Source organism: Primulina eburnea, chromosome 4 (genome assembly GCF_022965805.1).
Source record: "Primulina eburnea isolate SZY01 chromosome 4, ASM2296580v1, whole genome shotgun sequence".
Taxonomy (NCBI): domain Eukaryota; kingdom Viridiplantae; phylum Streptophyta; class Magnoliopsida; order Lamiales; family Gesneriaceae; genus Primulina; species Primulina eburnea.
In genome coordinates, this window is record NC_133104.1 from 35993257 (window position 1) to 36047211 (window position 53955).

The 53955-nt window shown below is 36.3% G+C and overlaps 3 protein-coding genes and 1 long non-coding RNA gene across 10 annotated transcripts; 1 reads left to right on the forward strand and 3 right to left on the reverse strand.

Annotated features, from left to right (window-relative positions):
- The first annotated feature begins 685 nt into the window (after positions 1–685).
- On the forward strand, positions 686–997 carry LOC140830248 (uncharacterized). Its single transcript, XM_073193529.1, has one exon. The coding sequence runs from the start codon at positions 686–688 to the stop codon at positions 995–997; it is 312 nt and encodes a 103-aa protein (XP_073049630.1).
- A 10091-nt stretch (positions 998–11088) lies between these two features.
- LOC140831027 (scarecrow-like protein 3) lies at positions 11089–13175 on the reverse strand. 2 transcript variants are annotated; one of them, XM_073194711.1, is made up of 2 exons: positions 12817–13175; positions 11089–12677 (listed from the first exon to the last, which is right to left on the reverse strand). In XM_073194711.1, the coding sequence occupies exon 2, from the start codon at positions 12606–12608 to the stop codon at positions 11199–11201; it is 1410 nt and encodes a 469-aa protein (XP_073050812.1). In that variant the 5' UTR covers positions 12609–12677; positions 12817–13175; the 3' UTR covers positions 11089–11198. The 2 variants fall into 2 exon arrangements, with proteins under 2 accessions (XP_073050812.1, XP_073050811.1); XM_073194710.1 differs by having other exon boundaries at positions 11089–12659; positions 12817–13174.
- Positions 13176–17838: 4663 nt separating this feature from the next.
- On the reverse strand, positions 17839–22995 carry LOC140831028 (uncharacterized). Of its 6 annotated transcripts, XR_012117769.1 has the most exons (4): positions 21487–21619; positions 19256–20736; positions 19071–19156; positions 17839–18276 (listed from the first exon to the last, which is right to left on the reverse strand). It is a non-coding gene; the product is annotated as an uncharacterized lncRNA (long non-coding RNA). The 6 variants fall into 6 exon arrangements; XR_012117768.1 differs by having other exon boundaries at positions 19071–20736; XR_012117766.1 differs by lacking the exon at positions 17839–18276 and adding an exon at positions 22851–22995 and having other exon boundaries at positions 18740–20736; positions 21487–21578.
- Positions 22996–28138: 5143 nt separating this feature from the next.
- Positions 28139–33965, reverse strand: LOC140831029 (uncharacterized). The gene is made up of 2 exons (XM_073194713.1): positions 32725–33965; positions 28139–28224 (listed from the first exon to the last, which is right to left on the reverse strand). Exons 1-2 carry the CDS (start codon positions 33830–33832, stop codon positions 28184–28186), a joined length of 1149 nt encoding a protein of 382 aa, XP_073050814.1. The 5' UTR covers positions 33833–33965; the 3' UTR covers positions 28139–28183.
- Between the last annotated feature and the right edge of the window lie 19990 nt (positions 33966–53955).

Consider the following 53955-nt stretch of genomic DNA (forward strand, 5'->3'; position numbering starts at 1 on the left):
CGCATAGGACGTCCTCCCTAAGAAAGGTTTTCATTTAAATCAAATGCAAGGCTTAGTTTCCGAAATGATATGATTTTATAGTATGATTCATAATTTACCTACCCTAAGGAGGCAATTATGGATCGTATTTTAAATTCTAAAATAATGGGTCCCACTCATAAGGATGCAATTAAATAGTTTAAATGCATCTAGGTTAAATTAAAAGGTAACTAATAATAAAAGTGAAGATATGAGATATCTTAGTGTTTTATTTATTAATAGAGATAGTCTCGATTTAATCATCATTTAGTTCGTCCGACCCTAAGGCAGCTTATTAAATGTGAGATTAAATTTCCTTGGAATTGGTAGAATAAATAATAATGTATCATGCATCATATTTATGATCTTAAATTGATTAATTATCTATGATATTTGTTCAATTTATTCAAATGTCGTTTTATACATTAATTTCAGCAATCATGTCTACTAGTTTGTTCTTGCTTTACTTAATGAAAAGTTGACTGGAGAAAACTTTTTGAAATGGAAGAGTAATATTAACATTGCCCTAGTCTGTGAGAACCTCAAATTTGTCTTGACGGATGTGTGTCCTCCCGAGCCCCCTATGAATGTTTCTCGTAGTGTACGTTAAATATATGATCGATGGATTGCGGCAAACAATAAAGCCAAGGGCTACATGTTAGCCGGAATGAACGATGTGCTTAGACTTAAGCACGAGCATGTAGAGAATGCTTATGAGATAATGGATTTTCTGCAAGCTATGTTTGGTCAGCAATCTAGTCAATCTAAGCATGAGGCCATTAAGAATGTCATGAATGCTAAGATGAAGAAATGCCAATCGGTTGGAGCACATGTTTTGAACATGGTTAACTACTTCACAGAAGCTGAGACTCATGGTGCGACCATAGATGATGGCACACAAGTGAGCATGATTCTGGAATCAATGCCACCAACTTTCCTGCAATTCAAGATCAACTATGTCATGAACAAGCTTGATTAGAACATGAAACAATTGCTCAACGAGTTGCAAACCTTTGAGGCTATTTCCATTGGAAAAATACAAGAAGGTGAGGCAAATGTTGTCAAGGATAAGTCACCTTCCTCCAAAGCTAGTTTGAAAAGGAAAAATAATGGGAAAAGAAAGGGAGCTCCTAAAAAGCAAAAGAAGTGGAATGGTTCCAATGACAAAAACAAGGGTGACACTGCAAAGCCCAAAGGAAAATGTTTTCACTGTGGGATCGATGATCATTAAAAAGAAACTGTCCCAAGTATCTCGCTGACCTAAAAGAGAAGAAGAAAGGTAAATATGATTTACTTGTTCTGGAATCTTGTTTAGTAACCATTGATTCTTCTATATGGATAGTTGATTCGGACGCTACTAATCATGTTTGTTGTTCTCTGCAGCTACTTAGTTCTTATGAAGAGTTTGCCGATGGGTCCTTCACAATGAGAGTTGGCAATGGTGCAGTAGTTTCGGCAAGAGAAGTGGGAGTTATTAAACTTAGATTTAATGATACACATTTGGTTTTGAACAATGTTTATTTTATTCCTGGGTTTATCTCATGAAGATAAAACATATCTATGTCACCTAACGTTGGGGTATATATCCTTAGAAAGATTAAAGAGACTTGTAAAGGATGGTCCTTTAAGAGAGCTATGTGTGGCACTCTTCCTGTTTGTGAATCTTGTTTAGAAGGAAAAATGAGTAAGATACCTTTGTCTGCAAAGGACAATAGGGCCAAAGAACCACTAGAGCTTATACATAGTGATGTATGTGGTCCTATGACTACACAAGCTAGAGATGGATATGAGTATTTCGTCACTTTTATTGATGATTACTCAATGTATGGATATATTTATCTCATGCATAGAGAATCCAAGACTTTTGGAAAGTTCAAAGAATTTCATGCGGAAGCCAAAAGACAACTAGGTAAATCTTTAAAGTGTCTTCGATCAGATCGAGGCGGCGAGTATCTTGATGCCGAGTTCAAAGATTATTTGCTAGAGCATGGTATTTTATACCAACTCACTGCACCTAGTACACCTCAGCAAAATGATGTTGCTGAAAGGAGAAATCACACTTTTGGGGTTATGCAATAGAGACGGCCACTTACATTTTGAATGCAGTGCCATCAAAGTTAATCCATAAAACACCTCTAGAGTTGTGGAATAGGAAAAAAACCTAGTTTATCTCACTTTCGCATATGGGGATGCCCAGCACATGTGTTGGAAGGAAAGACTGAGAAATTGTATCCACGTTCAAAAGTGTGTTTGTTCGTGGGATACGCCAAGGGAACGAGAGGAGGTTGGTTTTATTATCCTCAAGATAAGAAGGTAATTGTACCGACAAATGCCATCTTTCTCGAAGATGATTTCATGACTAACTTCAAGCCTCGAAGTAAGATTGTACTCGAGGAGTTACTCAATGATGAGATCATTGGACGTCCAAATAAAGTTGTCAAGGAAACCATTAGAGATACCACTGAACCAAGTCAAGATATCATGCCACCTCGATGCAATGGAAGGGTCGTAAGACCACCCTTCTGCTATCGTCAAGATATTCATGAGATAAAACTAGGAATAAAATAAACATTGTTCAAAACCAAATGTCTATCATTAAATCTAAGTTTAATAACTCCCACTTCTCTTGCCGAAACTACTGAACCATTGCCAACTCTCATTGTGAAGGACCCATCGGCAAGCTCTTCATAAGAACTAAGTAGCTGCAGAGAACAACAAATGTGATTAGTAACGCCCGAATCAACTATCCATATAGAAGAATCAATGGTTACTAAACAAGATTCTAGAACAAGTAAATCATATTTACCTTTCTTCTTCTCTTTTAGGTCAGCGAGATACTTGGGACAGTTTCTTTTTCAATGACCCCACATTGAAAACAATTTCCTTTGGGCTTTGCAGTGTCACCCTTCTTTTTGTCATTGGAACCATTCCAATTCTTTTGCTTCTTAGGAGCTCCCTTTCCTTTCCCCTTATTTTTCCTTTTCAAACTAGCTTCGGAGGAAGGTGACTTATCCTTGACAACATTTGCCTCACCTTCTTGGACTTTTCCAATGGAAATGACCTCAAAGGTTTGCAACTCGTTGAGCAATTGTGTCATGTTATAATCAATCTTGTTCATGACATAGTTGCTCTTGAATTGCAGGAAAGTCGGTGGCATTGATTCCAAAATCATGCTCACTTGTGTGCCATCATCTATGGTCGCACCATGAGTCTCAGCTTCTGTGAAGTAGTTAACCATGTTCAAAACATGTGCTCCAACCGATTGTCATTTCTTCATCTTAGCATTCATGGCATTCTTAATGGCCCTCATGCTTAGATTGACTAGATTGCTGACCAGACATAGCTTGCAGAGAATCCATTATCTCATAAGCATTCTCTACATGCTCGTGGTTAAGTCTAAGCACATCGTTCATTCCGGCTAACATTTAGCCCTTGGCTTTATTGTTTGCCGCAATCCATCGATCATATATTTCACGTACACTACGAGAAGCATTCATAGGGGGCTCGGGAGGACACACATCCGTCAAGACAAATTTGAGGTTCTCACAGACTAGGGCAATGTTAATATTACTCTTCCATTTCAAAAAGTTTTCTCCAGTCAACTTTTCATTAAGTAAAGCAAGAACAAACTAGTAGACATGATTGCTGAAATTAATGTATAAAACGGCATTTAAATAAATTGAACAAATATCATAGATAATTAATCAATTTAAGATCATAAATATGATGCATGATACATTATTATTTATTCTACCAATTCCAAGGAAATTTAATCTCACATTTAATAAGCTGCCTTAGGGTCGGACGAACTAAATGATGAATAAATCGAGACTATCTCTATTAATAAATAAAACACTAAGATATCTCATATCTTCACTTTTATTATTAGTTACCTTTTAATTTAACCTAGATGCATTTAAACTATTTAATTGCATCCTTATGAGTGTGACCCATTATTTTAGAATTTAAAATACGATCCATAATTGCCTCCTTAGGGTAGGTAAATTATGAATCATACTATAAAATCATATCATTTCGGAAACTAAGCCTTGCATTTTGATTTAAATGAAAACCTTCCTACTAGGCGCCATTTTAAACCTCACGTTGCTTTTGTTAATAATGGAGGCTGTAGGATTTATTGTCATATATCCTTCTCACACTCATTATTATATAATAATTAAAGTTTCTCAAACTTTTAATTATTTAATTAAAGCATCTTATGATTTAATTATTAAAAGTCCAATCTTATTGGTCGGTCTCTCTTAATTGATATGTGCAACAAAATGAATATCATAATATTTAAATCCAATTTAAACATGATGCATGACATGTAAATTAAATTTAAACATTGCGTCAGATTAATTTATCGACCTCTAATATAAATATATGCAGATTATCATATAATAAACATAACAACAATTTAATCTTATTTAAAACAAGATATGTGGCATATAAAAATAAGAGTGGGATATTATTAAAATTCATGATATTCAATCAATCGTGTCTTCTAATCGCATTTTTAGTTGAAAAATAAAATTAACAAATCAAATAAAACAATTTTATTCAATTACAAATTAATTTTATAAATCAACTAATAGTAAAATCAATATTTTACGCAAAACAATTTTTTTTTTTATGAATCAAGATAAATTGGGCTGAACATAATAAAATATAATTGGGTCTGCAAAAACAAAACCCATAAATACAATATATATGGGCCGAAAGAATAATTTGGACTGGCCCTGTTCTCAACTGGGCCAGATCAAAATGAACGACCCAACTCCTTACGTAGGCTACGATTCATTTCTAAAAATTTAGTTTTGAAATTTTTTTATTTAACAAAAAATTACGATAGTTTTGATACCATTTGTTAGAATTTATTTATAGTCTCTGAAGAAAAACTGATTAAAAAATTTATTTTCGATCAAATCGAAATACAACGGAAGCGATTACATAATTTCATAAATTATAATCGAAAATATGAATATCAATTACTGATGAATTTAAACATAACTATTTACTAGAAGACTAACCTCTTGTAGTTTTTCTCCTTTTTGTAAATTCAATATGCGTAGAAACCACAGCCTTCCAATTCGATCCTTCCTATCGACGGGAGTGCGTGGGCACTCAGAAGCCGCAAATGCTAGAAATCAAATTTTATTTTGTCCTCTACTTTATTTTCAACTCATGAAAAAGGTAGAGAAAAAGTTGTTCTCTCAAGAGAGAGCCTAGGATCCTATTTATATTAATTGAAAACCTAGAGTCCAAATCTAATTGCAATTGGGACTCCAAGAATCGACCATATCATCTAGGATAGTGCCAAGATTTGATTTGGTTTGAATATTATATTTTATGCCTTTTAAAACTATTTTTGAAAGTCATAAGATTTCTAAAATCTTATCAAAATAAATTAGAATTTCATTCTAATTTATTTAGATGTTAAATAATATCTAAATTTTATTCACAATAAATTAAAGATATTAAATAGAATTTCTAGGATTTTATCAAAATAAATTAAAACTTATTTAGATATAATATCTAAATTTTATTCACAATAAATCAAATATATTAAATAAGATTTCTAAGATCTTATCAAAATAAATTAAAATTTTATTCTAACATATTTTCAGATGGCAAATAATATCTAAATCTTATTCACAATAAATTAAAGATATTATCAACATCTTTTTAATATTATCATAATAATCCAAATCTATAATTATCTAATAATCATAATTTAACATAATTAATATATCATAATTAATTATATTTATCTCCAAGTATTTGAAGTTATGGAAACAATTTCCATGTGATTTCTAAATTACATATCTAGCTCGTCATTAATTTAGAAAGGTGTATCGGAGATCATGGACCTATAATTAGAAGCTCCAATAAATTGGATAACTAATTAAACTCTTTAATTAATTTATCTAATTTATTAATTTCATAATTACCCCACTAAAATTATGGAATTGCACTCTTTTTCATTATGAAATATTTTACTCTACAAAATTTAGTAGTCCATTTATATAATCATTACATATGGATTAATCTTCCATAGACAATTTGTAACTGAAGCTAAAAATTTTTCATTTACCTCTTCAATTACTTCTTATCCTCATTTACCATTAATTCGCTAATGCGTGGTTCAATTTATAACTTGATTATAAATTAGTTGGGCCATCACTCAGTTCCAGAATTAACAAATGAGGGAATCGTCTTTCTACTTCTCGCAAGAAGGAATGTTTTCCATGTCTTTGAATTCATATTCCCAGCCATTCATTTCAAATATAAATCTAAGATGCAAGTATTAAGAATGAGCAATCGCAAAAAATTAAACAAGCAAATTAAGAGTCATATTAAAATGAACAGGAGTTTATAATCACTTCAGGATTAAGATTTGTCCATATATGATCATCTTTATGATTTAATTTGAATTTCATAGTAACAACATAATTTATTATGAAATGACTAATTAAATCGGTCCAAGTCGTATATAATCACATTATATATAAATGCCCCCATCTAGATGTCCCAACATGGACGATCCAGATAAGATGATCACATTCATAATGTTCATGAACCACATTACTGATGCTTTAATTAAAGATCTATACTTTAATTAATTCATCACCGACTTAATTTAAGTTTATAATCCATAATTTTAATCCTCTTGTATATATAACTCTTATATATACTAAAATTATGATTACATCCAATAAACTAGGGATTTTGCTACGATAATCATGACAATAATATTTTCATGCAAACATGTTCAATGGTAAATGTCGCTTTCATTAATAAAAATAAAAAAAATAAAAAATCTTATTTCTATTTTTTAAGGGCACTATCCCCAACATTTAGCACAAGTTTGGTTCCTATTTTTGGGCCCTTGATAAATAAATTGGCCTGAAAATGTAGATATTATTTTTCATTTTTTTATTGGGTAAAATCTTATGTGAGACGGTCTCACGAGTTGTAATTTGTGAGAATGATGTTTTATTTGGGTCATCAATAAAAAAATATTATTTTTTAAGTAAGACTTTTATTTTTTATTGTGAATATCAGTATGATTGACACATCTCACCGATAAATATTCGTGAGACCATCTCAAAAGAGACATACTTTTTTTTTATTTTTATTCACAAGTAATCACATCATGTTTTGCACATTTATTTCATCAACCTCGTCTCTTTCGAAAGAAGAAAACAACAAATCATATCATTCTGACACACTTTTGTCATTAAACAAATTCTTTTTATTTTAAAATATCATAATTTTTTTTTAATCGTAATATTATTTATCAAAAACAAAGGTGGTTAAAAATTAAATTAGTATTTATCATACATAAAAAAATAATGATTGATAAAATATTTGCTAAAATAGTAATAAAAAATGATTTTATTTTGGGAAATATTTTGGAAAGATATCCAAATTATAAATTTTTTTTTTTTGGAATTAAAATTCGATTTTCGAAAGGGGAAAATAAGGAAAAAAAATGAAAGAAATGTTATTTCGGTCATCACAAAAAATTATTACATCTAGTTAAAATCATATCAAAATTTTTATAATTTATCGGTATATTATTTATCTCTATATTATAATTATTTATAATTTGATTACACATCCTCTGATTATCATATCATTCAAATATAAGCCGTTTTTAATATCTGATCTGTATTTTACTCTCAAACCACAACCTTCATTTTCTCCCAAATCCATGCATGTGATTTAGGCTATTATTGGTACAATGAAATGTAATAAGGTAAGAATTAAATTAACCTTAGAATATAATAATATGTCTATTTCATTTCTATGATTGATATGAAAATAAACGAAAATTAATTATATAAAAGTAATTTTAAAAACTAAATTATATTTTCATTAAACAAGTTAAAATAATAATGATGCAAAAAATTTGATAATCATCATCATCATTAAATCACTATTATTATATGGGCATGATTAAGGCAAAAACTTGTGTGAGACGGTCTTACGGGTCGAATTTGTGAGACGGATCTCTTATTTGGGTTATCCATGAAAAAGTATAATTTTTTATGCTAAGAGTATTACTTTTTATTGTGAATATGAGTAGGGTTGACCCGTCTAACAGATTAGTATCCGTGAGACGGTCTCACAGGAGACCAACTCCATGATTAATTATGGTCTTATAACGGTCATATTATTTGTATAAGGGCATAAGAAAGCTAATTTGATAAACCATTTTGATAGTTTTTCTTGGCAATATATTATATTATTCCTACGAGATATTTGCTCAAGGTATTATTTATCTATGTAACATTCATTAATGTAGATAAAGTTGTTTGTCAAAAAATATAAATTATATTAAAATAAAAACCGACTTTACAAAAAGGCAAAAACTTGTGTGAGACGGTCTCACGAGTCGTATTTGTGAGACGGATTTCTTATTTGGGTCATCAATGAAAAGATATTATTTTTTATGCTAAAAGTATTACTTTTTTTATTGTGAATATGGGTAGGGTTGACCCGTCTCACAGATTAGGATCCGTGAGACGGTCTCACATGAGACCCACTCTTACAAAAAATCAATAAAACACACCAGTCGACACTTGACTTGTAGGGCGCCTACTCTATCACATAGCTCTGCATTAATATAAAAATCATATTTCAACAAAACCCATGGATTATAAAGGATAATCCAACCATTATCAGTCTTTTTTAACTTGATCATTATTTGTAGCTATCACTCAGGAAAAAAAACATGTTCAGCAAAATCAAGACTTGTTTTTTAGCCAAAAAGATTTGGAAAGAGCTGATCCAACTCTGTGAGGGCAATGACTAGACCAAAGAGAACAAACTAACTATTGCTATCCAAAAGTTCGATAATACCAAAAAATGAAACTCGACGAAACTCTAAATGAGTTTGATGAATTGTTTAGCAATATCATTATTGAACTTGCATATTTCGGTATGAAATATTTTACTTAAAAAACAGTTCAACCGGTCAGACCACAAAACCGTTATATTATACTAAATAATTATGTAATATATTTAAATTATAAAGATCTTAAACATGTATATAAATAATATCCAATTTTAAAATATAAACATATATATATTTAAAATATAAAAATAATTTTTAATTTTTTTTTTTTAAAATCAAACGTTAAAAAAATAATTAAAAATGAGTAAATCAGTAGGACCGATTTTTGACTGATTTGACCGTTATAAAATTGTTCCGGACTTGACCCATGACTAATTCTTGATTCGAACTTGTTGGTCCGATCCGATTTATGGTGAAATAATAGCAACGTGTGCCAAGAGTATTTATTATAAAACAAGAATCGAGTAGCAATAAATATAAGGCTCAAAATAGTGAAATACAATGCCATAATGAACATATAAATAACAAGTGATCTAATATCACATAAAATAAGATAAATACACACGTACTCATTTTTATGATTGAACATTTAATTAATAAATCTCTTAATTTATTAATTATAATAATTAAAGCTAGGGGTGGGCGTTTTTCTTCGGGTATCGGGTACCCGACCCGACCCGACCGGGTAAAACCCGATCGGGTCGGGTATTTTTTAAAAAAACGGGTTCGTCGGGTACCCGATACCCGAAAATAAATTTCGGGTTCGGGTTCGGGTATTTTACCGATACCCGATCGGGTATCGGGTATCCGAATTAGTTTTGTTTTTTTTTTTTTACTTTTTTTTATGGGTTTGTTAAATATGAAAAATACATGTGTTTTTCATTTTCTAGCCATAATATGATATAATGACTAGTCATAAGTCGATATAATGACATGATTTTTTGTGAAATGTGAAAAATAATTATAATTTTTCAAAAAAAAAATTTAAAAAAAATCTTAAAAAAATGTTTTTTTTTTTTCGGGTACCCGACTGCCGGGTACCCGAAAATACCCGAAAATTTCGGGTACCCGAAATTCGGGTACCCGACATAATCGGGTTGGTGTCGGGTAGTAAATTTTACTACCCGACTTGTCGGGTACCCGAAATTTCGGGTACCCGAATCCGAAAACCCGACCCGCGCCCACCCCTAATTAAAGCTAAGTTACAACTATAAAATATTAAAAAATGTTTTTGATTTAATCTAAAAATTTGATGGAACATTTAATTGAGAAATCTGTCAAACTCACGTACTTACTTTCATTTATATTAAAAATAATATAAATAAAAACACTAATTTTTCATTATTTTTTCTTCCATATGTTTTTCTTTGTATTTGTGTTCCATAATTGTAAATATTTTATCATAATTATTATTTATTTTTAAGCATAAATAATTATTTTGTTTATTTTTTTGTTAGAAATATTCTTAAAAAAATTGATATATTTTTATACAAAATTTCTTTAAATGAATTTAAGTTTGCTTGTTTATTAATATTTAAAATCATTGTTATGTATTTTTTAAAATTATTAATTAAATAAATAAACATGTTGAATTAATTTGAATAATTAAATTTAATTATAATAAATTTAGTACTGCTTTATTTATTATTTTTTTTAAATTAAATAACTATAAATATTTATATTGATAAATAAAAATATTTTAAATAAATAAAAAGTATTCTTGTTGAACTAAGTTCAAAAACATTGCAATAATAAATTATAAAATCTAAGAAATTTTATGAAAAAATTTACAAATATAAGTAAAAGTAATGTAAAATAAATCTCAAAAATCTTTAGAAAAATCTGTTATTTCATAACCGTCAACAAACAAGATATATAATACACCCCCTAAGATAATGTAAGGGAATCATCTCACCTCAAATGAAAATAAACTTCTACCGGTAAAATTCAAGTTATGTATTCAAAATAAATACATTAAATCAATTTTTTTTTGGGTTGTATTTTGTAAGACCGATCTCTTATTTGGGTCATCTATGAAAAAAATTACTTTTTTATGCTAAGAGTATTACTTTTTATTGTGAATATCGATAGAGTTGCCCTGTCTCACAGACAAAGATTCGTAAGACCGTCTCACAAAAGACCTACGAGGGTAAATTTACATCCTATAACATTGAGTTGATCGCAAATTAAACATTTCAAACACAGAAACGAACAAAGAGTTGATATTAAAGTGGAACAGTAAAGATTTTTACATCTGCAGGATCAAGTATCTCCTCTACAAACTTCAAAAACACGGAGCGGATCTATCAAGATTTCACCTCTTAAACCTCCAAGCCGATACGGAGAGAAGGGGTCGATCCTGCCAGCAGATCACAACGCTCCCATTTTCTTCTTTGATCTTATAGCCGTCGCAACGATAACTTTGCAGCAATTTTTTCGCTTGCAGCATCGCGTAATAGCTCAAAGGAACACTGGCAAAACCACCATGTTCAAATCTTTGATTCCATTTCTCGCGCTTTTCATGTCTTTCTTTTCTCTCCATACCCTCGCACGCTATAACATTCTTAATCTCCTCGCCTAACATCTTTTCCATCCTTAATCTCTCCAAAGATGCTCTAGGTAAAGCCGACTCCAAGCAATCGAACAGTGCAGCATAGAAGTATAAAGACTCAGACAACCTTTCCATGAGGGATTTCCCATTGTGATCTGAATCTTGTTCTGTCACCACCAAAACTTTCGGAGAAAGACCCCATATGGCATTAAGCAAAGTGTCGATATTTGATGAACCAGTTGAAGATATAGGTGAGGACGAGGATGAGTCGGTACTTGGACTATATCCATTAACCATATCTTTCTCCAGCAATTCACCTAAGGTACCTTGGTTCATTTGTGCTACTCTTTGCAAGTGGATACCAATCACATTCATAGGCGTAGAGGGAGACTTTTTCTTAAGCTCGTTATCCGAGGCCAAAAGAGAATGCAACTGCATCATTGAACTAATAGCTAAAGCCTCCCCTGTTTTGACGGGCAACTTTTCGACATCAAGATTTTCTAGTTTACTAACAATAGGGTTGAATTGAAAAGGTATATCTAACTTTTCCGCCTCTTCGGTTAATATACGGGCCATCTGTTCCAGCATCTCCTTTTGTTGATGAATCCCAGTAATCCTCAAATGAGGCGGACCTTCTGGCCGTGCACTCAAATCTCGAATAAGGGCACACCACTGTGCCGGTTCGGTCACACTCAAATCGATAACATGGACCATCTTTTCCCCCTCCATTGCTTCGACAATCGCTTGATTACTGATCACAAAAGCCACTTTAACAAATGGCAAGAACTCGAAAAACATCTTTTTCACAAGAATTTCCTCAGAAACAACGGAGATTCTAGTCGAGCGAAAGGCCTTATAAACACCAGGCCAGGTTCTAAGGATCCGATCGGCAAGTGCCTCTGAAAAATAAGACGCAATCCGCTGCATAGTATCACCATCCAGCGATGCAAGATGAGAAATTTGATCAAGGGCTATGTTTGCATTTTCAAAACTTCCCGTCGACACATGATTTGCACAAGTGACCAACAGATGGATTAAATAAAGTCCCCTTTCTTCAGGTTTCAGATCCTTAAGCCATGGATATGGTGACATAAGACCAGGTGATAAAGACATCATAGGAAACATTTGAAGCGGTGATGAAGTTACAGACGATGATCCATCTTCTTGTAACATATTATTTGAATTAAAACTCCCAGGAAATCAGCAGCAATAACAGATCTTTTCCTGGAAATTACAAACAAACTACAACTCTTTCAACAATTCCCAAAAAAATCACATGAAGCCAATCAAGAATCTATCAATAATTCCAGAACTTAACCACACAGAAAAAATAGAACAAAGATATATTATGCCAAAACATAATCAGTACACAAGAACTCACCAACCAGACCAAGATTCTAATTTCCTTTCTGGGTTTTCCAATTCATCAAAATCCCACAAAAAGCCTCAAGAGAATCCCCACAGATAGACTTGATTTTCTCCAAATTATCAAGAGAGGGCCGGTAAATAGAGAAGGGTATGGTTCAATTTAAGGCTGAGGATTACGAGATGAGTCAATCTTGGAGAACTTGGTTATCTATGCCAAAATTTGTCATTTTGTTGGTACGACATAGCCCGGTTGTCTACCATACGTGACATTAGTTTTTGTCGTGAGGGATTTGGTGTCCTTTTGCTTGTTGAAAGGATAAGGAATTTGTGTGAACAAGTGCCCCTTTTCACTTGTATTCTATACACATAAAGTTAAAGAGGGCCTGTCTTGAAATTTGTTCTCATTCTGTGTCTAGGATATCACTTGTCATTTTCTCCTCAAATGCAGAGGGAAAAAGGTGTCTCATGTGACAGCGACAGCTAGTCTCTGGGTAAATTCATCTTTTCTATTAATGTAGATTTAGGTATATTTTATTAGGGAGTGTTGATCGATCGGTTCGGTTTTCGGTTTTTTATTTTGGTTTTTTCGGTTTCGGTTTTAGAAATATATAATCCGAATCAAAATCATTTTTCTTCGGTTCGATTTTTTACCAAAACGGTTCGATTATTTCGGTCGATTATTTCAGTTTTGATATAATTATTTAAATTAATAATATAAATATATTGTAAAATATAATATGTTAACTTTCTATATGTGTTGTTAGTAAAATATTTAAATAGAAGGTCTAAATTAATTAAACAAACAACAATCAACTAAAAATTGTTCAAAATGATTTTTCATTCACTAAATATCATATCAAAATATATAATATAAATAAAAATATAAAAAATTTATTAATTTAATGAAATTTCGGTTTTTTCGGTTTTGACATATATAATCCAAATCGAACCAAATAAACTTCGGTTTTAACATTTATATCCGAATTACAAAATTCGGCTTTCGGTTCGGTTCGGTGTTCGGTTTTTTCGGTTTGGATTTTCGATTTTTTCAGATTTATCCGAAGTTTGAACACCCCTATATTTTATATTATACTCAATTTATAAGGATTAAATTAAGTGAATTGGGTGAATAGATCCGGTATTTTTAAACTGGATCGACAAGTTCGAACGAGAGCTGGTCATAGATATGATCCGAAATAATCTTATAAATCGTTTTTACGATCAAATCGGTCTGAACCGGTCGAACCGGTCTTGGACGGTAAACCGCTTAAAAACCACTCCGACTGGTTCATCTATTATTAACTTTCTTTTTTAAAAAAAATTTTATTTTATATTTACTTTGAAAAAAATTATTTCTTATATTCAAGTTTTAAGTTTATATATATATATATATATATATATATATATATATATATATATATATATATATATATATATATAAATGTAACGGTTTTTCGGTATGATCGGACTTTAAACTGAATCAATTTATATATATATTTATAATATATATTATATAATGTAACGGTTTTTCGGTATGATCGGACTTTAAACTGAATCAATTTGATCATCAATCTAGTTATAAAAAAACTGAATGATGTATATATTAGTAATTACTAATATTTTAATTTTTTTAACCATGGGGTTGAACACTACCTATAAAAGTAGAATTTGAATCCAGGGTCTCATGGTTCTTTGGGTCCCAACTCTCAAATTTAGCATTAGACTAAAGAATCCATGACGTAATTACCATTACTTTAGTACACGCATTTTGTGAGCAAAATAGTTAATAAAGTATAGATTTATATATAATAATTTAATATTTTACAACACATATTAAGATAGGAGATAAGTACTAAAAATTTGTTGGAATTTTTCAAGTTCGCAATCTTGATTTTGATGTTAACAAAACTTGTTAATTTCTTGCTAATAATCTACCTTAGTGTGCAGAAGATAGGATCAGTCACGAGCTGTTTACATCACAAACTGAAAACCCAATTGATCGCACAAACTGAATCAGTCTAACTGTTACGTCAATTGAATAGTTTAGCTGATTGTCTAGTTGATAAGTGGTTCAGCAGGAAAATTTTAGAAGCCTGGCCAGCTGAAGGAGTGTTCAACTAATGAAGAAACCCAGCTGAACAGTTCAACTGAACGAGAGTGAAATCAGTTCAACTGACGAGTTAACTGATTTCACCAGCCCAACTGTAAATCAATTCAGCTGACTAGTTCGAAGCATCAGTCAGAATCTTTCAATTGTAGATGAAGACAAACTCTTTTAGTGGATTCCAACTATACACAAAAGTACAAAGTAATTGTCCAGTCAAAGGAAAATAATGGACGTTGCATCAGAGCATTAAAGACAAAACGTTTCAGAAGGACAGTCGGAAAGTCGAGACACAAAGTCTAAGAAATGAATTCAAGATGCAACATATACAATAATAGAGTTTTACTGTACGATCAGTTTTCACGCCTATATAAAGAGAATATCAGTGAAGACTCAATATACAGAGATAAGAAGCTTCAACGCAGATACAAGAGAAAAGAAAGGGCACACACATTACACATCAGCTTTCAGAAGCAATCAGCCCAGAGAGAACTGTTCACAGTCATATCAGCTTAATTTAGAAGCTTATTTCCCTCAGCATGCGAGAACATCTTTGTTCAGTTATCACACACACAAACACTCTCACCACTACTCAAATACAATCTTGCACAAAGACGTTAAACTTGTGTATGTACTCTTTCTCACATAGACGTAAAAGAAGTGTTGGCTGGAAGGTGCTGCCTTCAGTCTAGACTAGGAATTCAGTTAGACAGTGGGTAAGTCCTAAGTTGGGTGAGTTTGTACAAGTAGTTGTATAAATCAAAGTCTTTTAGTGGATCATATCCGAGGTGGTAGAAAGGGTGACGTAGGAGCAGTTGAAGTCTCGGAACATCCATAAACATATCTTGTTTATTTAACTGATTAACCGATGTTTTCAAACTGTTTGGATCAGTTAGAGTATCCGTCAGTTCAGTTGTCATCATAACTGAACTGATGAATGCGAAAACTAATCTACCCTCTTTCAGTTATTCAGTTTACATAAGTTAAAATGTTTTTTTAACATAACAGTCTTCTTCACGAATGATTACTTCGAGTTTCTTCCGATTGGTTTTAAAACCAAACTCGATTTAATTCATCGGTGTTAACATTCTTAGAACACGAGCTATTGCAGCTCATTGGAGAATGTAGTGTTTGAAACATCTTCGAAGGTGCTAGCACACGATTCTTCAAAATTATTTATATTATATAAAATTTTAATAAATTAAAAATGTGGATCTTTTTAAATAGTTTTAAATATTTTCACATATGATTACAGATTTTTTCTTCTTTAAACTAGCATTAAAAGTTTTCAAAGAAAAGCAAAATAGACTTCGTTACCAAGGATACTTACTTTATTTAGTGTAGTTGATGTATTTTTTTTTAATTTTTTTAAGATGGAGATGATGGATTTTTTTTATAATGTGGAATCTGAAGTCATTATTTTTTGTGTACGCCGAGTAAAAAACATATTTTTTTTATGGATGTTCGGAGATAAAACTCTTATGCCACCCTTCTTCCACTCTAGGAAATATTCCATAAAAACAATTATTTGTAACAAATGACATCAACTAAGACTTATCAAATCTCTAAGATGAAAATCTTGGTGATCACTTTATAAATCTGGTTGTTTAAGAACCCCTGGTTCCCCAGAGAACTAAACAAATAACCAACACTAGCTTGTAACAGCTTGGGTTGGTGAAGTAGCACTGAAAGATCCTTGAATGATCTAATAGGTTGTGATAAGCAAGTACTAAATGAGTAATTTGAAAAAGTGTGTGTGTGTGTATATATTGTTGAAAAGTTCCATCAAACAAACTTTTCGAACTTTTCAATGATCATATGTACTTGTCTCCAATTGAATGACCATGTCTCTATCAAAATCATACAATCTAATAAATGTCCTCTTTGCTTTTTCTGGTTTAGCTCGAATAGTTTATGAAAAGTATTTTTTTGACCATGTCCCTTTGGGAAACATTCTTTCACATCAGGAGTTGGTGAAGTAGTGTTCTTCATGCTAAAACTAGTAGTCTCCAGAACGGTTAGAAGTAATGTATTCTCATTGATTTGCTCATTTCTGACCAACGTTTGGGTAATAATGATATGCATTTAATATGTCCAGTCAGAACTTAAATGATATGCCATATGTAAAGAATGATACACTGGAGCTTATGGACTCTGTATCAACGGCCGGAAATCCTAAATTATATAATATAACGGCTGGTTCTTGAAAATATTTTGATAATGTTATTTTGTCAATCACTAAAATCTAAGATAAATATTATAACAAATACGAAATCTTACTGATAAAAACACATTAAAATTGTATTGCTCATAAAAATGAAAAAAAAAATTATATCATACTTAGAAAATAGAATAACCATGGGCTGACAAGCAAGACAAATGAGAATCAAACAAAAACAATAAAATTATATGTAATTTTCTTAAAAGCAATGATCTTGCAATATTCTAAATCAAATACGTTTGCCAAGATAGAACCCTATGATAAACGATAATCGATCTATTATGTCTATATCGACGGATCATTCAAACATTCTTTTGTAAGGACATTTTGTCATTTCACTCGGATATCTTTTGTCACTTTCAAAATCGCCAAAATTAAAATGGGATCATGAAATCCCATATTTTTATTCGGCAAAACCTTTTTTTTTTTGGCTTTTCAAGAAAATGCGAAAATGTATTGAAAACAAAACAAAAACTATAAGGCGAATCTGTATGCTTTCTTAACTAATAATCTTTCCGAGCTGTCTACATAATATATTGATTTACAATACAACATTAACAATTAAAGGTTCAAATAAAATTGGCAAAAACTTATGTAAAACGGTCTCACGGGTCGTATTTATGAGACATACATCTTATTTGGGTCATCCATGAGAAAATATTATTTTTTATGCTAATAGTATTATTTTATATTATAAATATCGATAGGGTTGACCCGTCTCACAAATAAAGATTCGTGAGACCGTTTCACAAGAGACCCACCCAATAAAATTTGCTTTCCTGAAATAGCTAGAAGCCACCACTTTAATTTGTTCACATTTTGCTTTATATTTTTGTACAAGTAAAATAGAAAATCAATTTTTTTTGGCTCCACGACCGAAATCAAATGACTGCTTCATGTTCTAACATGGCTGTTGGCTCACCCCACTTTAAGGAAGCCTTTTTTGTGGTATTCTTGTCATGACATAAGTGTATGGGGAATCAAGAACTGCCCCAAAAGCATATAATATTCTCGAAAATCAACTAAGCTCCAAACATGCCCTAACAAAGCCAAACAAGGGGCCATCACTTTTGTTCCTTAGTGCTCTCCAAGTGTGGGAATATCAAGAAAATTCTCCCACATGCTTCCAACACTCGATTCCTTTTCTTCTGCAGAGCTGAAACAACTTTAGTTTGGTATTTATCTTTTATCTGTCAAGAAAAAGAGGAAGATAGAAAAGGAAAAAGGTCCAAAGCAATATATTATAATCCTAAGATATGGTAGTGATCTTGAAATCTTGCTCACCTAATTTGCTCAAACATAGAAAATTGGCAAATAAAAAGCAAATATTTGTTGGATCTTATCTAAATCTGAATTTGTTATCTGGGTTTCAAGATTTGCGAACGTTACCACAATCTTAGTTCCCTTGGTCAACATGTGAGGTTCTAAGTCCAAGAGGAACGAAGTAGACATAGGGATCGATACAGATTCAAACCCCGACAGAATCTACGGGGATAAGGTGGAACAAACACGGGAACAGATTTGGAAATCTTGAAAGATTCGACCTCAACTCCTTCAAGTTTGGTTAACGTTGAATTCTCGAAATGCAATCCTATCTGTTTCATTATGCACCTTCAATCAAATATTAAGAAGTTTGAAGGTTGGGTTCAGAGCAATTTGCAGATCAAGTTTTCAAATATGCACCTGAGAAATGGATACAAAGATACATCATTTTCCCCGAAGTAATAGACTAGAAAGGGTAAAGAAACACTCAACCTTGGTACTATTTTGTCTGAGACTAGCAAGGTAGAGAGCAATATGAGCACCAACTCGTGCATTATTTTTCACGCGAGCTATATCTAAAATCCCCATTAAGGAAATTAAACATGAAATGTTTTAAGCCCTTCAATCGTTCTTTTATTTATAATTGGTTAGCGATACACAAGTATTCGACAGATAATACTTGAAACAAGGGAGACTCCTCAAGTCAGTTCGTTTACTCTGGCAAGTAAGAAAGGAGTTTCGGCACTGCCAGTTACATTCTGCTCCCTGTGTCGCACGAACGAAATACCAAAAAAAAAACAAATAGGAATAACTAGTCTGATTATCATTATTTCACATATTTGATGACCAAGTACAAAGTTTTACCGAGCTTCCTTGAGAGCTTCTGTATGGCTGATTCAATTTTATTACCTGAAGCAGAATGTTCTCTAGGAATAGGGAACACTATTAGGATTCCAGATCCGAGTTCAAGATTCATGCTTGAATCTATAGTGGTCGAAAATAATACTAAGCACAGTAATAAATGTGGAAAAAGAAAGAAAACAGAACGCTCCTTACTTATATTAGTCAAGCACAATCATAACTTTGAGGAGCAGTATAAAATGAAAAAAATGGAAAGGATCCCATAATACTTCATCACGTAATTCAAGACCGAATCACTGCTACATCTATTATTTAAAAAAATTACCTTGCAAGCACTAGTTTCAGAGAAAAAAACCGGGAATTCATCGGTCTTATATCCAGCCATATAAACTCGCTGAGTTTCTTGTAGCTCAACGTAAAATGAGTATTGCAAAAGATGTTGTGAGATGTGAACCTATTAAGGGTCATACCAAATATTCCAATGTTCTTGGAATATCTAATATTGATTTCACCCCGGCATAAACTACAGCAACAGAGTCATGTACCAAATCCGAACGAGTTAATACAACTAATCTTCAGAATATACTTAATTAAAAGGTCATGCATATTCTAGATGTAACAAAAGGTTTAGGTTATATCAGGTAGTTGTTCCAGTAATTTGCTGCTGAATTTTCCAAAAATAGTTCGCTCTCATTGATTTTACATACTGCGTACAAAATGGTCCAACAATTAAGTTATTTCGCAAATGAATGAGCTCAGCATGGTTTTATCTTAATTCTACCAAATAGTTTAATTTTTGGTTTCAATGTCACTAATACTGGAATACACACCTGCAAATGAATGAAGTCTCGACAGTTGGCAGTATAACCAATTGCCTTAAAGGAGTGTTCGTAAGAAGGAAAGAGACATAAGAAATTATTAGAAAGCAAGGAATACCATGTAAGCCAAAAAACATTGTCGCAGAAACCGTTGTCGCACCGTTCCCTCTAGTAGCTACCTGAAAAGTTTGTTGATATTCAAACTCCAAGATACTAGCTAGCTTTATGAGGGAAACAAATCCAACTTCACGAATTGCCATGCAGTTGACATATATTGAGAAGCAAAAAAATTTAAGAATCAGTGGTTGACATTAATTTCAGTATGAAGTCATATCAATATAGGGAATAGTTAGATAATCACCCATGGTCATCAGGACTTTTCAAAACAGACCATTCATTACAAACATAAAAATTAACTTGAAAAAAGACAAAATTGTAGTTCTCATCTAGCATCTAAGCATGGCAACCAAAATTGATAAAAACTCGAATTTTCCGTGGCGCAGTCAAAGAACTAAAAATTTTAGTGTGGACATACGTAAAACCCTGCAGGAAAACAAAGTGTAGCCCATCTTTCGATACTCACAAAATTGGCGATGTCTCTACGAGCTGTCTTACGAGATTTTTTTCCCAGAATGGTCAACCTTTCAAGTTCTTCCAAGCATAAACCTACAAATTTAAAGCTTCTTAAAAAAATCAGATGATTGTCGCCATTTTATTTTCCTCCAGTGTGCAGGAAGCAAGTTAAAACAAAAAACTCAGAAGAAACTAACCAAATAAATAATTGTAAAAGAATGTGAAATTTCAAATATTCAGAAGAAGATCTAAGTTCACTGCAGCGATTTCCTCCCCCCATTCCCCCAAGAACTAACAATATAAAAAGTGAAGACAGGGTAAATGCCTGCTTAAGCATCCAATATTTTAAAAGAAATAATAGTTAACAAGACAAATACACAGTACAATATATAACACAAATATATTTCCTATCATTGCAAACATAACATTCAACATGAGATGAGAGAACGGAAAAATTCATAGAAAGTGAAATGAAGATAAGATATCAAATCTGCTGACGCTATTTTAACAAAATCATAAAAGGTATTTTTCGGACAAAAGAGCTGGTTCGCCCAAGATATAGCATACATCCAAATATTCCGAGCTTGTTCCAAATATCATTGTACTTGTTTAGATTTACAACTGTATTTGGATCAATATCTATCTCCAAGTATCAGCATAAGTCTTTAGAACAATAAAGCATGGTTGGATTCACTAACTTCATTCTCAATTCTTATGGCATCTGAAAACTCCATCACAGAGAAACCCATAGTTCTAATTATGAATTTTCAAAAGCACAGGGAAAAAACAAGTTGGAAATCCAAGCAACTCAAAGTGAACTGAGACAAAGTTTTGAATAAACACCTAGGCAGGGTATGCCATCCAAAATAGCAATTGTTGCTGGTAGAGCTTTATTTTCTCACAATTGCCTCCACCTCTCTTGCAGTCCCAAGATTCTGAGGATATGGCATTCTTAAGTGCATAATGTAAGAAAAACGATGAAATGTTGAAGCACATTAGATGATATGCGCTATAATAGCAGCAATTAATAAAAAAACAAGTTAACTCCATTTTTGAATAGGGGATGAGATAATCAGATGACAGTTGAATCAGGACATACAGAAGACATAAACATTATTTATTTTATTATTGTATAGAAATGCATTAATGAGGAAAAAAACATCAATATACAAGGATTCTGTTCATGAAAGATGATTGAGTTGTATTCCGACAAAGCATCAGAAAACAACTTATTTTCCATTTCTTTTGGTCAACTACTCCCCCCTTAACTCCTACCCTGCGGCGATCTCTCTTTAATCCTACCTTAAATGGATTCACTATTTGTAAAAACAAATTCAACCAAAGCAAAGCCAATTGGGCTATATCTCAATTGTTCTGCATTTGTGTCGAGTTTGAGCAGAAATGAGAAGATTTTCATATCATACCATGAGATATTATGGTGGATCAAGAGCTACCACTAAGCATGATCAGACTATACACACTAATAGATCAGACTATCAGACATCCAAAAACGAAAATGTTCAGATGGTGATCATTAAGCATGAGTAAAAAAACACAATTCAAAATCTCAATCCTAGCCAAGTATGATTTTGAAGCTAAACAACAAAATGAGATTACAGAACTTTCTATATACACGAAAACATTTCAGTTCATATAGTGGAAAAACCGGAGAATAACGGCAACATTTTACTTATTCGTATATTACACATCATTTTTTCTACAACTTCATTTCATCCCCTCGATATCTACCAGTTTGGGTATGTAAGTTATACATCAAAAAAGTACTTTATTGAGTTCCATTTCTGAAAGCGTCTCTTTCATAAAAAATATAAGCACTTTCTGGAAATAGGATGTTCTACTTGCTTTTCCAAAGTTCGTTATTCTTATTAAAAAGCCACTTCTACTGAAAGAGCTTTTCCATGTAAACTCAACCACCTAAAACAAACAGAAAGAAGATCAAGTCGAATTTAGGAAATAAGAAATCTCCTCGTCCTCCAAGATCACAGTCTTGGCTAAACATTGTAACGAAACTCTGATTTGTAAACCAAAACAAAAACTCAGACATAAAATTCAATACAAACATTAAGACTTCAGTTTTACACCTTGATCATACTTACTCCACCGGCTACTGAAATTTCCTGGGTCTGCACAGCACCACACGATCATACAAAGAAATCTAACCCATAAATGGGTAACGGAAATGGTACCTTTGAGGTGGGATTTGAAGGGTTGAAGTGTTTCTGGATGTTGGATATTCTGGAGAAAGCTGAAGATGCCATTTTTGCTCAGTTTGCTCGATCGATCGCAGAGTATGGGTAAATAGCGGAAGACGGTGGAAATAGAATCGGTTGAAAATTATCATGCAATAAATAATAAATATACAAATACATCAATTTTTTGATATGTACATGCCTAAAAATTGATAGTTGATTAATTAAATTCAAGATTTACATTCTTCGATCGTCCGTGAAGCTCATTAAGAAAATGAAGTGTGTAATTCGAAGGAAAGAAAAGGGTTGATGATTATTAGGACCAAGCTATGACATTAACACACTTGATATCACAAAGAAAAAAGTTAAAGGGACGTCGGAGGTGGTCTCCATCATATCTCCACCGATGCTCAACTAAAATTCACAAAAATACATAGTAAAGAGAATTGAGATGCAAACAATTATCTATCTTTCACTTGAAATCACCATGTACATGTTGGAAATTTAATTTCGGTCGTTTGACAAATTAAGTGATTAATTTATTGGACTAACTAATCAAGTAAACTGTTGCCTAACTGAAGATTAATGCGCAGTTTATCAAAGGAAACTGAAACCAGCTGAACTGAACTATCAAAGACAACTGACTGACCAGTTGAAAACTGATCAGTTGACATATTTAGTTGTGAGCTTATTAGCTGATATCATTCAGCTGTACACGTCATCAGTTGAAAAGGATATTCAACCGACAACAGTACAAAGCAGACTGCAACTCGTAGTGAAACGTCGCATTTCAGAACTTACAAGTGTACGAATGTCAGAAGAATATTGACGTGACAATCAACGGATATAATGATTTAAATTATATTTATTGTTATCGTTGAAGAGAAGCCTATAAATAGGTGAGAAGAGCAGTTGAGCAAGCACCCCAATCGATCTATTTATTTTCAAGCTTGTTGTTACCCTGCTGAATTTATAGCTCGTACTCAAGAATAAAAAAGCCCACACTTATCTGTTTTATTCGTAGCATTTGAGGCTACCTTTCGAGCTTATAAGAACAAATCGTTGTATTGTTTATTTTGATATTAACTAGATCAGTTGTGCTAAGTTCAGTCGAAGAACTTAAAGATATTTAGTAAACTAAGAGTTTCAGTTTTGGACAATGTTAAATCCAAACTGAAGTGGGTCTGTACAAGTCTTGTATCTATCAAAGTCTTTTAGTGCATATCTTATCCTTGTGATAGAAGGGTGACATAGGAGTTATTTCATTCTCCGAACATCCACAAATCTTTGTGTTATTACTTCAGCTATTTATTCAATCCTTTAGTCAGTTTATTTCCGCAACTGTTATCAGTTGAACTGATTGTTATTGACTGACAAGATTCCTAGTTTCAGTTCATCACATAACTGACACTTCATTCGAAAAGATTATAAAATCATGAGTGTTTATTCAACCCCTCTTCTAAACACCTCTCAACCGATCCTAACAAGTGGTATCAGAGCAGTTGAATCTTGTCTCAGAATACTCTTATTCACAAAACTGATCAACGTGTCTTCATTCAACAAAATACCGATGTTTTCCAGAGAAGATTTTGACGACTGAAAAATCAGAATGCAAGCTCATTTAGCTGCACAAGATGACGACATGTGGTATGTCATCACTGATGGTCCCATGAAGATCCTAAAAGCAAACACTGCAGTTGCCTTTACTGATTGGGCACCTCATCGCATAGAAAAGTCCAGAGAGGAATGGACAACCGGGGATAAAAGAAATGCCAACCTAGATAATGTGGCTAATGATATCTTATATAAAACGCTGGATAAAGTCACTTTCAGCAAAATCAAGATGTGCAAAACTGGCAAAGAAATATGGGAAAAACTGATCCAGCTGTGTGACAGAAACGAGCAAAGAAAAGAGAACAAGCTATCAGTTGCTGTTCAGAAATTTGATAACATCAAGATGAAAGCAGAAGAATCCATGCACAAATATGATGAGAGGATCAATGGTATTATCAATGAGCTGAATGCACTTGGACAGGTGTATTCCAACAAAGAAGTGGCATTGAAGGTGGTCAGAGGTCTTCCCAAAGAATGGCATGTCAAGACCATGGCAATGAGAGAGTCAAAGGACCTTAACAAGGTCGAACTTCATGACTTGTTTGCTGATCTAAAGGCTTACGAGTTTGAACTACAAACCAGAGAAGGAGATCCTTTAACATCTGCTGCCACAACTGCTTTAACTGCTGTCAGACTGGAACCAACTGGTTCAGTTGACAAATCTGCTGATCAACTGAGCAATGATGCTATGTCATTGTTTGTCAAGAAGTTTGGAAATTTTATGAAGAGGAATCAAAGAAACTTCCAGAAGCAATATCAGAAAAATCAATCCAAATAAGAATCCTATGCTTGCTACAACGGTGGCAAATCTGGTAATTTATAGCAGACTATCCTAAGCCAAAGAAAGACAATCGATGATCAACTAAAAAGGGAAAGAAGCCCTATGATCACAGAAGAAGGAGCAAGGATGACAATAACTCATTCAAAAAGAAACATGAAGTACTTTTGGCTGAAGAGAGCAAATCTAAGTGGGCTAAAACTGACAGCGACGAGTCATAACCAGAAAGTCCAATCAGTTCAAGTGATGATGAAGAGAAAGTCAAGTGCTTAATGGCAGATGATGCTGAACTGGAGTTAGCAAGTGAACATATATTTGACTTCAGCTCTACTGATTTCACTCGTGAGGAACTCATTGCCACATTGCATGACATGGTAAATGAGTATCACAAACTTGCTCGATCATTTCAGAAGGTTAGAACTGAGAAAACTGATCCCACTGACAACAAACAGAAACTGATGAGTCCGTTGAATTGTTGAGTCTAAAAAGAGAGATTGCACAGCAAAAAGATGAAATAATTGAAAATCAAGCTTTGATATGCCAGTTAAAAACAGAAATTTCAAAACATACTGAACTGATTCAAGCTTGGAACAAGTCTTCAGTTACATTGACTGAAATGCAGAATTCACAAAAATCAGTTGATGATAAAACTGGTTTAGGCTTTAACAATCATGATGAAAATTCTGCAAGTGATGCTCAACCAAAGTTGAATAAAACAAAGTAAAGTACATTACCTTTGTAAAATCAACTATGGTAAATGAATTCTCATAACCTAGTAGACCAGCTGTTCAATTGACATAAAGTAAGAACAAAGGCAAACGGTATGGAATTGGATATAGCTCTGAGAGTTCAACTGATAAAAGAAACTGGTCACTTAAACGATTCAGTTACAAAAATCAGTACTCAAGGAATGACTATTACAATTACTACATCTGTAAGCCATTTCATAAACGATATCAAAATAATAGTCAGTTGAAAAAAGATACAAATCATACTGTTTATCCTCACATCACATACATATTGCCAAGAATTCGAGAAAAACCATTTGGAACACAACAACTGGGAAGTCAGTTAGACTGGTCCAAGTCTGAGTTCCTAAAGGACTAATTAGTTTAGGATCCAAATGAATATGGGTACCAGAAATTATATATACCGTGTGTGATTGCAGGTAACAGGTACAAACAAAGAATCAACTTGGTATCTAGACACTGATTGTTCGCGACATATGACAGGAGATACAAATTTGCTATATCAACTGATCAAATATACTGGACCAAACATCAGTTATGGAGACAACTCCAAAGGTAAAACTGTGGGTAAGGGATAAGTTTATCCATGGTAACTTTACAATTAAAGATATTTTGCTAGTTGAGAATTTGAAGTATAACTTGATAAGAATCATTCGGTTATGCGACAATAATTTCTCAGTTTAGTTTGACAGACACACGTGTTCAGTTAGAGACTCAACCGATGAGGTCATCCTAACTGGAAATTGTTGTGAAAATACTTACAAAGTCAGTTGGACTGAACAACCTTATGCACCAGTTTGTTTCATTGCTTCCAAATCTTCTAAAAACTGGTTGTGGCATAAGAGCTTGAACCACTTAAACTTTAAATCTATTACGTATTTGAGTAACCCTGATCTTGTAATTGGTTTGTCCAAAATAGATTTTTCAAATAGATAAAGTTTGTTTAGCATGTCAGTTTGGTAAACAAGTAAGATCTTCATTCAAAAACAGAGGTTGTAAATCATCTTCCCGATGCTTAGAGCTGTTATATATGGATCTTTTTAGTCCAATACCAGTCATGAGTTTAGGGGTAATGAAATACACCCTAGTAGTTGTGGATGATTTTTCAAGATTTACTTGGCTTATTTTCTCAAATCCAAAGACCAAACTGCTGCATAACTGATTAAGCTCTTCAAAAGACTTTTAAATGAAAAATCAGTTGGGATTGATCGAATAAGGTCTGACAGAGGGACTGAATTCAGCAATCAAAATCTTGCAACGTTTTTAGAAAATACTGGAATCAAGCATGAGCTCTCAGTAGCTAGAACACCTCAGCAAAATGGTGTAGTTGAGAGAAGAAATATGACTCTTAAAGAAGCTGGTAGAACAATGCTTGCTGATTCTGGTATTTCTCAAAGGTTTTGGGTTGAAGCAGTAAACACTGCATGTTATACTCAGAACAGATCAATGATTAATAAGAATCATGTGAAAACACCATATAGATCTGTCATGGAAGAAGTGTGGTTTCTTATTTCAAGATATTTGGCTGTAGATGTTTTATTCTTGATACTGGTAAAAATCATTTAAAAGCCTTTGATGCCAAATCTGCAGAGAAAATATTTCTTGGATATTCTTCAGTTAGCAAAGCATATAGAGTTTTCAATAAAAGTTCTTTAAATGTTGAAGAATCTATTCATGTTGAGCTAGTTGATCGATTTACAGAGATCAGTTTGGAGGATGAAAATGAAAAAGAAAATCATATCAATAGAAATATCCTTCAAACACCTGAACCAGAAATACTAGATCAATCACTTGAACATGAACCTGCTCCTGATAATCAGTTGATGGAGCAAACAGATGATATTCAGTTACCAACTGATACAGCTCCAACTGAAACTGAAAACATTCAGTTGCCAACAGAAGCGGTTGCTGATATGGAAGCAACAAATAATGAGCTCAGATGGAAGAATCATGTAGCACCCTTACCCGAGCCACTACTAAACAGACTAATAAACATGCAACATTAAACTTAATACCAATCAATTAAACAGCGGAAACCAAATACTTAATCATCTTACAACCCAAATGAAAACAAAACAATAAATGTAGTCTTAAACATTAATACAACCATAACAAATACATGATTCTAAACGTGAAAACGATAAACCACAGAAAACCTCCACTGGATCACCACCGAAAACCCAACTGCTCTAGCCACTGCCCTGGTCGTCCGAACCGTCCAACCTAAGACCTGCCCCGTGGAATGGGGTGCCCAAGATGAAAACAAGGACGTGAGCGACAATCGCCCAATACGAGAATGTACGAGTATACAAACTGATATGATGCATGCAAAATGCAATATGCTCGGATATCAAGGATCAAGTCAAGAATCTCATGCTCAGTCTAGAGGCGCCTGAGTGTGTAGTCTCTGATCTGCCCTAGGCATGTTTTGGCTCCCACACTCATCATCAAGACGTGGACCTGCAATGTCCAGGTCATCAGAGCCCGCGGGTCCCGTCGGACACTGTAGCTCTCGATGCCCCATCGTCAACAATACAGAATAGGGCTGAGCGGCCCCAACAAATTAGGTATATCTCAAAAGATATCAGGCTCAACATGATATGTCATGCATAATATGCCAAAGCAGTAAACATGTATCATGCAACAGATAAATATGCAGCATATAAGTGTGTATACTACGCTTGGATATCTCAGTCAGTACATCACGTACCTCACTAAAACAATCTGACAGAAAGCTCTGAATCTAGACAATACCAACATAAAGAAATCACTAACAAACCAGATCAAACATGCTACAAAGATCTCCCTAATGATCCTTAAATCACTATCTAAGGATTTAGGCTTATACCTGCGTCCGTCGTCAGCCCGCTGATGATGTCTCGATCTCAGTACACCGACCCTCCTCGAGTCGACACTAGCTCCGAAACTTCCCGACACCAAAGTGCCCTAGAAACTGGCTAGAAAACCTAAGGTACAACTAGAACTCTCTCTGAAGAATGCGGTGAAGGAAACAAAAGAATCGGCTTCCATTTATAGGCTGCATCCGGACTATTTCAGAAAATCTGAACCAATCTTATCTGCCACGTGTCAGAATCTCATTGGTCTAGTTGGATTTCTCGAGATAATGTAATCCGAAGTAGGTCGGGTTATCCATTTAAAATTCGGTGGATACCAACAGCTTAATCCCGAATTCTCAATTCCTTAATAATACTTAATTAACATCTCATTAATTATCTCTTAATTAATATTTCATTCAAAATAAGAATTCGGGTCATTACATCCTCCCCTCCTTACAAAGATTTCGTCCTCGAAATCAAAACTGAAGTACAATACAACTGAATAAAATACAACTCAAAACAAATGTGGATACTCTGAGCGCATACGACTCTCTAACTCCCAAGTCGCTTCTGCAGTACCTCGGCGTTGCCATTGCACTAGAACAAGTGGAATGGTCTTGTTTCTGAGCTTTTTCTCTTTCCTACCCAGGATTAAAAGCGGCTGCTCGACATAAGTCAAGTCTTCTTCAAGTTGAACGTCTGTCGGACTAAGAACGTGCGACTCATCTGCTACATACCGTCGTAGCAACGATACATGAAAGACATTATGAATGCTGGACAGATACGGCGGTAAAGCCAATCGATACGCCAAATTTCCAACACATTCCAAGATCTCAAAAGGTCCGATGAATCTTGGGGCTAATTTTCCCTTGAGTCCAAATCTCATCACCCTGCGGAACGGTGAAACTTTAAGGAAAACTTTTTCCCCTGACTGAAACTGTAGAGGTCTACGCTTGGTATTCGCATAACTCGATTGACGATCTTGTGCAGTTTTAATTCTCTTCTTGATCAATTCCACTACGTCAATCGCTTGTTGCACTAATTCAGGTCCTTGCACTTGTCGTTCTCCTACTTCGTCCCAAAACAAAGAAGTACGACAACGTCTACCATACAATGCTTCGAACGGAGCCATACCAATGCTACTGTGGTAGCTATTGTTATATGCAAACTCCACAAGCGGCAGATGATCATGCCATGCTGGTCCAAAATCCAAAGCACAAGCACGCAACATGTCCTCGAGTGTCTGAATGGTCCTCTCAGACTGACCATCGGTCTCTGGATGATAGGCAGTACTCAGACTCAAAGTCGTTCCCAACACTTTTTGAAAACTTCCCCATAACCTTGAGGTAAAGCGTGGATCTCTATCACTGACTATACTTGTTGGCACATCATGATATTTAAGAATCTCTTGGATGTATAGTCTTGCCATGCGATCGAAACTATATTCCCGACTATACGGAATGAAATGTGCTGACTTAGTCAGTCGGTCCACAACAACCCAAATTGCATCACAATTCTTAGAAGACAGCGGCAAGTGGGTGACAAAATCCATCGTTACATGCTCCCACTTCCACTCAGGAATAGGAAGATTCTGAAGTAATCCTCCTGGTCGTCGATGTTCAGCTTTCACTTGCTGACAAACCAAACACTTGGCTACAAACTGGTAAACACTTCTCTTCATACCTTTCCACCAAAACTTGGTCTTCAAATCCTTATACATTTTCATGCTTCCAGGGTGGATACTCAACTTACTCCTATGAGCTTGAGATAAAATCTCGTCTCTCAATTTAGAATCTTCTGGAACTACGATTCTTCCGGACAGACACAAGGTTCCATCTGTTTGGAATGCAAAGCCAGATGTGTTGTCTCCGTTAGCTAACCTTGCTAACTTTTCCACCTTCGGATCAGAAAACTGAGCTTCTCTGATTTTGGCATACAACATCGGTTCAGATAAAATGCTCGTTACTCGAATGTGTTCCATTCCTTTCTTATGACGGAAGTGAAATCCCAGTGAACAACAATCTTGGATTACACTTGATATGAAACTTGTCTGAAGTGCAGATAATCTCACCTTGTGACTAAAAGCATCGGTTGTAAGATTCGCTGATCCTGGATGATACTTGATTTCGCAATCATAATCCTTTAACAAATCCATCCATCTTCTTTGACGCATATTCAACTCTGCTTGAGTGAAGATATACTTCAAACTCTTGTGATCTGTAAAAATCTCAAATCTCTCTCCGTAGAGATAATGTCGCCAAATCTTCAAAGCAAACACAATCGCTGCCAATTCCAGATCATGAACTGGATAATTCTCTTCATGCTTCTTCAACTATCTGGATGCATATGCAATCACATGACCATTCTGGGTTAAAACGCACCCAAGTCCTTGAAGTGATGCATCAGTGTACACAATGTACCCTCCTGATCCAGATGGCAGAGCTAAAACTGGTGCAGTTGTCAAACGTTGACGCAGTTCATTGAAACTATTTTCACAATCATGAGTCCATTTGAACTGCACATTCTTACAGGTCAGTTGAGTCAATGGTTTGGCAATCTGAGAAAATCCTGATATGAATCTCCGGTAATAACCTGTCAAACCTAGAAAACTTCTTATCTCTTGAGCTGATTCCGGTCGTGCCCAACTCAACACTGCTTCGATCTTGCTAGGATCCACTGATATCCCATCTTTGGATATAACATGTCCCAAGAAGACAACTCTGTCGAGCCAAAACTCGCACTTGTTCAACTTAGCATACAGTTGGTGATTCCTTAAGGTTAGCAACACAATCCTTAAATGTTGTGCATGCTCTTCAAGGCTACGAGAGTATACCAATATGTCATCAATAAAGACAATGACAAACTTGTCAAGATACTCCTGGAATACTCGGTTCATCAAATCCATAGATACTGCTGAAGCATTCGTCAAACCAAATGGCATCACTAGAAACTCGTAATGCCCATACCTTGTTCGAAATGCAGTCTTAGTGATATCACGTTGATGAACTCGAAGTTGATGATATCCAGACCGTAAAGCGATCTTCGAGTACACTGAAGTCCCTTGCAGTTGATCAAACAAATCATCAATCCGTGGTAACGGATATTTATTCTTGACTGTTACTCGGTTCAACTGCCGATAATCTATGCAAAGCCACATAGACCCATCCTTCTTTTTAACGAACAACACTGGTGCTCCCCAAGGAGACACACTGGGTCTAATGTACCCTTTGTCAAGAAGATCTTGTAACTGTTGTTTCAACTCTTTCATCTCTGTTGGTGCCAATCTATAAGGCGCTCTGGAGATAGGTGCGGTTCCTGGTACCAACTCTATCTCCGCTTCCACTTCCCTCTTTGGAGGAAATCCAGGAATTTCATCGGGGAAAACATCAGGAAATTCATTGACAACTGGAATATTCTTCACGTCGATTACATCGTTTGATACGTCAACAGCATAAATGAGGCATCCTTCTCCTCCTTTTGCTAAAGCTCGTTGTTCCTTTACAGCAGACACTACTGGCATTGGAGGTCGAGCTCCCTCACCAAAGAAGAACCAATTCTCGTCTCCTTCTGGACGAAACTGAACGAGACGTTGATAACAATCTACCGTCGCTCTATACTTAGTCAATAGGTCGATTCCCATAATACAATCGAAATCTTCCATAGCAATATCATCAAATTGGCAGACAAGTAATTTCCCTCAAACTCTAGCAAACAGTCTATTACAAGTCGCTTAGCTAAAACCTCTTGTCCCATCGGTGTAGACACCGACAACAAAACATCTAATGACACGTAGGGTAGTTTATGCTTCTTAACAAACGTTGATGCTATGAATGAATGTGATGCCCCAGTGTCAATCAATACATATGCAGGAATACCACATAAAAGAAAATTACCTGCAATGACTCTCTCGTTATGCTCCTCAGCTTGCTCTTGGTTTAAGGCAAACACTTGCCCCTGAACTCGTGGGCGTTGCTGAGATCCTTGCGATATTCCTCCACGACGAGAACCTTGAGCAGGAAAACCTTTCTGTTGAACAGTGGCCTCAGACTGTTTTCCACTATAAGACCCTGTCATAGAACCTCCGCCTCCACTCTGATTCTCCAAATTAGGGCAATCCCTATTCATGTGACCAAAACCACCACAATTGAAACATGCACCTGTTGTTCTTCGACAATTCTCTGTCGGGTGATTGCCTCCGCAGTGGCCACATTGCATCTTTTTCCTGCCAAAGCTGTGCACCCCTCCAGAACCGGAAGAAGAAGAAGATACAGACTTCTTGAAAGACTGAGCCCTTGGTCCCAACGAACTAGAACTTTTGCTAGCTTGCATAGCCTTCCTCCTAGCAATACTGATCTCGGCTTGACGACAACGATTCACTAATCCTTCGTACGAAGTAGGATCATCACAGACAGAAATCCGATCAAAAATCTCCTGGTTCAAACCATTCAAAAAGTGAGAATATTTTGCTGCAGAATTCTCACTGATGTGAGGAGCGTACGGCAATAGATCCGTAAAACGCTTCTGATAATCCTCAATGTTCGAATCTCCTTGCTTAATGGTCAACAGTTCCATCTCCTTCGCCTGGAGAAGAGCTGGCGGAAAGTGATGATTGATGAAGGCCTGACGGAAATGTTCCCAACGAATCCGCCCATGCTGCTGAACTAGAATGGCAGAAACAGGTTTCCACCATTTCCGAGCTTTTCCTTGGATCATGAAATCGGCTACCTCCATCTTCTCATCCTCGTCATAGTGCAGCACTCGAAAACACTGCTCCATGATATCAACCCAAGCTTCAGCAACATCAGCATTCTCATCTCCGTTCAACGGTGAAGGTCCAATCTTCATGAAATCCATAATGTTGACACGGTTCCTACGTCTCCTTTCATCATGATCTCGGTGACGCCTTCCATCACGATCTCTACGACGATGTTCTCGGCCAGCCTCATCGTCGCCATAACGGCCATGTCCCACACTACCGTGACTGCTTCCATCTCCTGACATCTGAAAGGAAACTAAAATCAACTTCTAAATCCTCAAAATAGAATTACTAATGTCCCAAAAATTTTGCATGCTCTGATACCACAAAATGTAGCGCCCTTACCCGAGCCACTACTAAACAGACTAATAAACATGCAACATTAAACATAATACCAATCAATTAAACAGCGGAAACCAAATACTTAATCATCTTACAACCCAAATGAAAACAAAACAATAAATATAGTCTTAAACATTAATACAACAATAACAAATACATGATTCTAAACGTGAAAACGATAAACCACAGAAAACCTCCACTGGATCACCACCGAAAACCAATCTTATCTGCCACGTGTCAGAATCTCATTGGTCTAGTTGGATTTCTCGAGATAATGTAATCCGAAGTAGGTCGGGTTATCCATTTAAAATTCGGTGGATACCAACAGCTTAATCCCGAATTATCAATTCCTTAATAATACTTAATTAACATCTCATTAATTATCTCTTAATTAATATTTCATTCAAAATAAGAATTCGGGTCATTACAAATCACATCCTCCAGAATTGGTGATAGGTAATCCATCTGACCCGCTAAGAACAAGAAATCAAATGCTTAATTTGTTCATTCATTCTGCTTTTGTCTCACAACTAGAACCAAAGAAAACTGACGAAGCTCTTGCTGATCCTAATTAGATAAATGCTATGCAAGATGAGCTAAATCAGTTTACCCATAACAATGTCTGAAACTTAGTTCCAAGACCAGTTTGCAAAAAAAAATCAGAAATAAACTGAACGAAGATGGTTCAATTGCACGCAACAAAGCAAGACTTGGAGCTCAAGGATATAGGCAGGAAGAAGGAATTGACTATGATGAAACGCAAGACTAGAAGCAATCATAATGTTCCTTGCCTATGCATCATTCAAGAACTTCAAAGTCTATCAAATGGATGTAAAAAGTTAATTTCTGAATGGTCAGTTGCAAGAAAAATTTTATGTTGAACAACCTTCAAATATTATCAATCACTCTTTTCCTGATCATGTCTATCATTTGAACAAAGCTTTATATGGTCTTAAACAGGCTCCAAGAGCTTGGTATGAGACACTTTCAAAATTCTTGACTGATCATGATTTTACTGTTGGATGAGTTGACAAGACCTTGTTCAAATTTTCTAAAAATGATCATATTTTACTTGTGCAAATTTATGTCGATGTTATTGTATTTGGGTCAGTTAACCCCAAATTATGTGAGAAATTTGCTAAGTTAATGTAGGAAAAATTTGAGATGAGCATGATGGGTGAACTGACATTCTTTCTCGGACTGCAAGTGAAGCAACTGGACGTTGGTATTTTTATCATTCAGACCAAACATACGAAGAAATTGCTCAAGAAATTTGGCATGAAAATATGCTCAGCTGCAAGAACTCCCATGAGTTCATCAGTCAAACTGGACAATGATCAAGGGGGAATATCAGTTGTGACGACACTCTACAGAGGTTTAATATGTTCATTATTGTACCTAACTGCTAGTCGTCCTGATATTGTGTTTGATGTTTGCATGTGTGCTAGATTTCAAGCAAACCCTAAACAACCGCATTTAACTTTTGCCAAAAGAATTTTAAAATATATAAAAGGCACTCAAAATGTGGGATTATGATACGCTAAAGACTCTTCTTTCAATTAGTTGGATATTCAGATGCAGATTATGCAGGATGTAAGCTAGATCGTAAAAGCACCAGTGGATCATGTCAGTTTCTAGGAGACAGACTGATCTCGTGGTTCAATAAGAAGAAAACATCATAGCTACTTCCACAACTGAAGCAGAATACCTTGCTGCTGGAAGTTGTTGTGCCCAACTGCTCTGGATTCAGCAACAACTGAAAGATTATGGAGTTTATGCTAAATAATCTTTCATATTTTGTGATAATACGAGCATGATTGCAATAACTTATAATCCAGTTCTTCACTCAAGGACCAAGCACATTGATGTCAGGCATCACTTCATCAGAGATCATGCTCTGAAGAAAGCTATCAGACTGGAAAATGTGTCAACTGAACAACAAGCTGCTGACATCTTCACCAAACCATTGCCAGAGACTAAGTTTTCTCACTTTCATAATATACTTGGTTTAATTGATTTATCTTAATCAGTTTTAATGATGCTTTGTCAGTTGTCGTTCATTCAGTTTGTCATTTTTTTTAAATGCATGTCAACTGATGTCAGTTAATCATTTATCAATTATTATGTTCAGTTTGTTAACTGTATGTCAACTGGTGTCAGTTAATCATTTATCAGTTATTATGTTCAGTTTGTTAATTGTATGTCAACTGATGTCAGTTAGTCATTTATCAGTTCTTGTATTCAGTTTGTTAAATATTTGTCAACTGATGAAATTTAAGTTTTGCAGAAAGATAAAAAGACAACAACAGTGATACAAATCAAGATTTTATTGAGAATAAAATCGATACCATACTACATCACTCAGTCCACTCCCTACGGCATCTTGCCATAACATCAACAAATTATTCAAGTCATGACTCTTAATATTTTTGAAGACTTCGGCATTTTCAATTCTTTGAAGCAAGTGCCATTCCTTCAACTGCATCATCTGGATTAGTACATCATCCTTGACTAGCTCAGATATATGATCAACATGTGCACGTCTCTTAAGCTTCCTTGCAAGTGATCTCTACTTAGTAGAAGCAGGGAACTCTCCATCATTGATTGATTGAATATAGTGAGCGGTAGTCCAAATGGACATAACCTCTCTAAAGACGTATTCTTCAGGGTCACTTTTAAATCCCTGGATATGTTGAGGCGTCCATGAAGGATGAGGGACATGTGTGCTGCTTTCACAATCCATTGGAGTTCAGATGACATTACCAAATGACAACGATCTTATTTATAGACAAGACTTGAAGAGACAGGAAGAAGACAAAGAGTCATCTGACCTTAACTAATTCAGACTAAGTTTCTCTTACCCTTACTTTTAGTTACATGCATTTATTGAGGGAGAATATCGAACAAAAAGTTAACTGAGAAGAAAATAGTCAGTTGGTCTTCAACTGAACTGATTAAGTTTTCAACTGGTCACTCAGTTGCTGGTCCAACTGATCTTCTCAAATATGTTAACTGATAATTCGAATAATATTCTATATTAAATGATGTGACTGTTTGTCGAAGCATTAATTGCTGTCTTTCATTGAGCAATATTTTGAAACATGGACCCACATAATCCATTCATATTCTACACATGTCTTTATCACATGTACACACATTTTAAATTCAAATTTTCCTGGACTGACACGTGTCCAAAAATTTGAACAGTCACTTACATCAGTACTATACCCGCTCCAATTCAGTTTTTCTTCTTATGCGCACATTCAAGCATTCAGAGCAAACTTCTACTCAAGCATACTCTTTTTCGCAGATTTCACTCAATCAAATGGCAAACCAGATCCTAGCTCATGTCATGAACACTATGGCGATCGAATTTGATTCTGTCTTGACTGTAAAAGACGAAAGAGTCAAGAATGTTTTTCTGAAACTGCAAGCAGCCGGTCTGAAACAATTTTTGGGGTTGTAATCTCAAGAAATCTATCCCAAAGAGATCAAAGATCTCTTTGCCAGCGGCTATGTCACTAAAGAAGGCAGTATCGCAACTACTTAAATGGTCAGTTGCTGATCATTGAAGATGACTTCTTCTGCAACCTATTTCAACTGCCTACTGATGGACTAGTTAACCTTTCTGAAGTCAAGGCATTTGACGTTGAAGAGATGCAAACCCTACTCTCTGCTGATGATCGAAAAATCAAAGTTTCCGATCCCAAGAAGGAACTGAAGCCAGAGGTGCAACTGTTGGCAGATATTGTAGTGAAGGGGCTCTTGGAAAAGGCAGGATTCTTTGCTGCCCTCACTTTGGAGAAATTTCATGCTATGACTGCAATCATGGCTGAAAGAAAGATGAACTGGAAGAATATTATTTTCAACATCTTGAGGAACATGTTTCAGTCTTCCAAACAATCAAAGGGCTTTGCGGTACATCTCAGCTATTTGCTGAAGGTCAAGCGGATGGTGACTGATGATTCTGAGAGATCATCGAAACTAAAAATCTTCAATGCTAAAAATGTCCAGCCACTCGAGAAGAAACTGGATATGACTCCTCAGAAGTTTATTCAAGTGAAGAAGGAGATTGGGATGGAAGAAGCTCCCAAATCAGTTAAGAAAGCACGGAAGGAGACTCAAAAAAGAAGGTGCTTAAGCGCAAACTGATTGTCAGTGAAACTGACTCAGAAAAGACTCCATCGCCCAAGGTCGTCAAGAAGCCACGAACCTTGAAGACAAAGCCTACTGTTTCAGTTGGGACCATTCCAACTGAAAGATTGATGCAGTCCGGGGCTCAACAGCCTATCAATGCTATCCTACTGAAAGCTGTTCCAACTGAACCCTCAACTGAGGATCAGTTACCTCTATCTACCATTCTACCGAAGAAGAAAGTCACTGAATCTGGTGACAAGAAGAAGCTTGCTAGATTTAAGGCTCCATTGATCACTATTACTGGCTACACTTCCCTACCTACTTCTAGACCTAAGGGAATAGTGATCAAAGAAAATATTGATGCAACTACATCAGGGTTGAGCATTCCTCATGCCCTGACTGACTCTAAAGGCAAAGGCAAATTGCAAGAAAAACCCAGGCCAACCAATGCTATCCAAACTCACATTGATCTTATTTTGCAAGAGATCAATTAATCTGCAGAGAACAAGCTCAAAGCCTACAATGAATGGGTGAAGTTCAGGATTTAAGTCTTTGCCAAACAACTTCAGAAGAAGTCTAAACTGAAGAAATTTATTGATCTGGAGACTGTTGTTCTAAGGGAAGTCAAGGCTTCTACAATTGTTCAGGCTCTAGAGAGAAAGTATTATTTTTTCAATCAACTGATAGCTAAGAAGCTACAAAAGATAGTTGTTGAACTATGACTGAATTTTGATCCTACCAGTCCAACTGCATTCAATGATACAGCTATGCATAATCAACTGGACTCAAATCTTCTTTCTTTACAAATGAAAATAAAAAACAGGTTAATGGGTCAAGAACTGATCATTCCAGCGGCCTCCCAAGAATTATCATCAGACGAGCCAGCTGAACAGTCAGTTCAAAAGCCACCCAAAGACTCAGCTACTGAAACTACTCAACAGGAAACTGAACTGTAAGGCTCGAGAATTATCAGTTTCCATTGATGCTAGACTCATAGAGGTAAGAATACATGACATTTAAATGAGAATTTTGAAGGCATGGCCGAAGCCACACCGCACCTGCGGTGCTAAGACTACCGCCCCCGCGGTGTAGGTGACAGAAATTAGTGGAATTTTGCGAAGAGACACCGCACCCACGGTGGTAGCGCGACCGCACCCGCGGTGTGAGACCGCACCCGCGGTCATGTAAGGACCGCACCCGCGGTCATTGAATTTCAGGAAATAAAATGTCGCCGTGAGCACAGCGCACCCGCGCTCCTGAACTACCGCACCCGCGGTCTGCATGCGAGATTGCCACTTTTGAATTTCGTGATGACACATGGCATGCTATATAAATACCTTGCATTGACACTTCATCCCTTCATTTCCCATCAGCAGAACCGAGAGCACCTTGGGAGGAAAGTTTCATTCTTTTGATCTTTAACTTGAGAGTTTGAATGATTTAGCCATCCGATTTATATTCCGAGTTAAGATTTGTGATCCTTGCATCGTTGGCTACGAAAGGATGTAAGTTTTATATAATTCCAGCATGATTCGAAATTCATATGTTGGGGAAATTATGTTTTGAGTTGAGAAATGTGTTCTTGATATTATGAGCATCGTAGAAACGTTACCGGATTGATTTTCAGATACCGTATGCTATTGTTTCGAATTTCAGCATGTGTTATGTTATGATTGTACAGATTCAGCCTATATATTGAGGTGTTGATGAGATCATGAGTTGTTGGGATTGATTATGATATTGTTGTAGTGAGATTGTATTATCGGTATCGAAGAAATACGTCGTTATGCCGTCGATTTTATACCGAATGTGATTCTTGAGTTGTACAAGATGGTTGAATTGTGTTTTGATATATATAGCACATTCATTATCCCATTTCAGATTAATCTTGACAGAGTTGACATTCCGACTTTGAGACTTCGACCGACGATTCGACAAGAAAGGTATAATTCATGTGGTCACGGGATTGCACAACTCGATTCAGATTTGATACGAGTTTCCCTAAATCACATACTAGATTGTTATTACATTTGATTATGTAATGCCTTGTTTATTGATTTATATTCGAGTCCTGAGATAGGAGAGATTGGCAGACTTGCCAAAACTAGACGTTTCGGTGTATCGACGCATAGGAGCAGATTTGCTATATGTGTAGACCCTCGATACAGAGTTGACCGAAGTCTAGGAATAAGACGTACCGTTGCCCCGAGTGGTTGGGTAGGTAACAGACCGTCTTATTCAAACCGGGATCCCTAGATTAGAAAAGAGTCGAGTCAAGATTTGAATGTTGAATACAGATTTGTATTCTACTACATGTTTAGATTTATATTCATGTTACTTGATTTATGTTATGCATTTGTACATGATTTATTACATTGCATGCATCCATGTTTTATACTGGGATATGTTCTCACCGGAGTTATCCGGCTGTTGTCGTGTCTGTATGTGTGCATGGCAACAGGTGGGACAGGATCGGGGTCACGAGCTAGATGAGAGATGATGATAGCGTGGAGATCTCGGGCATTGCAGATTACTAGTGTTTTCTTATGAAACTTGTACTACCTATGTTTGTAGTTGTCATTTGAACACTAGTGTATGTTTGTACGAACAGACTAGTATGTACATTACGTTGTTTAATTTCTATCGAGATATGTTATGCTTTAGTTAATACATTTGAATTAAAGTTAAAAGCAAAATTTTTGACCCACATTTTCGAACAAAGATCCAATTAAATTCCAAAAGAATAGAGTTAGAGCCCGGGTCCCCACAACAGGTGGTATCAGAGCAGTAGGTTCTGTAGACTGAGATAGAATAGAATAAGCGGGATAGATCGAGTCATCTTCCTTGCTTTTGAGATGCTAGCATGATTATTGCTTTCCCTATTATATGTTGTTGTATTATCTGAATTGATTTACAGCATTTCAAGCCTGAATCAGAACCGATTCTGGATCAGAGGTATATGATCAGAGGAGGGCTGAGACAGATGATATTGATTATGTACTAATCGGTTTGATAATCAGATTTATGCCGCCTAGACGAGTGCCACAGCCAGAGCAGGGTAGCACATCAGGTGCACAGATGGATGTCACCGCTACGCCGGTGGAGACTTTATTGAAAAAATTCCAGTCTTTCCATCCGCCTACCCTGAAGGGCACAGAGAGTGCAGTAGAGTGCGAAAGCTGGTTGGATGATATCGAGATGTTGTTTGAGTCATTGGCATATACTGATGAGCGACGTGTGAAGCTGATAGGGCATCAGATGCAGGAGGTTGCCAAGAGCTGGTGGTTGACGACGAAGAGAGCCTTGGAGCACCGAGGCATTGACATCACGTGGAAAGTCTTCAAAGATGAGTTCTATCAGCGATTCTTCCCCGTCTCCTACCGGAAAGATAAGGGAGCTGAATTTGCAAATTTGAAGCAGGGACAGTGGAACATCGAGGAGTATGTTGCTAAATTTTCTGCCTTGCTACGATTTGCACCTCATGTAGCTGGGAACGACGAGGCAGTGGCTGATCAGTTCATCAACGGGCTGAACCCTGACGTCTTTACCTTGGTGAACACGGGACGGCCTAACACTTTTTCAGAGGCACTGAACCGAGCTAAGGGAGCAGAGGCCGGCTTGATCAGGCAGCGAGGAGCTTCCTATGGTGTTCAGGGGCAGAGACCGCCACAGCCTACGACCGTGCAGTTTCCACCACCTCCTCCTCGTTTCGATAGTGGAGCTAGTAGTAGTGGCAAGAAGGAATTTTTGAAAGCTAAGGGCAAGCAATTTAAGAAATCCGGAAGCAGTTCATCGAGTTCGAGTGGATCCCTACAGAGAGGTCAGGGGTCAGATTATAGTGGCGCATACTGTGGTTCGTGCGGAGGACGACATGCGACGGAGCAGTGTCAAGGAGTTATGGGACGCTGCAACATCTGTAGGCAACAGGGACACTTCGCCAGAGTTTGTCCCCAGAGAGGTGCATCACGATTCCAGAGCACAGGATCATCAGCACCAGCGCCACAGATGGAAAGACAGGCACCTTCTGTACACTCCTTTCAGCCACCCTCCACACAGACCCAGCAGAGGCCAGGAGGTAGTCAGACGGTGAGTCAGCCTCCCAGACAGCAGGCACGTGTTTTTGCCCTGACAGAGGAGCAGGCGCAGGAGGCGCCAGATGACGTCATTGCAGGTAATTGTTTCCTTTGTGGTTATCCTGCATATGTGTTGATTGACACAGGGGCATCTCATACATTCATATCTGAACATTTGCATTGAGACATGCATTACCTGTTGAGTCGATGTCGACAGTAGTGTCTATAGCTTCTCCGTTGGGAAGTGGTTTGATATCTGTGACTACTGTTAGACACTGTATGCTTCAGTTCGAGGGGCATGAGATTGATCTTGATTGTGTAGTACTTGGTTTAGCTGATTTTGATTGTATAGTTGGTATAGACATGTTGACCAAGTACAGGGCCACTGTAGATTGTTTCCACAAGATTGTCAGATTCAGACCCGAGATGACAGATGAGTGGAAATTCTACGGCAAGGGTTCCAGATCTCGGATTCCCTTAGTATCTGCTCTGACTATGAGTAGATTGCTTCAGAGAGGAGCAGAGGGCTTCCTCGTATATTCAGTAGATCTACTGAAGTCGAGCCCAGCATTGGCAGATTTGCCAGTGGTTTGCGAGTTTGCAGATGTTTTTCCTGACGAGATTCCAGGGTTGCCTCCGGTGCGAGAGGTTGATTTCAGCATTGATCTTGTGCCAGGCAGTGTTCCTATTTCGAGAGCTCCGTATAGGATGGCACCGATAGAGCTGAAAGAGTTGAAAGCACAGTTGGAGGATCTTCTGTCCAAGGGGTACATTAGACCGAGTGTATCGCCTTGGGGTGCTCCGGTGCTATTCGTTCGAAAGAAAGATGGTTCGATGCGATTGTGTATTGATTATAGGCAGTTGAACAAGACGACCGTGAAGAACAAGTATCCTTTGCCTCGCATCGACGATCTGTTTGATCAACTACAGGGATCTTCGGTATATTCGAAGATTGATTTGAGATCAGGGTATCATCAACTCCGAGTTAGAGATATTGATATACCGAAGACTGCATTCCGAACCAGGTATGGACATTACGAGTTTGTCGTTATGCCTTTCGGTTTGACGAATGCACCTGCGGTGTTTATGAGTTTGATGAACCGCATTTTTCAGAGATATTTAGATGATTTTGTGATTGTGTTTATTGACGACATTTTGGTGTATTCGAAGAGTTTGACTGAGCATGCAGATCACCTGAGGATTGTATTGAAGACTTTGAGGAATGAGCGGTTGTATGCTAAACTGTCCAAGTGTGAATTCTGGTTGCGACAGGTTGTCTTCTTGGGGCATATTATATCTGGAGATGGTATTGCGGTCGATCCGAGTAAAGTTGAGGCTGTGATCAGTTGGCCGAGACCGACTTCTGTGCCAGAGATACGCAGTTTCATGGGTCTAGCCGGGTATTATCGTCGTTTTATTCGAGACTTCTCCAGTATAGCGAAGCCGATTACCCAGTTGACACAGAAGAACATGCCGTTTGTGTGGTCTGAAGATTGTGAAGCCAGTTTTGTAGAGTTGAAGAAGAGGCTGACTAGTGCGCCTATCTTAACGATTCCTTCAGGTACAGGTGAGTTCGTTGTATATTGTGATGCATCTCACAGAGGGTTGGGATGTGTTCTTATGCAGCGTGGACACGTGATAGCATACGCCTCTAGACAGCTAAAGCCGCACGAGACTCGTTACCCGATTCATGATCTTGAATTGGCGGCGATTGTCTTTGCACTGAAGATCTGGCGTCATTATCTGTATGGCGAGAAATTTGAGATCTATTCCGATCATAAGAGCCTGAAATATCTCTTTTCTCAGTCAGAATTGAACATGAGGCAGCGACGATGGCTTGATCTGCTGAAAGATTTTGATTGCGAGATCAAGTACCATCCAGGAAAGTGGAATGCAGCAGCAGACGCCTTGAGTCGAAAGGTATGTGCTCTTTCCTTGTCGACGGTAGGTGTATCAAATTTAGTAGAAGATTGTTGCTTGTCGGGATTGACATTTGATACAGAAAGTAGACCGTTGCGACTTGCTGCGATTCAAAGTGAGCCAGATTTGATTTTGAGGATCAAGGAAGCGCAGAGAACTGATCCGAGCGTTCAGAGATCGATTGATATGGTCAGAGCTGGTCATATCTCAGAATATCAGGTTAGAGATTCCATTCTATATGTGAATAACCGTCTAGTGGTGCCAGATGTTTCAGACTTGAGACGACAGATCATGTCAGAGGCACATTGTAGTCGGTTCAGTATTCATCCTGGTGGCAGGAAGATGTACAACGACTTGAAGACACAATTCTGGTGGAAGCAGATGAAGACAGATATTGCAGAATTTGTGTCTAGATGTCTGAATTGCCAACAGGTGAAGGCAGAAAGGAAGAAACCCGGAGGTTTACTTCAGAGTTTGTCTGTTCCTGAATGGAAATGGGACCACATTTCCATGGATTTCGTGACGAAGTTACCTCGATCTTCGCGGGGCTGTGACGCGATTTGGGTTGTGATAGACAGACTGACCAAATCAGCTTGCTTCATTCCATACAGAATGACCTATCGACACGATCAGATGGCAGAGTTGTATGTCAGAGAGGTCGTCAGATTGCACGGTGTGCCGAAGTCGATCGTATCAGATCGTGATCCACGATTCACTTCTCATTTTTGGCACAGCTTGCAGCAGGCTTTAGGTACGACTTTACACCTGAGCACTGCTTATCATCCCCAAACAGACGGACAGTCAGAGCGGACTATCCAGACTTTAGAGGATATGCTGAGAGCTGTAGTACTAGACTTTGGTACTAGTTGGCAAGATTCATTGCCGTTGTGTGAGTTTTCATACAACAACAGCTATCAGACGAGCATAGAGATGGCACCGTTCGAAGCTTTATACGGAAAGAAGTGCCGATCTCCGTTGTACTGGGATGATATCTCTGAGGTACCAGAGTTAGGGCCTGATATGATTCGGGAAATGACTAAGAAAGTGAAAATCATTCAGAAGAGAATGAAGACGGCACAGGATAGGCAAGCGAAATACGCCAATATCAGACGTAGACCGTTAGTATTTGAGCAGGGAGACAGAGTGTTTTTGAAAATTTCACCTTTCAGAGGCGTTGTCAGATTTGGCAAGCGAGGAAAGTTGTCTCCTAGATACGTCGGTCCGTATGAAATCCTTGAGAAGATTGGCGATCGAGCGTACAGACTTGCTCTTTCTCCTTCATTATCCGGCATTCACGATGTTTTTCACGTGTCGATGTTGCGCAGATATATGCCAGATGATTCTCATGTCATTCAACCTGACGAAGCCGAGCTAGATCAGACCTTGAGCTACGTTAAAAGACCGATACAGATTCTTGATCGGAAAGAAAAGAAGCTCAGGACGAATACTATTCCGTTAGTGAAGATTCAATGGAGTCGTCATGGCATCGAGGAAGCAACTTGGGAGACAGAGTCTGAAATGAGACAGAAGCATCCCGAGCTATTTGTATGATGTGAGTCTTTCTTCCCGTGTTAACTTTACAATTTTGTATATACTTGCATGATTATTTGCTTATGAGTTCGAGGACGAACTCTTGTCTAAGAGGGGGAGAAATGTAAGGCTCGAGAATTATCAGTTTCCATTGATGCTAGACTCATAGAGGTAAGAATACATGACATTTAAATGAGAATTTTGAAGGCATGGCCGAAGCCACACCGCACCTGCGGTGCTAAGACTACCGCCCCCGCGGTGTAGGTGACAGAAATTAGTGGAATTTTGCGAAGAGACACCGCACCCACGGTGGTAGCGCGACCGCACCCGCGGTGTGAGACCGCACCCGCGGTCATGTAAGGACCGCACCCGCGGTCATTGAATTTCAGGAAATAAAATGTCGCCGTGAGCACAGCGCACCCGCGCTCCTGAACTACCGCACCCGCGGTCTGCATGCGAGATTGCCACTTTTGAATTTCGTGATGACACATGGCATGCTATATAAATACCTTGCATTGACACTTCATCCCTTCATTTCCCATCAGCAGAACCGAGAGCACCTTGGGAGGAAAGTTTCATTCTTTTGATCTTTAACTTGAGAGTTTGAATGATTTAGCCATCCGATTTATATTCCGAGTTAAGATTTGTGATCCTTGCATCGTTGGCTACGAAAGGATGTAAGTTTTATATAATTCCAGCATGATTCGAAATTCATATGTTGGGGAAATTATGTTTTGAGTTGAGAAATGTGTTCTTGATATTATGAGCATCGTAGAAACGTTACCGGATTGATTTTCAGATACCGTATGCTATTGTTTCGAATTTCAGCATGTGTTATGTTATGATTGTACAGATTCAGCCTATATATTGAGGTGTTGATGAGATCATGAGTTGTTGGGATTGATTATGATATTGTTGTAGTGAGATTGTATTATCGGTATCGAAGAAATACGTCGTTATGCCGTCGATTTTATACCGAATGTGATTCTTGAGTTGTACAAGATGGTTGAATTGTGTTTTGATATATATAGCACATTCATTATCCCATTTCAGATTAATCTTGACAGAGTTGACATTCCGACTTTGAGACTTCGACCGACGATTCGACAAGAAAGGTATAATTCATGTGGTCACGGGATTGCACAACTCGATTCAGATTTGATACGAGTTTCCCTAAATCACATACTAGATTGTTATTACATTTGATTATGTAATGCCTTGTTTATTGATTTATATTCGAGTCCTGAGATAGGAGAGATTGGCAGACTTGCCAAAACTAGACGTTTCGGTGTATCGACGCATAGGAGCAGATTTGCTATATGTGTAGACCCTCGATACAGAGTTGACCGAAGTCTAGGAATAAGACGTACCGTTGCCCCGAGTGGTTGGGTAGGTAACAGACCGTCTTATTCAAACCGGGATCCCTAGATTAGAAAAGAGTCGAGTCAAGATTTGAATGTTGAATACAGATTTGTATTCTACTACATGTTTAGATTTATATTCATGTTACTTGATTTATGTTATGCATTTGTACATGATTTATTACATTGCATGCATCCATGTTTTATACTGGGATATGTTCTCACCGGAGTTATCCGGCTGTTGTCGTGTCTGTATGTGTGCATGGCAACAGGTGGGGCAGGATCGGGGTCACGAGCTAGATGAGAGATGATGATAGCGTGGAGATCTCGGGCATTGCAGATTACTAGTGTTTTCTTATGAAACTTGTACTACCTATGTTTGTAGTTGTCATTTGAACACTAGTGTATGTTTGTACGAACAGACTAGTATGTACATTACGTTGTTTAATTTCTATCGAGATATGTTATGCTTTAGTTGATACATTTGAATTAAAGTTAAAAGCAAAATTTTTGACCCACATTTTCGAACAAAGATCCAATTAAATCCCAAAAGAATAGAGTTAGAGCCCGGGTCCCCACATGAACCTTCCACATCAGTTGCTCAACCTACACCATCTTCAACTGCTGATTCAATACTTTATTCAAAAGCTGAATTATTATTGGCAAATCTAGATGAGGTCATCAAATCAGTAACTTCTGATATTCAGCTTGAAACATGAAGATCAGTTGAAGATGTTTTCATGACTAAAGAACCACCAGTTCAAGCTGTCAGCTTTGAAGAATAGGCCGAGTTGCACTCCACAACTGAACAAGAGATTTTGACAACTGAAGAACCAGTAATTTTCAGAACTGAAGAACCAGTTCAGTTGCCCTCCACAATTGAACAAGAAATTTTGAGAACTGAAGAGCCAGTTCAATCAATTGTTGTGACTGAACAGGCAGTTTTGGAACTAACTGAAGAAGCAGTTCAGTCATCCGCCTTGACTGAACAAGTTTTTGAAGAAACTGAAGAGGCTTAGCTGCACTCAGTTGCAACTGAAGAAGTGCCAGCTGATCAGCCTTCTATCATTCAGCCAACAGAAACATCAGTTGAGCAGTCTATCCTAGAAATAACTGATGTCTCAACTGATCATCCGCTTGAAGCATCATCAGACCCTGCCACTGATCCAAATTCTTGTCCACAAACTCATCAGGAGGAAGTCTTACTAGAAGAGACTTCAGAAATGGTCAACACTACAACTGAAACAACTGAAAGGGAATTGGTCATTTTCGATGAAGAGTACAGATAACAACCAGAAACTTCTGGAGCCATGTCTCTAGGCATTACGATAGAAACTGAGTCTCTGTTTGAAGAAATTACAAATATTCAGACCAACCTTGTCGGTACAATGACCTCCATTTCTGACATCCGATCAACACAATTCTTGCAAAGTTGCACACAATGAGGATTGATTCTATTAAGGATAATACCATGGGTAAAGTGAAGCAAATCCAGAAAGAGGTTTCTTCTTAATTCTTTCAGATTGAAGAGCTTTGCAAAGACAGAGTTTCAACTGAAGCTCATTCTAGACGCAAGCTTTAGTGACAAGACGTCTAGAATATCTGGAAAGTAAAGTCTCAAAACGAATGGATTTACTCCAAGATATCCTAATGAATACAGTTTCTAATCTCTCTTCAGATGTGCGGAATTTGTCAAGAAAGGTTGATGAGTTTGACAAAAAGAGGGAAATAGGAGAAATAAAATATCAGAAAGAAGAAGACAAAGGAAAGAAGAAGAAATAAAGTTCAGTTGAGGACTTTAACAGGAATTATTTATTCTTTCATTCTTTGTACGAATCAGTATATTAAAAGAATTATTTTATATACAATGAATTCGAAGAATATTTTTTGAGTTCAGTTGATCAGTTCATAATTTACAAGTTTTGTCAAACACCAAAAATGGGGAAATTTTTGAAACTTAACTTCAGTCGTTTGACAAAACTAAGTGATGAATTTATCGAACTAACTGATCAAGTAAACTGTAGTAACTGAACTACTCAAATCAACTGACAGTTGCCTAACTTAAGATTAATATGCAGTGTATCAAAGGCAACTGAAACCAGTTGAACTGAACTATAAAAGACAACTGACTGATCAGTTGGAAAACTGATCAGCTGACATATTCAGTTGTGAGCTTATCAGCTGATCATTCAGCTGTACATATCATCAGTTGAAAATGACATTCAACCGACAACAGTACAAAGCAGACTGCAACTCATAGTGAAACGCCGCATTTCAGAGCTTACATTGTACGAATGTCAGAAGAATATTGACGTGGCAATCAACGGATATAATGATTCAAATTATATTTAATGTTACTGTTGAAAAGAAGCCCATATATAGGTGAGAAGAGCAGTTGAGCAAGCACCCCAATCGATATATTTATTTTCAAGCTTATTGTTACCCTGCTGAATTTATAGCTCGTACTCAAGAATAAAAAAGTTCACACTTATCTGATTTATTCGTAGCATTTGAGGATACCTTTTGAGCTTATAAGCACAAATCGTTGTATTGTTTATTTTGATCTTAACTAGATCAGTTGTGCTAAGTTCAGTCAAATAACTTATAGATATTTAGTAAACTAAGAGTTTCAGTTTTGACATTGTTAAGTCCAAACTGAAGTGAGTCTGTACAAGTCTTGTAACTATCAAAGTCTTTTAGTGTATATCCTATCCTTGTGATAGAAAGGGTGACGTAAGAATTATTTCATTCTCCAAACATCCATAAATGTTCGTGTTATTACTTCAGTTATTTATTCTATCTTTCAGTCAGTTTATTTCTGCAACTGTTATAAGTTAAACTGATTGTCATTGACTGACAAGATTCCTAGTTTCGGTTCATCACATAACTGACACTTCATTCGAAAAGATTATAAAATCGTGAGTGTTTATTCAAACTCCCCCTTCTAAACACCTCTCAACCTCTCAATCGATCCTAACAGTACATATAAAGAGAAAATGAAATCTTGTATTTCGAGGGTTATCTATTTTGATGATTCCTAGTATCAATTCCCTCCTATTGGGAATCGAGCACCTCCTCATTTTAGGTAAGTTAATCATCCTATGAGATTTTATTTTATGGGAGTTCTGGACAAGAACTAAATCTCCATAGGTTGGTCGGCATCAGCCACTTTCGGACAGAGCAATGATCTCAGATTCTTCGAGCCACGCCCAAACTCGAGGCGAGTGACATCGAAGTTGTTCTCAAATTACAAATTCAAAAAACAAAAAGCGTCGGGAGTAAAAATTTCATAAACCAGTATATTCATATATAATATCAAAATACATTATCTTTTCAATGTTTAAATCAATAGAAAAAAACCGAAATTTCTAACAAATGCTGGGGACTAACATATTATAAACTAAGCAACATAATCAATCGAATCTCCTTCACCAGCCCAGAACTAGGCTTTCTCGTCTTCTTCAACCTGTCTTTCATTCTTGCTTAAGAAGAGGTGAGTTATACGATCTTCACTCAGTAAGTGGGAGAAATAATCCTCTCAGCTTTGAATATCATTTTGAACAAAATATCGAATATAAATTATTAACATGTATTGAAAAATATTTATACTTTTTTAGCTAAATAAGTCAAATTATGCATTGAAAAGTGTATGAAAGTCATGACTAACTAATATCATTCTTCTATATTTTATTATCCAAGGAGTGAGGCTAGAATCATAAATAAAAAGAATCACACAAGTTCAGAATATTTTTTTTTTATCATTTGTTCATGAATTTCAATGCTTCAAACATGCAACTTTCAAGAATCATACTTTAAACATATAAAATAAATTATGGTTGGTTTGAAATCACATTTCACAAGTAAAAACAGAAGGCCCCCTGTAATATACTTAATAAAATTTCAGTTGAGGTTTGAAATTGTTAATTGTGACTTTCGTATCATCATAAGGTCGATGGATCCATCTATCATGTAATCACGGTACTGGGCGGCGGGGACATCAGCGACACTCTCACCCGTTAACTGAGGCTTGGCCTATTATCATGATATGGAAATACGATTGTCGGGCTCTCTCTTGGGCCTTTTCCCATAGACGGGCTCTCTCTGGGGCTTTCTCCCACGAATGGGCTCCCTCTGGGGCCTTATCTCGTAAATGAGCTCCCTCTGGGGCCTTTCTCTCACGATATCCCCATTCATATCATCATATCATCATAATATTCACAATTACTTCAACTCCTCTAATGTTTCACATTTTCATCTCTTTATAAAAATCATGCATTTAATCTCATTTTTTTTAAAAAAAAAACAAGCATGCAACATATCTTTTAACGTTATCGTTTCATCATAAAATTCCATAAAAAATTAAAATAAACATTTTGACGTACAAAACAGCATTCAGAGCACTGCCATGACGGTTACTAATTTTCGGATGTAAAATTATCGTTTTACCCCTAGACGTAAAATTTCACATTTTTGACATTTTCTTAATTTCATTGACTCTAACATGTACCAAATAATTATTTAAGCTTATATGAATTTTCTCATATTTTTATTTAGCATAAATCAAGGACTTTTAATTTAATCTTTAAATATAACATATCAATACATTTTAATCTCGAATTAAATCAAACTTTAATATAAAATTCTCATATTTAAAAATTAGACTTTTAATAATTATTTGAGCTTATATATAATTTTACATGATTTTATTCAGCCTAAATCTAGGTATTTTAATTAATTCTTTAATTAACGTTTCGTGAGGCGATTAAATTCCGAATAAATTAAAACTCATTATTTTGATCTCAAATTTTAAACATAACATTTTTATTACCTAAAATACCCTTGTGAGCTATGAACCATACCCGTGGACCCATGGTTCCAATTTTAATCTTTAAAATCTCATTTTTGACACATGTAAGGACATACCGAGCCATCTCCTAAAATACTCGAGCCATGGTCGAGCCACCTCAAGCCAAAACCGAGCCAACCCACATAGGAACCCTACTGACCAACCCCAGCACATGGAACCAGCCCTAGCTTGCTCAGAACGCTTCTGCCCCCACACCAGATTGCATACATGTGTGTATGTGAGTCTCCTAGCATATCTAGGACTCCTAACCCAACTAGAACACTTCCAGCCGAGCCACCACCAAGCCCGTCCTGACCAGCCCCTCTAGGCACCATCCCTTGAAATTTCGAAGCTTTTTCTTAAATTTTCCTAGTGTGTGCCGTGTGATTTTGTTGGTTGAGAATTTGTAAATTGTTGGGGAAGTGGGGCGTGTGGTTGTATGGTTTAATGGGCGTGATTAGCACTTTAAATATTGCTAAAATCCTAACCAAACTCTAATTGCTAGCTTAGGTCAATATTAATTAAGCCCATTTAGCCCATTAATGTTTAATTAAAATATGTTGTCTAATAAACTTTGTGAATTTGTTAGCCGGTTGCCAAAACATTCGTATTTTTGTTGAAAATCTAACACTGATAAAAATTACGTCTCGGTGTATAAAATCACCTCAAAACTCATTATTTTCAAAAAAAGTAATAAAAAGCATCAATCATATTTTAAATAATTATAAAAAATTAACCAATAAAAACATTTTCTTTTCTCAGCATTCGGTCTTAATTCCTCGATCGTAACTCGAATAACCTTTAAAATACATTTTAATACAACCATGTAGAAAAATATATTTTAAACATGTCAATATGCACAATATAATTAATTAATGTAATTAAAACAATTAATAAAAATATACAAGGAATTTAATAACTTGTATGCATGTGGTTCGCATAGACCTTTAAATTTTCGGGGCGTTACAATTGGAATGATCTGCTGAAACTTGGCTGCTGAAATGGTCACTGAAAATTTTCATGATGATATATTCTGCTGAAATTGGAGATACTTAGCCTTGCTGAAATTGGGGATCTCACATCCATCTCTCCTTATGAGAACTTTTGTCCTCAAGACTTGACTCTTTTTGTTGCTCGAAAAGATAAAGGTATTGCTTGCGCATGTTTCTTCTAGTTACCATTTAGCTTCACGGTCCATATGGTTGGACCATTGGACCTTGACGTATGGTATAGACATTCGTTTCCAAACTTGATCCATGGTGTCAACTATGAGAAATTGGATTTCTTTGCACTTCAAGTTCTCCTTGAGATTATCTTACCACCAGGGGTCTCATTTCAAGTACATGGCTTGGATCAGATATGTATATCCTTAGCTGTTATACATGGAAAACTGCATGAGTTCTGGACAAGCTGGGTGGTAAATCCAATTGCTAAGCTAGTGTAACCACTTTATTTAGTATTTCAAACGGCCCCTTGTATCTTGGATTCAAATTTTCGATTTTGTCAAATCGAATCATGCCTTTCTCTGAGAGATTTTCATGTCTACTTTTTACATGACTTCAAATGCTAATGGTATCTTTTTTAGGTCTGTCCAACTTTTCTGATGATCATGGACTACCTTGAGTCATTCTTTAATGATCTTAATTTTATCCACGGTGGTTTGAATGAGTTCAAGTCTTGTGATGGTCTTTTCTCCCGCTTTATCCCAATATATATTGGTGATCAACAATTTATCCCATAAAGAACTACGTAAGGAGCCATAATACCCAAACTACTATAGAAGTTGTTTTTGTAGGCGTATTCTACCAAAAGTAGGTGATCATTCCCGTTTGAACTGAATCTAACGCATGGCCCCAAACATTTACTCGAGAATCTGAATAAATCTCTCAATCTGTTCACCAGCCTATCAATGCTATGTTTTGCTACGCATTACCTTCATACCCTTGGCCTCTTGGAAACTTTTCCAGAATCTCGATGAAATTATCAGATCTGTTAGAAACAATGCTGACTAGGAATCCATGAAATCTGACTATATTATCCACGGTAGAGGGCTGCCAATTTGTCCAAATTTTATTTCATGTGTATGGGTAGGAAATGTGTGGAATTAGTGACTATCCACAATCACTCATATCCAATCGTGGTTCTATCGTGATTTTAGA

Excerpts from the sequence above, each read along its gene's own strand:
- LOC140830248 (XM_073193529.1), top strand. The coding sequence starts at position 686 with ATGAACGATGTGCTTAGACTTAAGCACGAGCATGTAGAGAATGCTTAT.
- LOC140831029 (XM_073194713.1), bottom strand. The coding sequence starts at position 33,832 with ATGTCAGGAGATGGAAGCAGTCACGGTAGTGTGGGACATGGCCGTTAT. Across the intron at positions 28,225-32,724 it reads TAACGAGAGAGTCATTGCAG|GTCTTAGGTTGGACGGTTCG; the intron begins GTAATTTTCTTT and ends TCCACGGGGCAG.
- LOC140831027 (XM_073194711.1), bottom strand. The coding sequence starts at position 12,608 with ATGTTACAAGAAGATGGATCATCGTCTGTAACTTCATCACCGCTTCAA.